The 57,451-nt window shown below is 62.5% G+C and overlaps 1 protein-coding gene across 7 annotated transcripts; it reads left to right on the top strand.

The window, feature by feature from the left end:
* Positions 1-3,903: 3,903 nt before the first annotated feature.
* Tp73 (tumor protein p73) lies at positions 3,904-56,660 on the top strand. 7 transcript variants are annotated; one of them, XM_046424745.2, is made up of 15 exons: positions 8,581-8,897; positions 10,228-10,416; positions 14,492-14,590; positions 14,852-14,972; positions 34,780-35,022; positions 47,971-48,157; positions 48,546-48,661; positions 50,659-50,822; positions 51,183-51,325; positions 51,679-51,767; positions 52,417-52,541; positions 53,026-53,174; positions 53,827-53,965; positions 54,282-54,375; positions 55,601-56,660. In XM_046424745.2, exons 2-15 carry the CDS (start codon positions 10,397-10,399, stop codon positions 55,931-55,933), a joined length of 2,022 nt encoding a protein of 673 aa, XP_046280701.1. In that variant the 5' UTR covers positions 8,581-8,897; positions 10,228-10,396; the 3' UTR covers positions 55,934-56,660. The 7 variants fall into 7 exon arrangements, with proteins under 7 accessions (XP_046280702.1, XP_046280700.1, XP_046280699.1 ...); XM_046424746.2 differs by lacking the exons at positions 8,581-8,897; positions 10,228-10,416 and adding an exon at positions 3,904-3,996; XM_046424744.2 differs by lacking the exons at positions 8,581-8,897; positions 10,228-10,416 and adding an exon at positions 7,637-7,765.
* Positions 56,661-57,451: the final 791 nt, after the last annotated feature.

Genomic DNA, 57,451 nt, shown 5'->3' with positions numbered 1-57,451 from the left:
TGTGCACTTGGAGCTGCTTGTGCCTCACCTGAGAGCCCCTGAGGGAGGGCAGTGTAGCGGACACCAGGCGCCCAGGAAAGGCTGGCCCAGCCCATTCCTCCCCCACCAGACTAGCACAGACATCTGGGCATCCGCACCCCGCCTCCTGCCAGCCAGGAGGCAGGGCCTGGGCAGGGCACCCCATACAGCCCAGAGTCACTGCATATTGGAAGGATTCAGCTCCTGCAGGGTCCCCACCCAGTGGCAGCTGGCAGATCACACCCTGTGGCTCTAAGTGCCCCTGGGAAGGGGCAGGGGCTATAATTGCTCACCTGCTGCTCTGAGGTGCCAGCCCTGGGGCTGTCTGGGGAAGCTCTGCTAATTGAGCAGGCTGCTCCTCCAGAGGGGTAGCATGCAGTTCACTGGGTCCTTCACAGTGGGCAGGGAAGCGCCCCTCTCCCCCTGCACCACTTCCTGGGACTATGGAGGTGACTTCCTGGCTGTGTTTCCTCCACTGGGTTCAGCAAGTCCTGGAGGATTGCAGCCTGCCCGCTCACCTGGGTGGTGCCCACCTGCGAGGCAGAGGCTGCTCTGCCAATGCACAGGCCTGGTGTTCCTGGTGTTCCTGGCTCAGTTAGCCTGTGAGGGTTTCTGGCCATCGTGAGAGAACAGGGAGAGCAACCTGGGTCCTGTAGTGTCCTGCCCACCTGTGACATGGTGGGGGGTGGGCTTGTAGAATCCAGAGAGGCCTCAGGCAGCAGCTAAGAGGGTCTCACAGCAAAGAGGGGTCTCACTTCTGCAGAAAACCCAGCCGCCCTTCTGGATGTGTCGGCCATGAAGAGGAGGTGCATTCCTTGTTTGGAAGAGGGCACTTCTGGCTAAACTTGACAACCCAGGCCAGCAGGATTCAATAAGCAAGCCAACCCTCCACCAGCCTCTTTGGGGTCCTGGGAATTTGTGCCCTGCACAATGCAGGTTCCAGCTCACTCCCAAATTGCAGAGGGCCCTATTGGTCATGGAAACCAGAGGAGCAAACTGCAGACAACTCAGCCTTTTGCAAGACACTCGCCTTAGACATGGGTCCTCCCTCCTGCCGACACCTCCTTTGCCTCCTGCTGTCAATGACTGTCAACAAACCCTAGTAATTAGAAGAGCCTCCTGTCATTTCTCTCTTCTGAGTAAGGCATGCTCCAGCTTGCTTCTGGGTCCTTAATTTTTGATCAGGGATGGCTCCTTGACTAATTATTTGGCAATAATGAGGGAGGAGAGATGAGGTTGTGAAAGTGTCCCTGAGCTTTCAGAAGGAAGCTGCAAATTTGAAAGGAGGCTTGGGTAAACAGGACGCTAATTGGATTAATGGGAAAATGATGAGTTCTGGTAAAAATAGCAAGACGGGCCGCTGGAAGATTGAGGTCAACGTAATTCTAGGAACACTGCCCCTCATCAGTTGGTGGGTTTTCAAAGGACTAGACCCACAGGAAGGGTCTGTGCTGGATGGTGAAATGGCAGCCACCAACCCAAACATGTATGATCCCAGGAAGACTCATGTGAGGAGACATGTGCGGATCACGGGGACGCGTGTGAATCCTGGGTATTGCCATTGTCTGACCCCTGAGTTCTTTTAAGAACCTTAACTTGCCAACTTCATCTTTCTTTGCTTGGTTGTGATGAAGACCCCTCCAGTTTCTGTTCTCCCAGTCCAACCCACTCTCGATGGCATTGGTGACAGCAGGTGACTCTGAGAAGGCGCCTGGGCCTGGCGGTGCGGTAGGAGTGAGATTACTTAGCCCGTCTGTAAGCTCTCTTTGAATTGCCGTGCCCTTGTCTGAGCCGCTCCCTGGGAGTTCACTGACAAAAATCCAGTGTCAGAAGTTGAGACAATCTGTGTGAGAGTGGCCAGCTCCCGGACCAGCAGAAGCCAGCTCAAGTGCCACCCTCCCACGTGGCCTGCCTAAGTTTTGCTTCCATGAGGTGAGGGGAGAACACCTCCCCTAAGGGGCAGCTCTGGGTAGTCTTATTGGGAAGCTAGTTGTGGGCAGGGCCCTTGGTGCCTCTCCTCACAGCTCCACAGCAAGACCCTAGGGTTCCTCTAAGGACTAATAGGGTTTTGCAAACTGGATGTGCCCTGCCCTCTATCCCTGGCCCCAGCACTACCCTATGGTTCAAATGAACTCCAGGCCCACCATCCCGAATCCCATACCCCAGGCCCCAGGCTTTGTCAGAGTTCACGACTTTTTGGCCCAGCCTGGTGGCACATACTGTGATCCCAGCAACTCAGAGCCTGAAGCAGAAGGATCTCAAGTTCAAGGTCAGCCTCAGCAACTTAGTGAAATCCTGTCTTAAAGTAAAAAATAAAAAAGGACTGGGATGTAGCTCAGTGGTTAAGCACCCCTGTGCTCCACCCCAGTACCTAAAAGAGAAAGAAAAAAGAATTCACATTAAAAAAAAATTAACTTAGGTAAGTGAGACAGTATCCTATTTATAACACAGCAAGGGGCTGGCAAACCCCCCAGTCAAGCTCATTCCTATTTCTGCAGAGCACACGAGGGTGTTCACAGCTCACAGCCCATGACACACGGGGACCCTGAGGGCTGCCAGCTCCCAAAGACAGGGCCAGAGCCAGAGTGGACCTCGGACTTTCTGAGCGTTTGAGTTCAGAGAACCAGAGCAGCTCAGGCCCAGTCCCTGCCCTTCAATGGTGTCAGCTGTGACCGCAGGGTGCACCCTCAACGGCCTGAGGAGCCAGCGGCCAGGCAGCCTTGGCTCCTGCTGTTCAGGGTCAGGTGGGGGCAGGTAGGACCCTGGGCAGGGTGGGGTGATCCGCCCTCCCTTTAGGAGCCTGTGCTTCCTTGGGTGCCACCAGGTGACCGGAAGCTTCCCCTTCTCAGGGTCCTAGCTTCATGCCATCCGCAAGGCCTCCTCAGGCAAGTCCACTCAGAACTGGAGTGAGTTTCCGGTCCTGTGGCCTGTGGTGGGGCAGGAAGCTGGGACAGTGGGCCACCACAGATTAGTTTCCCCAAGCTCGGGTGGGGACCCTGGAAGTCCTCTGTCTAGTGGTAAAAACGTGGGCTTGGACATTCGGAATTCTGTAGTGTGGCACGCGCTGTGTGTGCAGGACAGACAGTGGAGCATCAGCAACTTCATGGCTTGACCTAATTTTTAAAAAGATGGACCTCTGGCTGTTGGAAGAACGCACCGGCACATTGCAGGTGAAATGATGGGATACGGAATTTGTCTTTAAATGCTCCAGGGGCAAAAGAGAATCTGGCAGACAGGCAGGTGCTGAGGGGGAGAGGGATCCTAGCTCCTCAGTTATTCTCTGTAGTTGCATGTGCCTGAAGACGTCTGCAGGGATGGAGCTGGAGCATCACGAAATGTGAAATACACCAGATTCAGGAGGCCAAGGATCAGATGTTCTCTCTCATTTGTGGAAGCTGTAGAGGAAAAAAAAAGAATAAAAATGGAATCTCATGAAAACAGAAGGGAGACCCGTAGAGTAGAGGAGGGGGTGGGGAGGGAGGAGTGGAGGGCAAGGGGAGGTACTGGGGACTGAGACTCACCAGACCCTGTTGTGTGCGTGCACCGCGCACCGTGAATCCCACTGTTATGTACAATTATGATGCACAAGTAAACACAACTTAAAAATTTCTACAAGGAGCAGAAACTTGGGTTGAGACTATCCCCCTCCCCCTGAATGCCCCACCTCCTGAGCTGGCTTTCTGGTGCAGTGGGAGCCTGTCCCCCAGGTCCCTGGGACAAGGGCGGGGCTGGGGGGATCACAGTGTGCCTTGTGCTCTCCTGGTGGCAGGTCCCCAGCCCCAGGGCTCTGAGCCATGCTCCACCCCCTGGCCCTGGCTGAGGCTGGCCACACTGCCGCCCAGCTTCCGCGAATCCAATGTCATCACCTAGGCGACCGGACGCTGCTGCCACTGCCGGTCTGCGGAGCCAGGAGCCCAAGGCCTCCCGGCCACCTCTGCCTGGCCCCACCGACTCTCCCGGGGCCCCAGCTCAGCCAAGGTAGGCGTGGGCTCTGCTGCCTCCTCCTGCCCCAGTGAGCAGCTCCACAGGTGCCCTGGGTTGTGGAGCCCCCTCCTCACTGCCTCCCACCGGTGCCCAGAATAAGGTGTGGTGTGGGCAAGGGTGTCAGGCAGGGCTGGTGGAGACCTGCCTGTAGCTCCCCTGAGGGGACAAGCCACTGTGGCGTGGTGCTTTTGAGAGCCATCGGTCCGCAGTCGGGTGGCAGGATTTCTCATGTGACCCTGAGCTGGGCAACAGGGCCAGGAGCAGAGTAGCTCTGGTGACACTTCCCCCTGAGACCTGCTGGAAACTCCCACCCCCTGCCAAGGGGGCACTGAGCAGCTGCCCAACGTGACTACATCCGGGCGCTGACCCTCCTGGAAGCCACCACAGCTCAGCCTCGTGGCCAGCCCAGAGTCCCCCAGCTCTCCCCAGCTCCCTCCTGTCCTGTGGCACTGCCAGGCCCTGGCCTCCCAGGCGCTCACCCACTGCCTCCAGCCAGACCAGTGTGTGCGCTCGGCCAGCCTGCTCCCTCTGCCTGCGTCCACCCAGCACTGCCGTCCTGCGCAGCGATGGACGCCCCGGCCAGGGAGTCACGCAGTCCCACCTGAGACGGGGGTCCTCTGGGGTGAGGAGGGCTGTGTGCTGTGGGCCCCGTCCAAGTGCCGGTGGTGAGAGGTGGGTGGGGAAACCAGCTGCCCCTTCTGTCTTGTCCCCTCCTGGGCCTCTGCTCAGTCCTGGCCTCTGCAGGCCTGCTGGATGGACCTGGTCTAGGGCCAGGGCTGGGGCCTTTCTGACTTGCTCTGTCCCTTCAGGTGTGTTTCCCTGCGGCTCTGAGGGTCTCATCCCTAGAGCAGGTGCTAGCAGGGCCAGTGAGAGCCGCGGGAACGTTCTGGATCCTCAGCACTTTCTCCCTGAACTCTCAGCAGATGAAGCCCACGGGAGGGGAGAGGTTCCCCCACGTGGCTCTTCCCCAGGACTCATGCTGACCTTCCCTGACCTGCAGCCCCTGCCCGCTCAGACTGCCCAGTCACTCTGTCTGAGGTCTGACTGCACTAAGCACCCCTCGGACCTGGGGTGATGGCAATGAGCAACACACACTGGACTTCTAGCATTAGATCCCGAAACGCACGTTGGCGTCTCCCCCTGCAGAGGAGCTGAGGGACCCGTGGGGACCGAGGGGGCCATCCAGGGCCTAAGGAGCAAGGCCTCTGCAGCTGCCCCTCCTGGTCCTGCTGCTGGTCAGGGACTCTGCTGGACTTGGCCTGGGGGCTGGTGGGGAGTGTAGGGGCCCTTGGCCCCCTCCAGGTCCCACCAGGCAGGGTCAACTGGAATTTGCCTGGGGGGCAGGAGTGGGTGAGACCCTCAAGAAGGGTGGGGGTAGATGCAGGGAGTGCCCAGAGCAGGCCGCCCTCCAGGTGGGGCAGAATGGGGGCGAGCCATGCCGACCAGAGGCAGCTAGAGCTCAGGTGGCAGATGGTCACGGCAGTCACCTTGCACCCCTCATACCACCTCGTCCAGGAATCTGCTGGAAGCTTGGCATAGATTTGTCCTGCAAGGAGGGTGAGCGAGGCGGCCTATTTTGGGGACTGGAAAACAGGTGGTGGGGGCTGCAGGCAGCTGACTCTGCTGGGTGGAAGGATAGACTGAAAGGGCACGAAGGTCAGAGAGAGCCTGGGCCCAGGGTCGGGACACGTGCTGGTGGCTCCCCGCTTCCACCTGTGTCCCCGTCACTGTGTGTCCATGCCCTCCTGCCCTCACCCGACCCTCACCAAGGCCAGTTTCATTTCCCACCAGCCCCTGGCCCACAATGTGCCCACAGGTGACCTTCCCCAACCAACCCCACTCCCTTCCTGAGGCTGGAATCCCCTCCTTGTCCCCGAAGTGCACGGACACAGGTTCAGAACCAGCCAGGGTCCAGGGAGACCTCCACGCAGAGCCCAGGCCTGCCTCTCTGCGACCTGGAGGGCTGTCGGGTCCCCAGCCCAGCCCCCTAGCTCTCTGTCAGCTGTACGACCCTCAAAATTGCAACCCACTGTGGACGTTGGCCTGCTTTTAGGCTGAGCCAGCCTTCCTCTTCACCCTCCGTGCTAGGGGGCAAAGCTCTTTCTCCCTGTATCTCGCTAGAAGGCTCTCCCAGAGAGTGCCACTGCCTGGTGGGAGGGGTCAGGCGGACCTCACTGGAGTTAGACTCAACCCAGCCTTGGCACTTTCAAGCTGTGTGGCCCTAGGCGAGCTGCTTGCTCTCTCTGTGCCATGTAAGTACTCCTGGAAACTCACTCCTGGGTTACTGTGTGGGTTGCAGGTATTCCCAAATACAGCCTTCGCTCCGGGTGAAGGTTGGCACTGTTGAGTGTCCAGAAAGTTCTGGTGGTCCAGGGCCCAGGAGTGGGCAAGGGGAAGCAGACAGAGTTGCTGGAGGGGGGGACAGATGGTCAACACTCATGGCAACTTGGGGGCACATCCAGTGTGCGACTTGGCAGGAAGGTGGCATTCAGGGGCAGGACCAAGCCTCGGAACAGGAGCAAGGGACTGTGCGGAGGCTCCTAGAGACTGACAGGTGTCTGAGAGGGTGTAATCACTCCGACCTGGGGTGGGTGGTCGTCAGCCATGGGTGGAGCCCAGAGGCAGGGAGGAAGGGACCTGGCCAGGACTGGGGCACAGCAGAGAAGAATGTGGGGGGTGACCAGAGAGTGTGGCCAGTCGGGATGTCAGCTTGGGAGTGAGGACCAGGGGGGACTGAAGCACTGGAGAGCTTGTCTCAGGAGAGTGTTCCAAAGGACAGTGCGGGCCCCTCCGACTGGCACCGCCACACTTTCTGCCCCATAGGGAGCCCTTGGGGCAGAAAGGGGACCAGGACAGGAGGATTTGAGTAAAGAGGCCTGGGGACCTGGCAGCCTGTGGGCGTGGGGTGGCACAGGAGGGAAAGGCTGTGGGTGGGGCTGTGACCACTGGCATGAAAACCTGCCTGCCCTCACCAGTCCCCTGTCCTGCCGGGGCCCTTGTCCACTCAAATGCCCACTCTGACTGCAGGCTCCTCTTCCTCCCAGCCCTTCACCTGCCCCTCTTCTGTCCGTGGCAGTCAGCCATCCTGCAGCTCTATCTGCGCCCGCCAGGCTGGCCTGAGCTAATCGCTGCCCGCACTCCACTCCCACAGCCCCGCCCGGGGCCACTCTGACAGGTGGCTGGTGCTGCAGGGAGGCTGCGCTTGGCTGCCCACGCGGCTCGGCAGGCCACTTCTCCAAGCCACGCTTGACTTGGCCCCTTCTTGGAAGTCCACACCATGGGCCTCCTGCCTCTGACTCACCCTCTGTGCTCACCTCCCCACTTAAGACACGGGGCTGGGGACGCCCCTTCTCCCTCACACCAGCTTCAGCCTCTGCTGGGACGGATGTTGGGCCCCACTGTTAGAGGGGGCTCCTCCTCCAGAGATGACGGTGGGCTGGGCTCCGCAACAGGGTGCTCATAGCCGCTTTCTGAGAGTGGGGAGCGAGGTGCTGATGGGGGTGGCTGGGGCCGGACCCGGCTTCCTCCCTCCTCTGCGGCTCCTGATGCTGAGGAAGCCTTGGTCAGCTGCAGAGTCTGCGTGTCTGCACTTGGGCGTGCCCTCGATCCGAAGCCTGCCTGGTGCTTTTGCCTTTTCTAAGCATTGGATGCCCCAGGCGCATCCGGGACGGGCTCCACAACCACCCCACTTCACAGGAGAGGAGTAGAGGCTCAGAATGGGCCTGGCAGCTGCCCAAGGTCACACAGCTAGAGAGCAGCAGAGGTGGGCTGTGTGGACAGAGGGAAGAGGGACCTGGTTCATGGGACAGGCAGGACTGAGCTGCAGGGCACGGAAGGGTGGGGCAGGTGTCATGTGTCCCAGCATGACCCCAGCATGTGGGGGGGAGTGGGGGGGAAGAAGTCCGAGGCAGGCCAGTAGAGGGCAGGGGCGCCCCAGGATGTCTGGACGCAGGTAGGGCCTCCCGGTGCTGGTGAGAAAAGAGAAGTGGGAAGGGACTTCCCAGGCACGGTGTGCGGTGGGCTGCGCAGGTGGCTGGGCAGGTGGCTGGGCAGGTGGCTGGGCAGGTGGGGAGGGGCCCGAGGCCCAGGCCGGCCTTGTCACCACAGCTCAGTGAGGCCAGCCGGGGCAGACACCGGGGTTGAGAGCCCAGCTTCTGGACTCCACTGTGCCCCTGGACCCGCTGGGTGCCACTCTGCACCATTCACAGTTGGTAAAAGGAGACTCCAGGTCGTGGGGTCACCAGCCTTCTGGGGATCAGCGATGCTTTATGTTTATGTCACTGGGCCTCTGCCATGGTGGCTGGTCTGAGGCAGCGTCCTCCCGTGGGGCCTCAGGACTTGGTTTGGTCCGGGAAGCTTGTCAATCACGGTCTCCTTCCAGAAGTGCAGGAAGCCCTGGTGGTCAGGGCCCAGCCTCCCGCAGGTACTAAGCCAACTGTTGGGTTCAGGTGGACTGCAGGCCCGCCTCTACCAGAGGGAGGCCACGGTGAGGGCGCGGGATCCCTCCAGCCTCCACTCCCATCCCCCTTCCCATGGGCCAGGAGCAGAGAGGGAGCTTAATCGGGCGCCCCAGCTGTTTTCGGGTTTCACACACTGTGCCCTCCCCCGGGGCGGGTGGCTAAATTTGTCTTCCATCTCTGTGCTTGGCTCCCTGGACCAGGGGAGAGGGCACAGCGGCCGCCGTGGGCAACGCGAGGGGCTCACCTGCGGGGGGAGGCTGTTTGGCAGCCCTGCTGAGGGTGCCGGCCCCCTCCCACCCCACTCAGGGGACAGGGACGGAGTCTGCCACATGGCCTGGGACCATGGACAGGAGGGGCAGGCAAAGGTGGCCGCTGCCCAGGCACTGAGGAAGGCGACATCATTCCAGGAGGGGGACCCTGGCCCTGGCCCACCAGGTGAGAGCAGCCCCCACCCCACCCCGGGGGCCGGGGAGCCAGGCTTCAGCACAGGCCACCGCGAGCCCGCTCTGGCCCCCCTGCTGCAGTGTGGCTGTGTGGCCGCAGGAAGCGCCGCCATTTCCTGGGAGAGCCGGCTGCCTGGCTTCCTCCCCCCGTGATGCCGCCTGGACCCTCTGCACAGGCCGGGGCTCTTATGGGCACTGAGGCCTTTTGTACGTCCCCTTGAGAAAAGGCCTCAGAGGAATTGAAATGGCCCGGGAGGGGTGTCCCTGGGATGGCCTGAGGCCTATCTGCCATTTTAGATCTCACTTTGACTTGGTGACTGAAATAAAGGGTGGAATTCGTCGTGGGAAGGGATCTGGGAGAGTGACCACCCCTTAACTAAGAGCTGACCGTAGGCAGGGTACTTGAGGGACGGCACAGCAGGGCAGAGCCCTCCTGAGCCTCCCCTACTTTACGGGCCTGCACAGAGGAGGCCTGGCCTCCTGTCCTCACCCTGGAAAGGCTGGTACTTGGGATTCGAGGGGCAGGAGGGGTGCAGACTGGGGCTCCACCTCTCCTGTGCTCGAGTGAATGTGGGCAGCTCTGCCTCGGATCTGCTGAGGGAGGGTGGGCACCCAGAGCCCTGGGGCCAAGCCTGGCGGGCTGGAGGGGATGTCCCCATGGCTGGGCTCAGCTGGGGGTGGATGGGGTCTAGTTTATCAGAGGTGCTTTAGGAGCCTGTCTGTCCTTCGCCGGGGCAGAGAGGTGGCAGGAAGTCCCCAATTTTGTCTAACTCAGGCTTCCGTGTGGGCCACATGCAGGTAGCACCCATGTGCCAATGGATGAGGGACAGGCTGGGCACTGAGATTCAGAGTCAGCAAAGGGAGCTTCCTGCAGGGGCTGGGCCCTGACCTGGCATGGCCTGGGGGATCCAGATACAGGGAGGCCACACAGCCCGGTACCTGGAGGCAAGGGACAGGGAGGAGATGTGTGGGAACAGGTGAGGAGCCTGAGGAGGGGACGTTAGGGACAGGGAAGGAGGTCCAGGAGTGGTGACTATATGGGAGGCTCTGGAGAGGAGACCAGGTGAGATGGGCAGGGTAAGAAGGTGGAGAGCCAGGGGTCCACCAGGGCAGCCAGCTCTTCCTCCCGGGTGCAGAGAGGCCACAGTGGGGCGGGTGAGGCCCTTGGCAGACCTGGGTGCCTCTCCAGTCCTGGGTGGGGCCTCTGGTGGCTGCTTGCTCATCCCTGAACTGGGCGGCCTCTCAGGGCTGACCTGAGAGCCCCGTGAGCAGAGCACTCGCCAGCACTGTAGAAGCTGTGACCACAGCCCCTGTCTCCACAGTGGCCCTGGAAATTCTGCAACAGCGGCCACCGGGGGCCTGTAGGGTTGGGCAGCACCCCCTTCCCACCCAGAGGCTGTGAGCACGTGCCCCTACCCACCGTGACAAGGAAAACACCCCAGAGGAGGCAAGCGCCCCCAGGGGCTGATTGCTAAGCTGAGAACCACTTGGATGAGACCCCAGGGGACTCGGTGAGTCAAAACGAAAGTCGCCAGGCTTGCTCTCAGCCCACGAGCCTGGGCCAGCCCTCGGGGCCGCGGGCTCCTCTCCAGCACTGCACCGGCTCTGGTGTCCGGAGGCACTGGGGGCCCAGCTGTGGGTCCTGAGCCCCTTCTTCTTGTGACCCCCGAGTCACAAATGCTGCCAGGATCCCCTGGGTGCCGCAGGTTGGGGACCTGCAGCAGAGGGCTCCGTGGCTGAGGTCTGGGTTTGGCTCAGAGAGTCCTCAGGTTTCCTCCTGGTCCCAGTCCCACAGGAGCCACACAGGTCACCTTGCAGCCAGCAGGCGACTTCGCTGCAGCCTTGAGGGACCCTGAGGCAGGCCTGGGCAGGGTCAGAGGGCCCTGTTCCCTATGTGTGCCTACAGTGTGTGACCTGGACACTGCATGGACAGGCACACACCACATCTGCCCTTCTCTGTTCAGGTCCCTGACCTGCTGGCCAGGGAGGGCCAGGGCATCACAGGAGGGGCAGCAGGTCCTCAGTGTCCTTGGGGTCATTCGGGGCAGGTCTCTGGGCCCTCACGTGCCAGAGAAGGATCTGAGCGGGTTCCCCCAGTGGAGGCTGCTGGCCACCTGCAGGGTGGACAGAGGCAGGCCCTTTGTGGCAGGGGGTGGCTTGCTCAATGCAGGTTCGTGGGCCCTGCCATAGACCCCACAGCAGGCAGGACGTCCTAGAGTGTGCATCAGGACCTGCACCCTGACCCCTGAAGTCACACCCTCCCGAAGCCAGATGCCCCCGTCCAGTCCCCTGCCTGTGGAAAGCCCCTGTCCAGCCCCGGGTGGATCTGGCTCCTGTGGTGCCTACAGATGCTCCTGGTGGTGGCAGCAGAGGCCCATGCTGAAGGCCGGGAGGGCGGTGCTGGGATGTGGGCCTGGCAGGGAAGGGAAGGAGACCAGCCTCTTGCTGGTGGTGCTGGGGAGCATGGGGAGCCCGGTGCCCACGGGGGCAGGTGGGAAGGGGTGTGGCCTAAGTGCGGTGGGAGGAGTTAAGATGATCCATCTGAAGACGCAGACAGAGTCCCCCATCAGGGTCCCGCTCGCAGGTGGTGTCCCCTGTGCAGTGCCCGGGGCCTGGAGGAAGGGGCCACACCCCCTCTCAACCCAGGCCCTGGGCAGGTGTGAGGGGGCCAGCAGCCAGGCACGGGCTCTGTCGCAGTGTCCCTCTGGCCTCAGTGCTGGGGGAGGCAGACAAGTCAGGAAGCAGGAGGACGCTGGGCAGAGCAGGGTGAGGAAGGAAGGGGGGCAGCTGTCGGGCTGGATGCTGGGGATGGCCTCCCTGGTGGCCTCCAAGCCCAGACCTGGATGCTGACAAGGGACCTTGGAGCGCCCAGGGCCCGAGGGAGTGGCGGTGCCCAGGCCTGGGTGCTGGTGGTGGGGAGGCGCACACTCTCCAGATGGGCTGGAGGAGCCAGGGAGGCCGGCGGGGGGGGGGGGCGCAGTGGCCATGGTGAGGAGGCTGGGGTTTGATGCTAGGCATGAGAGCTGCCCAGTGGGCAAGGAGGGACGTGCTCCAGTGTCCTGATCCTGTCGGGGAGTCTTGGCTTTGGGGGTAGGTTGGGGAGAGAGCTGTGGGATCCGCGGGACAGAGTCTGCTGAGCCTCCTGGAGCACAGTGACCCCGGAGAGACCCTCCTTGGCCTCCTCCTCAGCAGGCCCCGGGGACTCCAGTGCTGCTTACTTTCTGGGTGTGGGCCCCGCTGCCCCTCCAGGTACGCGGCTCAAGGGGTGGGGTTAGGGCCCCTGATGCTTCCCCAGAGGACCAGCCCTGCAGGTCTGTCCCCGAAAGGGAGCGGCCTAAGGTCAGTGCAGGTGCCCCCATGCTCACTGGAGAAGCCGGGTTGGCGTGGCGCTCAGGAGGTGGAGGTGCAGGTCAAGCCCACAGACCCGGATCTACTCCCGGGCTCTTGCTCACCTCCCCAGGCTGCTCCCTGGGAGGTGGTGAGGGGGAAGTGGGTGCACAGCCCGGACGGGGGTCTGCCAGCCCTCGCTCCTGTCCCCGTCAGGGGTGGTAGAACTTGGACGGGGCTCTGGAGGTGGCCTCTCCTCCAACTGGCCCGGGAAGTGCATTCAGAACGGGCTTGCGATGCCGCTGCTCCCACATGCTGCCCCAGCTTCTTTAAAAAGAAAAAAATGGGATTTAGTATTGAGACAAAATTCACCTGATATTCCCGCGGACACTTCAGCGTGTTCCGCCTGCTCTCCGCGATGCACAGCCGTCTCCTCCGTGTGGTCCCAGAGCGCTGTCGTCACCGCAGAAGAAAGCCCACGCCCGTTCCTCCCTCCCTGGCACCCGGTCAGCCTCCAGGACTGGCCACATCTCCCTTTGGGACCAGCCTCTTCCTCTGAGCATCCGTTTCTCAAGGTCCGTCCCCTTGCTGGAGACCTTGGTCCATCGCTCCTCTGCGGTGGCTTTTGGGCTGTCCGTCCCATCTGACCAAGGTGGACGATGCTGCTCTGGAAGCTCGTGAGCTTTTGCCACCTGTTCACCATGTGACGTTAGCGGGGTTACCTCTGCAAGCCGGATGGTCTGTCCACGAATCTGAGGGGGCAGGACCAGGCGGCTGCTGGGGGCGAGGCCTCCTGGGCTGTCCTCTGGGGTGTGAGCAGCCCAGCCATCCTCCCCGACTCACAGCTGGGTGCAGCCTGCAGGCCACCTCCTGCCCCAAAGCTGCTTCCCTGACAGGTGCTGTTCACCCAGAAAGGATGAGCCAAAGGGACCCACTGGGTCCCTGGTCAAGACACAGGTGCTTCAGGTCTGTGGGAGGGCTGGCCGTCTTAGCGTCCTCAGGCCGTCTGTGGCCAGCTGTCCTCGGGCTGGCTGTCTTAGCGTCGCTGCTCCCTGACTAACTCAGCCCTCAGGCCTCCCTTGGCCACTGCCAAGCCAGTCCCTTGTGGTGGCCTCCTGTCCCGTGCCACTCCTCTGAGCACTGGAGGCCTGGCACGTGTCAGCCCCAGAAGCAAGCCGCAGGCCTCTGTCAGCACCCGCCTGCCTGGGGACTGACCAAAGCGACAGATTGCAGGCCCTGCCCTGCCACCCCTGCCAGCCATGGGCAGGTCTGGGCCTGTCGGTGTGGGCACTGCAGGGCGTGGCCAAGTTGATTCCCACGGATCCAGGAGGCTGGCCCAGGGGGGATGGAGCCCTGGCCTGGGTGGGGGGCAGTGGGCAGCATGGACTTGGGTCTCTCTGTCCCCTCTTTCCCACTGCAGGACAGTGTGCCTGGCTGTGCCTGGCCTGGTCACTGCCACCTCCTCCTGGGTGGCCAGGGCCACTGCAGGGGTAGGAGAGCTGGTCACAGACACTTTCTGGAGAGGCCACTGTGAGGACAAAGGCCAGAGGATCTGGGATGGTGGTCAGGGCACCCCAATTTCTGGGATTCTCCGTTGAGAGACCACCCACGCAGGTCCTGGCCTTGGTGGGCTCCCACGTGGGGTGCAGTTTTGGCCTCCAGGTCCCAGGGCAGGACACCAGCTCAGAGCTGAGTGGCCATCTGAGACCCACAGAAACCTGGGTACAGAGACGCACAGACCTGGGCTGGACTCCAGCCTCAGGGGTGTCCCCACACATTCTCTTAACCAAGAGAGGGGATGGTCTGAGCCGGCTCAAGGTCCTGGGCATCAGGGAGCCTGTGTGGCTGGACCCCCAACCCTGGCCGGTCCTGAAGCAGCATTCATAGTGCTGACCCCTGTTGCTCATGCACAGCCTGACTGTGCCCCAGGTCCTGGCAAGGGCTAGATTCATCTCCCAGAGGGTGCCCAGCAGCCCTGGGGGGCTATTGCACCCCCACCTCCTGGGTGATGGCTCTGAGGAGCTGCTGCCTGCCCAGGGCACCCCAGCCAGGTGTGGATCCAGACCTGTCCAGCCCCTGCTGCCTACCGTGGCCTCTGTTTCCCGCTCTGGGCAATGGGCTGCATGACTGAAGGGGCAGGTGGAGGCCAAGCACAGGGCAGGAGGGCACCTGGCCAGTGCGCCAGCCTGGTCCTTGTGCCATCGTTGCCAGAGGAGGGTGGCGTTTCCAGAGTGTTCACATGTCCTTTCCTCCCTGTAGAGTGAGCTGCCCTTGGAAGACAGCACAGGGGGCGATGGCCCAGTCCACCTCCACGTCCCCTGACGAGGGAGCCACCTTCGAGCACCTCTGGAGCTCTCTGTGAGTATGTCTTGGGGCCCTGTGCTGGCCTGGGGCCAGCTGCAGCCTCACTCGTCAGCTGGCTGCAAGGGGACAGGGCACTCACCACCTCGAGGGCAAGCAGGAGGGGAGGCCAGCGGGAAGGCACTGAGGACACTAGGGACTCAGGGGCCCTGGGGCAGGAGACAGTGAGCTTCTCCAGGAGGAGAGATGGGCTAGCCTTGCACCTGGGGGCCCTGCTGGGCAGGATGCTGATGGCCTGTCCCCCTCTCCCCGGCCCAGGGAGCCAGACAGCACCTACTTTGACCTTCCACAGCCGAGCCGGGGGAATAACGAGGCTGCCGTCGGTGCCGAGCCCAGCATGGACGTCTTCCAGCTGCCGGGCATGACCACCTCCGTCATGGTGAGTGGGGCCGTCCTCTGCAGAGGCCTGGATGTTGGGCAGTAAATGTGGCCTGGCCTGTTGAGGGGGTCTGGAAGAAGCAGGAAGCAGGCCCTCAGGCGACAAACCCTGTGGTCCAGACCCTTCGAATTACAAAGCAGGAAATACATTGGCTGATGTAGCTGCCAGTGCAGAGGTAGGAATGGGTTCAATGCCGGCTGGATCCAGCGGTAGGAAGGGCTTCAGGCATGGCTGGGTCCAGATGTCCCACCTCCGCCTCCCTCTGTCTTGCCCTGCTTTCTCCGGGGGACTTCATCCTTCAGGGGCCTCTCACCACAGTGGGGGTTGCCAGTCTCCTCCTGTCCCTGTGAGGAGGGAAGTCCTCTGCCCATAGGCCAGCAGGATTCCTCTTGTTTGTCTGAACATGTCATTGCCTGACTCTGAGCCATCCCTGTGCCTCTGACTGGCTTGGTCCCCTGTCCCCATCCCTGTCCTCTGGACCACATAGGACAGAGAAGGGTAAGGTGGGCTCCCTAGGGGGAGGGGCCCAGAGCAAGACCAGAGGTCATTTCCATAGAAGGGGCTGGATGGGGCTGGCAGGGCAGTGGCCCCACTTGCCATCTCAGGGGTCTCCCTGCTCATAGGGAGTGGGGGAGCAGGTGGCCCCAGGACCTTGGGACTCCGCAACAGGAGCTCTTTCGGGCAAGAGACAGGCCACGGTGGTAGCAGATTGGGTCTGTACCTCCCTGTGGGTCCAGCCCTAGCTGGGCTGCGAGGTGGATGGGAGGCCGGAGGCACAGGGCTTTCATGGCGCCTGGCCCTGGGGAGACCCTTGAAGCCTACTGTTCTCACACCTCCCCCACTGGACCCCGGGGTGCTGGGTTCCCACAAGGCCAGAGGACAGACGCGGGATGTGTCTCTGCGGGACTCGTGGTGGAACTCTGCCAAGTGAGGAGGGAAGCGGAGCCCAGCTGAGCAGGCACATGCTGGAGGCAGAGGCTGGACAGCGAGAGCCCTGGGCAGGGCCTCGCCTCCCATGTGCCCAGCACCGGAGGACCTATGTGCAGGAGGGGGCAGCTGAGGACTCTGGAGGCCAGGAGGGTGCAGGCCTGGCCCCCTTTGCCCTAAGCCCCTTCTAGAACTTGGAGCCCTCCTCAGCACAGGGCGTCCCTGCCCAGCACCCAGGGCGATGGCCCAGTCCACCTCCACCGCTCCAGGGAGCAGGGTGGGAGGCAGGGGGCAGCCCAGGGAGCAGGGAAGGCTCCCCTGAGCGGACCAGCCTGGGGCAGGCGGCAAGCCCAGCTCCATTCCTCTGAGGAGCTGTTGCCGGGCTCTGGCCTTTGCCCCTGCTCAGGAGACTGCCCCGGAGCCAGCAGCCCGCCAGCACCTGTGCCCACGCACAGGTGAGGACCCCGAGGCAGAGGCAGGGAAGGGAGCCTGGGGCTCGGCCCCGTAGCGTTGCCCCTGACCAGGGTGACAGGGAAGCTCTGACCTCTGCCTCTCCCTTGCCTGCCGGCTGCTCCTTGGAGATCAGGGTCCTAATTCCTCCCTGGCCAGTGCCCCACCTGGACCCTGGTGTCCTCTAGTCTGGAGAGTCAGGAGCTGTCCACCAGGCTCCAGAGATGTTTGTCGCAGGAGTTTCAAGCTTCCACCTCGACCTCCAGCCGCTCAGATCACCCCCAAGAGGGCAGAGGGCCTTTGAGAACCCTCAGACCTGCCCCCGGTCACTGCCACCTTCTGAGGGAGGTCAAGGGGCAGTTCCAGGCCCCCGTGGGTGGGATGTGCTACCCAGCCCTGGCCCGGATGCCTGGTGCTGAGCGTGTTGGGCTGGATGCTCACGAGCCCTCGCCTGCTGGGGCACGCTGCTCCCAGCCGTGGGGTAACGAGGGTGGGGCCCTGCACCTCCGCAAACAAGGGGCCCACTCTGTCAGGTAGCGACACGCTCTTGGTAAAAGCCATGTATGAAATTCCTGGGTGCAGCTCAGTTCCCGGAGGTGGGGATTCCCTGGAACCAAGGCTGGCCAGGCCGGGCCCCCACTGTGCAAGCCTCACCCTGAGCCCGCTGCCTATTCCCTGTCTGCTCCCCGAGAACAGCCAACACAGCCCCCCACTCCCCCGACCCTCCTGCAGCCCCAACTGCAAAAGAGGAGGCACAGACTGCGGCACAGACTACGGCTGACCCGCTGGGGCGTCTGGCTGCAGGGACCCAGAACTCAGCTGCTGGAGGGCGGCTTCCCTGCCACAGGGGGGCAGAGGCTGGGCAGTGGGCACTAAAGCTGGACGGGGAGACAGCGTGGGCAGTGGAAGTGAGGTGATCAGAGTTAAATCTCATGAAACACACAGTTAAATTTTCCCAGCCTCCCACTGCTAGAGGGGAGAAGGACACAGAGAGACCTCTCGGGTAGCAGTCGGGGACAGGCATTCTAGCAGAGTGTGCACACTCGCGGTCATCCAACACTGTGGCCATTGGGAGCAGCCTGCGCAAAGCACAGTCTAATGGAAGTCTCAAGTGCGTCTTTGTAGGAGCGCTTTCCAGCCACGCGAGGTCCCTGGATGCTGCCAGGTGGTGCTCTGGGCTGCGGCCTGGTCTGTGGGAAGCGCCAGGCAGGGTGCAGCCTGAGGGACACAGGCACCAGCTCCAGAGCCACTGCCGGTCCAGGGCGGCCCTGCGGGACTCTTGAGCTGATCTGTCCAGTAGGGCTGAAGTCCAGTGGCTGAGGCCAGTGGCTCTCTAAGGGGGCTCTGGGAAGGTGTGAAAACACCCCGAGGGGGTCACTCTCACTGCCCAGGGTAGAGGGAGCTCATGCACGGCTCCTGTGGGGATTTGATGTCACTCAAACAACCACGCAGAGCAAACTCAGGCTCCGTGGGAATCCAAGAGTCCTGCAGCTGGCTGGCCTCGAGAGTGGTGGGGCCATTTTAAAACCCCAGGACAGGGGCTCATTTTTAGAGTCCACTGGGGAGGGTGCTGGGCTGCTGAGGGCTGGGGCACATGGGCCCACTCTGCTGAGGCTGGGGAGGGGGTCTCTTGAGTGCAGTCCCCCACCCCTGGGGACTGTGCTGCCTTGGGTTTCTGATCCTAGTCCCACCTCCAGCTCCACCCAGAAGAGGCGCCATCAGGCTCAGCCTTGGGTCAATGGGCACTTCGGGCATCTGAGGGGCCCAGGGCTCTCAGCACCCCTGACTCTGTACTCAGAACGAGCCTCAGTACCCTGCCCTTGGTGCTGAGCTGTCCCCAGTTGGGGGGATCTTACAGCGAAGAGCATGTGGGACATCCACTTTCTGGGGTGTCCCCTTCCACCTTTGGGGGATCTGGAGCAGGCAGATTGGCTCCCTGATGGACGAAAATTTCCTGAATGAGATCTGCCAAACCATTGGAGCCAGGGGTGCCCTTAGCTGCTGGCAGAGAGTGGCTGAGCAGGTGGGTCCAAGTCCCCACGTGCCTCCGTGTCTTGATTGTGAGGTTGGCTGATGGGTCACAGGCCCAGAGCAGGAGGACGTGGGGATACATAAGCCTCTTACATTGGGGGAGGGCCACACCTCCGCCTCTGGTCACCTCCAGCCACGCTGGCCAGCTGAAGAAGCTGGGTTAGGCAATCAAAGGGAACAGGGTGGACAGGAGCAGCTGGGCCCCCGGTTGGCCTTGGAGGAGGCCATGGGTCTTGTGGCAGGCCAGAAGGTCTCTGTGGCCACAGGACCCAGACAGCCCAGGGTCTCGGGCTGTGGTGGCTGTGGGGGCTCTGAGGCCAGAATTCCAGGCTGGGCAGCTCTTGGGGCTTTCTAACCTTTCTGGGCCTTGGTGTCCCTGTCTGTAAACAGGGCCACTAAGGGGTTCTAAGTCCTCTGGGGCTGAGGGCAGCAGGTGGTGTGTGGCCTGTGAGGGGGATGTGACAAACACCAGGCTCACGGCAAGGGCGGGAGGAGGCCCGCGTTGCGAAGCCGAGCCCTCGGAGCCTCAGAACAGTTTTGCAGAGGAGGGCCTGGGCCCCAGAGCTTCTGACCCCCTTGTCCACCTTGGTTCCTGCTGGTGGAGCTCCTTGCCCTCAGTGGAGGCCCTCAGTCCTGGCCGTCTCTGCAGACCCAGGTGGCTCACAGGCCCTCACTAAATCAGAGCCGTGTCCTGCCAGAGAGAAGCCTCCCAGGGCTGGAGGCAGGGCCGGGAGTAGGGGCCAAGGGCTCAGGTGAGCGTGTCCAAGACTGGCTCAGCCCTGCCCCGACAGCCCCCTTGTGCCCTGCAAGAGGGAAGGCTTCCATCAGGATGAGGGTCACCCCTGGCCACACTTTCTGGGAGGACAGAGCCGCACAGTAAGCACCAGTGGGTGCCAAGCAGGCAGAGGGCTGCTGTGGGGACAGGAATCATGATTTTCTCCTGTGCTCAGCATCGCGAGCCCTGGCCTTGGAACAAATCTGTTCCCTAGCACCCCCTCGACCACATGAAGGGGGGCACTGAGAACCCGAGGCCCAGCCAGCCCCAGGGAGGATGCTGAGGGCCCCGGCGCAAAGGGAGGGGGGCAGGTGCTGGCCAGAGCCCTACAGGCCCTGAGGCTGCGCCTGCCCCACAGTGCCCCTTCCCGCCTCTCCTGGCGCCTGTCTGTGGTGACAGCTGCTGTGGGCAGGTGGGCCACCGGGGAGGAGGGGCACTGTGGGAGGAGGTGCTGCGGTAAGCGGGGGATCTGCCTGGGCCCACAGTGATGGACACCCAAGCTAGAGCCTATGGACACCCCTGGGGTCACCCAGGGTAGGACTTCCCAGCTTGGGGAGTGGGCATGTCTCCCCAGGCCCCAGAGAAGGGTGAGCAGGTTCCCCGAGTGCACAGCCCTGGGAATGGGTGGGGAAGGGTGCCCCTTTCTCCCCAGAGTGTCTACAGTCTGAGAAAGGGACAGAGCTCCACCTGGTCAGCTCTAAGCCGCACCCAGCCCACCACCGCCACCTGTGAGCCCTCCACGAGCTTTAGTGGCAAGGGACCTTAGGGAACGAACTCCAGCTAATCCCTGCCCCCAGCCCTCAGCATCACAGAGCCCCAGGCCTCTCCCCAGGGGTGGGGGTAGGGGCCCAGCCACCTGTCCAGCAGGGAGGTGTGTGAGTCCCTCCAGCAAGCCCCTCCCGTGCCTGTGGTGCTGTGGGGAATGATGGTCGGTAGAAGGGACCCCCCTGTCCAGTGGGGAGCTGTGGAGGTGGTCAGTGGGATGGAGTCTGCTGAGTCAGACAGAAAAGCAGGTGCTGCGGCCCCCTGGGAGCCCCTGGGGGCCTGGCTAGGAAGTGTCCTGTTTCCAGGGATGGGGACTCCAACCCCTGACTCCGTCCTCCCCGGCCTTGGGGAACGCCATGGGAAGCGCAGCCCGGTGGACCAGAAGGCTGTCCCCTCCTCCCGCCAGGTGCTTCCTTTGCTCTCCCCCTGGGGAGTGTGTAAGAACAGCCAGGCGGGGGGGGGGGGGGGGGGGGGGAGACCGGCCTGAGCTCAGGACTCTGAGCCTCTGCATCCCTCCACTCTCCCCTGGAGGCTGAGGACTCACCTGTGCAGAGGTTGGGGAACCTGCCCTCACCCTGCGGTGCCCCATGGGGGGTGGGATTCGAATCAGGGTCCTCCTGCCTCCCCAGAGCTGTCCACGTTTGGAAGCGGAAAGGACTCACATCCCTAGGACTGCTCTGGAGCAGGGCCAGCGGCCACCAGCAGGAACCTCACTGAAGGACAGGCCCTGCCCAGGGCAGTGTGGGGGCTCATGCCTGACCTCCACCCCACAGGAGGGGACTGCTGCTTGCACCGACTTCCCACTGGGCCCTCCTGCAGGCCCCCGCGTGGTGTCACCCAGAGATGTCCTCCCCAAACGCTTGTCCCACAAAGGAAGCTGTGCTTTCCCCGGTGATCTGGACCGGCCTGTTAGGAGCTCACAGCCGTGGCGGCTAGAGTCAAGGTCCAGGCCAGCCTGGGCTGACGGTGCAGAGCCGTGCCTTTCTCTGCCCTGCATGGAGCCTAGAGCACTGAGTGGGGTCTCAGCCCCAGCCTCCCGGTGGGGCCTGCTCCTGGGTGCCCTCCTTCTTCCTCCAGCCCAGTGGACCAGAAGGCTGGGCAAGTCCTCCAGGCCCTCGCAGGCCCAGCCTCAGGCCCAGCCCCTCTCTGCCCAAGCCCAGCTGTTGCCAGCTCTGAGGAGGCTGAAGGTGGTTTGCAAGAGAAGGGTCTCCCTACAGATGGGGAGCTCCTCTCCCACAGGCCGGAAGCTGCCGTGCTCCAGGGAAGGCTCAGTGTCACTTGAGGCTTTGTGTTGTGGACACTCTGGGGGGCAGGTCCAGACCCCTCTGTGGAGGACACTTTGCACCAGAGATGGTTAAAATAGAATGGAAATCTGGTGTTGGAGAAAGAGAGCCACACTGCTCCCGTCCCCCCACCCCCTGCCCCTGCGCTGCTGCATGTGGCTGTGCTAGGGGCCCCAGAGGACCTCTGGCTCTTCTTTGGTGGTAGTGGCCATATCTCTGCCTCCTGGGGCTGGGCAAATGACAAGATGGCATCTTCCAGGTGGGGCTCTGGGTTCTCTGACGTCACCTTTTACCATGCGAGGGTGCTGTTATGTGTCCCCTGATTCCCTAGAGGTCCAGAGACACAAATCTCCCCGTGTGCCTCTGCTCTGTACAGCCCTTAGGGTGATGCCCATGGACCCCCAGTTCCTGGGGCGGGAGGGAGGTTTGCTTGCCTGGGCCGCCACAGCTGGCGGCAGGCAACATCTCTCTCCTTGGGGTGGCCCAGCTGTGGCTACCAGGCCTCAAGGGCCAGGACTCGCCCCTGGTGCTCGGGGACAGAGACTGCTTTCCGGGTGAGGGCTGTGGCCCCCAGAGCCTTCCCTGGGCGGGGCTCAGAAGGAGCAGGGGGGGTGTACTGGTGGAGCCGGCCACTGACCTGCGTGCCTGCCCGCTCCCCCCGCGCGGCCTCCTTGGTGCGGTCCAACATCACTGGGCAAGCTGAGACCTGCCCCGGCGTTGATGCATAGTCATGAGGAATAAAGGGGTGGGCTGTGGGTCTGTTGTTGGATGCGGCCAGTTGACAGAACTAAGGGAGATGGGAAAAGCGAGAATGCCAACAAGCGGCCCACAGGTTCCGGAGCGTCCCTGGCTCCTGCCTCCCTAGCCACGGAGCCTCGCCCCTCGGGCCACCCCGCCCAGCGGCCGCTGCTCTGCCCCTTCCCTCCCCAGCCACCCAGACCCATGCCTCGTCCCGTGGCACACCGGCTCCCCGGCGTGTGCAGACCCCCGAGTGCCTACCATGCTGTACGTCGGTGACCCCATGAGGCACCTCGCCACGGTAGGTGTGACGCGCTGGCATGGGGCATCTGGGAACCGGGCTCCGTCCTTCTGGGGGTGGGTGTGTGCGGGTCTTGCCATGGTGGAGGCCCAGAGGGGTCTGTTTTTGCTTGTCTTCCTGGTCGGGTGCCTGCTGCCCTCTGGGGTGACCAGATGCAGGAAGGGGGCTGGAGGCGGGACCTAGGCTGGAGGTGGACAGATTTGGGAACCTGTCGATCCTGGGGTAGCTCCGAGAGCCAGTGGCCCCTGGCTGGGCAGAGACCAGGAGGCTGGGCCAGCCTCTTCAGCTTGGAGGCTGGTGTCTCTGCTCTCTGCTGCCCCCCTGTCAGGAGCTCAGCACACCTGGGGGTCACCTTTGCTCCCAGCCTCGCTGTGAAGCTGCCCCCCAGGGCCAAGAGCATCCTCCCCTGGGATGAGGTGTTTATTTGACAGCGGCGGGTGTTCTCCTGGGCGTGGGCTGCTCTTGAGGTGGGTGTGGGCTCAGGGGACAGGCCCTGCAGGTGTAGCCAAGGCCTCCGGCTGCCCCCTCAGGCAGGGGTGCTGGCCTAGCAGACGGAAAGAAGGGACTGCAGCCTGTGCTTGCCCCCAGGCCTGATCCCCGGGCTGCGCCCTGGGGACCTGGGCTCATTTCCAGACCTGCCAAGTCCCTGGGCTCAGGCAGGCTCCAGGCTGCTAATTGAGCAGGCAGAGGGCCCCGCGCAGCTGCTCTGTGCAGGGCCCTTCCCCTCAGGGGAGCTTAGAGAGCAGGGCTGCGGGTACAAGCTCCATGCGGGGGACAGCATCAGGCAGAGAGATGGTGGGTGGTTGGACAGACTGCGTGTGTCCCCAGGTCTGCCCTTCCAGGACAGGCCCGTGGTGCGGCCTCTCCAGGCAGTGTGGCCAGGGCTGGTGTGTGCACGAGAGAGGCGAGTCCGTGTGTGTCTGTAAGTGTGCATGCCACAGTACTCACACGCGTGAAGATGTGTGTGCATGAAAGGCGTGGCGTGGCGTGGCAGTGTGTGTGGCTGGGCGTGAGTGTGTGCACCACGTGTGGACATGGTGCATATGCAGGTGAGAACACAGGTGTGTGTGTTCCTGTGTTCTAGGTGTGTCCAGGTGTGTGTACCTGTGTGCAGGTGTGCTTGCGTGCTACGGACATGTGGGTTACACATGCGTTGTGACGGTGTGTGTACATTGTGTGTTGGGTGTTTTGTGCCTGTGGGAGTGTTCCCCCTCACAGAATGGCAGTGTGTGTGTGGCACAGTGTGGCTCAGAGAGTGAATGTCTCGGCCTGACCTGGGCACTGGCTCCATGCACTTGAGTCTAGAGGCCCCCCGGCTTCTGCACACCTGGCCCCTGCTTTGAATCTGCACCCAGTGAGGAAGGGGTGTCCCCCAGCTGTCTGCCACCTGCTCGTTCCTTGATTCATCACCACCAACACCTTGTTGCGGAAACAGCCCCTGAGAGTAGCATCACTCCGACCACAGACAGTGTGGCCTCCTGGCTGCCAGGGCATAGGCTGTCATGCCTGGTAGACCCCTGGCCAGTGTCCCTGTCTGGCCAGCTGAGAAGCCTGGGGCCACAGGGACTCTGGTGCCACCTTTTCTCTTTGATGGAGCGGGCACTGTCCTGCGGGAAGGACAGCACCAAGGCTGAGCGGCTGCTGCTTGGGTATCTGTCCTGGGAGGTGGTGGGAGGTAGAGAGCTGCTGTCCTGGGGCCACAGAGTCCCTCTGGGGGCCACTAGCATCCAACATGCTGCCGCCACCTGCCCTGGGATCCAGCAGTGGCCACTATGTACTGTGCTTCTTCTAGGCTGGGGAGAGCCCGGCTTGTCCTCCATGCGTGCGCCTTCTCTGTAGCCAGGGTCCATCACGCTGCGCACCTCTTCTGCACTGGGTCAAGTGACAAGGGCAGGGAGTGGCCAAGCCCAGAGCCCACCATGGGTCCCAACCTCCCCACCCCTGGGGGAGCGGGGCTGAGTGGGGTCATCCTAATCTGGGCAGGAGACTCAGTTTCCCTGCTTCTGTGTCAAAGAGAGTATTTATGACTTTGTTCCACTGAGAGTACCAGAGGCCAGCGCAGTTCTGCCTAAAATGTGTTAAACCCAGGTGGACCAGCAGAACTGGAGTGGGGGCTTTACCCCGCTGTTGGCTTTTGTCATCACTGTCCATGTACAATGGCCACACAGGAGCCTGCTGCCAGCTCTGCCTTGCAGGAGGCTGTTGGAGCCACAGCTGGATGGCCTGTCCAGGGCACCCCAGCATTGTCTGGGGTTCTGACTGGGAGCTCTGTCTGTGGAGCCCATTGGCTGTGTCTCTGGGGAGCAGTGCCCTTGCTGAGTGTTTCCTTTGCCATAAGTGGAACAGCACGACCCTGATGTCTGCTGTGTTGGTACTGAGCTCTGAGGTCACCGTGGTGGCCACTGGCTGTTGCCCCTGTCGGCTGCACGTGTCTGTAGGTGCAGGTACAGAAAAGCCCCGGTTCGAGAGCCTTCCTGGGGCGTCTCTGCTGCTCTTTGTTTGCTCGCCATCTTCCTGTCTGGCACGAGGACTGGAGAGTCCCTGTGGCTTTGGCCAAGTGGTACTTCATCTTGGATCTGCAGCTCCTGACTGCCGACCTCGCTCACCTGGCCCCAGGGGCATGGGGACAGGGCTGGGTCCTGCCTTGTTCCCTGGGCCCTGAGCCCCGCTCACAGTGCAGAGCAGAACTCGGGGCTGTGCTTGTGCAGACTCCATAACAGGCTCTGTCCCCAATGCCTGGGACTCCCCACTTCTTCCCAGATTTCCTGGTCCCCAGCCACCATCGCTGGCTCCACTCTGGGCTTGAGCATCCTGAGAGAGAGACGGGGCCACTCAAGGCACCAGGCTCTTCTACACCTTCTGTGTCTGCAGCAGAATAACTGCCGTGGGGCCTGGCTGTCCCCTGCCTCATCCCTCCTGCAGAGGGTGCCAAGAGTGTGAGTGTCAGGCTCCCTTGTGCGATGAGCAGATCTTGGGTCTGCAGTGTGTGCTGAGAGCAGGTGTCCCTGGGCTCCTGCAGGAAGCACAGCCTCTGGGCAGGCGGGGCCCCAGGGAGGCCCCGGTGGGGCAAGCTCAGCAGAGCACAAGAAGAGTTACCAGGCACCTGCTGTGTGCAGGGGCAGTGGGGCAGAGCAGGGACGGGCTGACCTGGGTTCCGGAAGGACAGGGTGCACTGCGAGAACAGGCCACAGGAGGGCAGGGCTGAGGCTGGGCGCCCTGGCTGGAAGTGTGCAGGGAGGGATGCGGGCACCCAGACCCGGTGTGGGACAGAGGCAGGGCTGGGCAGCATGTGCTGGCCCGCTGGAGAGTGCGTGGGTGACCCCGAGGACTTGGCCTGAGATGGTAAAGCAGGGGGCCTGGGGATCTGGGCACTGCCAGGACTGTTGCCTTGGCAACACCCCGGGGCCACCGAGGCGGACAGGCAGGAGAGGACAAGGCCAGCGGAGCTTCTGAAGCTGCCTGGGAAGTGAGCAGCAGGGGCTGAGCAGGGAGTGACCGGGACAGTTTGAAGGGACTTGCGGAGGGAGGGCAGGAGAGGACTGTGGGAGAAGGTCGAGGTTTCACCTGCCGTGGTGGCTAGAAAGGCTGCAGAGGGCACAGGGGAGGTGGGCACGGAGCCTGGCCACCCGGGCTGCCGCAGACCCTCAGAGGTGGCTTCCCGTGGGCAGGAGGATATGGAGGTGACTGCCGGGGATCCAGGGCGTGGGTGGAGGGGCTGGAGGGAGACAGGTGGGAGCAGAGCCCCGGAGGGGGCTGGGAAGGACAGTCCTGAAGCCAGGAGAGGGCGTCACGGAGATGGGACGAGGGGCTGCGAGAGGGAAGTGCTGAGAGGGGGACACAGCCCGGCCAGCCTAGGGACCAGGTGGCCACAGGGAGATGGCTGGGACCCTGCTGGGAGGCAAGGCTTGTGCTGGACAGAGCCCAGGTGGGAAGGCCGAGGGGAGAGCCGAGGGAGACACCCACTGGGGCCCACCCATCTCAGAGGGGTCGCCCCACTTGCAGGGCACACTAGTCCCTGCTGCCTGTGGCTGGGTGTGGTTGGTTCCCTCTGGATGCCCGCCCAGCAGGCCCTGCACGTACGGGACCCAAATCAAGCTGGTCTTCTGCATGGGTGGCCTGGCCATGTCTCAGCCAGCAGGACGCCTGCTCCTCCACCTATGCTCTGCTCAGCCCCAGAGCAGCCCTGACCCTGCACCCCACTTGAGCAGCCTCCAGATATTCCCAGGCCCCATGCCGCCTGCCCACTGCTCGGACATAACCAGAGCAGGGGCATTAGCCGTCGCCGTCTGTCCTCAACTCCAGAGCCGAGAGGCCCCTGAGAGCCTGGTCCACGTCCGTTCACAGAACCCAGCAGTCCAGCTGTGCTTGCCCATGGTCCTTCCCCTGGCCACAGGCCCTTGACCTGACGTTCCTGCCTGAGACCACGGGAGGTCTCCAGTTCCCGAGGCAGATTACTCCCTGCAGGCTGGGCTCTGCCACAGCCTCCGTGTCCCAGAGCCCTGCCCTGCCTGGACACGTGCTCCTGCCCTCTTGCCTGGAGGTATTTCCCCACTTTTTTACTTTTTAATGGATTGAACCCAGGGGCACTTTACTGCTGAGCGACACCCCAGCCCTTATTTTTTATTTTGAGTCAGGGGCTTGCTAAGTTGCCAAGGCTAGTCTCACTCTCATGATCCTCCTGCCCCAGGCTCCTGGGTCGCTGGGATGAGAGACACGTGCTGCCCCTCAGCGCTTGGTGCCCCTGCACCCCCCACTGGCCTCCCGGCTTGCTCCCTGCCTCCACCCAGGAGGGCAGAAGCTGCAGCTGCCACTGCTTCCTGCGTGTGGGAAGGTTCGGGGGAGGCGGGTTGGTGACAAGAAGGGCCTGGGAGGGAGGTGGCTCAGGCCCCAGTGGCGGGTAGGAGCCCCTCTACTCCAGAGCCCATTAACTGCAGGGCATGTGAGCCAAGCGGGGCTGGGAGGAGCCGTGTCTGGCTCAGGCCTGTGTCTCGGCCTCCATGGCCTGTCCCGGCTCCTGGGCTGCCTGTTCCTCCTCATCTTGGGTCTTGGCCCAGATGTCACCGACCGGCTGCCGGCCATCGCTGGTGGCACACACGTGCTGCCCACCCTTGCTGTGCCCTGCCTCACACAGGCCACCTTTCAGTGTCTCGTTTGGCTGCTCCTTCGGGGTCTCCACTGACCTGAGCTCTGGAGGCCTGGGGAGCCTGGCCGGCCGCCTGCGGTGTTCGGCTGGTGCAAGCAGGGCCTAAAGGAATGGATGGGCAGGCAGGGCAGGGGGCGAGCATGGACCCAGGGAGCAGGGGACACAGGGGAGAGGGGCCGGCAGTAGCCATGCCCCCCGCAGCCCATCTTCCTGGAAGCCCACCTTCACCCAGGCTCTCGGGGGCTAGACAGACCTGCCCTGTAGAGCCAGCAGGGGGGCAGCCTGGAGGCCCCATGGGGACTTTGTGTGGTGCTCTGGGTCCAGGCTGGCCATGTGGGTGGAGGCAGGGGCGGGTGGTGCCTTGGGCCTCGTGGTGGGTCCCACAGACAGACACCCGGTGGCCCAGCGGGACTTCTGGGGGCACGATCCGGGAGCGAGGCGTGGAAAGTTCCACATGGCCCGCGTGGTGCTGGGCACAGCCTTGCTTGGCAGGGAGGGCAGGGGAGGGGGTGCCGTGTGCATGTCTCAGGGAGCAGCCTCCCCCCAGCGCAAGTCGCGTCTTGTTGGCATTTCCATCCGTTTAATCACAGGCTCGGGAGAGACTGTGGGAAACACTGGCGGGATGGAGGTCTCTCTGAGAGGGATGGCTTGTCTCCTGCGGGGCCAGGCTGGTGTCAGTCACTAACCCCGGGTGAGGCTGGGCCCAGGTTCAGACATGCCCACGGGAGAAGAGCAGGGAGCCTGAGGAGTGTGCTACTCCTAAAAGATTCCTCTGCAGCCCGGGCCTGGTGTTCCGGAGCACAGGGCGCTGGCTCCCTGTCCCTCCCGTGCTGGGGTCAGAGCGGAGCCAGCTGGACATCCGGCCTGGGGTGAGGAGGCCCAGGGAGGGCAGGCTCCAGGCAGACCCCTGAGGCCGAGCCCTGTCAAGCTACTGCCTCTGCCAGCACTCGGGGCCCCCCTGCCCCATGCCGTGGCCCACAGTGGTGGATGAGCTCCCGTACTCCGCGGCCCTGCTGGGCTGCTGTCCCAGGTGTGGGGCAGAATCGGCCGGCAGGGAACTGCCGGCTAAATGCTAGTGGGGACTGGACAGAGCCAGGGCTGGGGGCTTGTGTGAGGACATGGCGTTGGAGCCCATGCTGGTCCCTGAAGGACCAGCAGAGTGTCCAGGTCTACTGCAGGCCCCTCCTCACTCCAACTCAGGTCCTAACTGCTCCTTGAGGAAACCCCAGTGGACCCCGGTCACCCTGTTTTCCACACAGAAGGGGACACACATGCAGGCTGTGGTAAAACTGGACCTCAGACCCAAGTCTCCTGATGTCCACCCTGGGGCGCTGCCCAGGAGAGGGAAGGTGCCTGCTGGAGATGACGGAAGGGCAGACCCGGGCACCTCTTCCTCTGGTGCCAGCTCCCAGCCACCTGCCAGGAGGCAGAGCACGGGGAGGGCAGAGGGAGCTGGGGAGCCTGGGGTTGGCGGGGAGCCAGGCTGGGACCCTGCATAAGGGACCTCTCAGGAGGGAGGGAAGGGCGGCCTGGGGACAGCTCACGGCCTTCCTGTGGAGGTCACAGGTGGACTCGGTGGAGGGGCCTTTGGGACTCTCTGTTGTCCTTGCAAAGGGCTTTGGAAATGTTCTGTCTCTGCTCTCGCGGGAGCCCGGGGGACAGGAGGAAAACTGAGGGCAATGTCGTCGCACAGGCCTACCTTCTAGGGGCCTGTGTTCCCTGGTGTGGTCCCCGTGGGTTTGGCAGAGTTTGCGATGGAGAAGGGCTGGCGGGGACCAGGTGGGCTGTCTGGGAGCATCCATCGGCTCGAGGTGTGGCTGGGAGTGCAGCCTGCATCGTGGGAGAGGACCCAAGTCAAGGGTGTGAGCTACGGGCTGCACCAGCCAAGCTGTCCAGGGCCCTCTGCTGGAGGTTTGGAATCCAGGAGTGAACTCGAATTTTGGTTCCTTCCGTCTGCAGAGACCTTAATGCCTCTGCAGGGAGAACCCCTCCCAGAATTGCACCTGCTCTGCCCAGGGCCTCTGCCTCCTGGGATGGGCAGGGAGGGCAGAGGAGGCCTGCCGTGTGCCATGCAGTGGACCCAGGTCCCTGCACTTGCTAGGCAAGCACTGTGCCACTGAGCCACGCCCATAGCCCTTTTTATTTTATTTGGAGACAGGGTCTTGCTAAGTTGCTGAGGCTGGCCTGGAACTCAGGATCCTTCTGCCTCCGCCTCCTAGTAGCTGGGATTACAGGTGTGCGCCACTGCACCTGGCTGCTCTCAGATCTTTACCTATATTGATTTATGCCACCGCCTCAGGAGCCCTAGATGATGAGATTTGCCCCATCTTAGCTGGAGGCAACCAAGGCAGAGAGGTCAAGTGAAGACCCAGGGTCAGGTGACCCTGCTTGGGTGTGTGTTACCCAGAGAAGCAGGACAGGAAGCCCAGGAGCCCTGGGAAGACCGCAGAACACTGGAACCTTGGGACTGTGGGTCAGGCTTGGTCCACAGCAGAGACTGGTCCAAATGGGTACATCTGGGGGAGGCCAAAGGGAATTGGGGGGGATGCCCCTGCCCTGGCTTGCAGTGTTCTGCAGAAGGCCCTGGCCATGGGCACCATCTAAGCTTGGGGCTATGGCCACAGGGACAACTTCAGCACCCACTGTGGCCACTTCCACCAAAGGCTCCTGAAGGCCAGGCAGCTGGCACTACTGTGTGAGTCTCCAGGTCTGTGTGGGAGCCTCAGGGTCTGTTTAATTCCATAAGTGTTGTGAGCACCTAGCTTCTTGCCAGGGGCCAGCAGTGCCAGGGTGCATTGGGGAATGGAGACCCCCCACCCTGCCTGAGAAGTACCACCCAGGGTCGGTTCTCGAGGTGGCCCGCACGGCTCCTGTCCCCAGTGAGGAGGCCTCCCAGGCCTGCCCCTCTGCAGAGCTGCCCAGTTTAACTGACAAAGGGAGAAGGATCTGTGTCCAGCCAGTGGGACAGCACAGAGTTGCAGTCTCCCCAGAGCTCCCCTCTGCTCCCAGGCAGGCCAGGCCAGGGTGCAGGGGGACCCTTGGCTGCTCTCCTAAAGGTGCCCTGGGAGCTGGCAGACAGTTCCCCAGTCCTGTGTGTCCTCTGCTTCCCAGCTGTCCTCTGCAGGGGGACCTCAGAGGCATGGGGGTTCCAAGGAGATGAGGTCTGGGAACCGAGTTGAGACCCGAGATTGGCCAAGGGAAGACAACTTCACCCATTTTTGACAGCTGCCTCCATCCCAGTGCAGGGGGAGACCCCCAGGCTGGGGTTGATGGATTTGCTGGAGAAAGTCTGGCCTGCTTGACAGAAGGCCGGGCTCCCAGGGCTACCCTACCCTGCCTGTGTCCTGAGGGGGCCCACCCTGCCTCCTCCTCCAGGAAGGCAGAGAGCTCAGACTGCCTGTTGGTGGAGCACACAGATGAGGAGCGTTGAGGAGCTCTATGGGGTGCTGCTGGTCCCACAGAGGCCAAAGAGGCCCTGCATGGCCCCTCTTCTCTATATGGGGTGTGGGGGTCAGGTAAAAGACAGGGGGATCTGGGAAGGGCCCTGCTCTCCCTAAGCCCTCACAGAGTTCTGTCCCCTACCTCAGGCACTGGGGTCCCCAGCCAGGCCTTGCCCCTGGTGGCCTGCACGCTGGAGGGAAGGCCACCCGCTGCTCCCTGCTCCTGCTGGCTCCTCGCGGCCTGCCTGGGTCACACCCAGGAGCCCGGTGAGCACATGTAGGCACATGTGGGCTGCCGCGGGCCGGGCATGTCCTAATTAGCCCACTATCTTGGGAGTCCTTATTGAAAGCAAAACAAACCAAAAAAGTCCTGGTTTTGCCCAGGTTTCTCCCCACTGCCAAGAGTGTCTCACCTGGGTTTCCGGGGCCTTTGGTTCTGGGGGACCTTGGGCTTCTGTGTGGGCCTCGCTGGGTCTCCCTGGCGAGACTTCCCTGTTTCCAAGTTTGCCTGGAGTCAGGAGGGGTCCCAGGCAGAGCCCCGAGTAAGCAGGACCTGCAGGCGGGACGCCAAGAGTCTCTGGGGACACCTGGGGCAGAGAAGGAAGGGCCAGGAGGAGGCCCCTGCAGAAAGCCACCTGCATTTCCTAATTAGTGGGCTCTCTGCTTCCCACTGGGACACAGTAGGCACGGTGGCCAGGCAGGATGAGTGTGCCAGGGTGTCCCTTGGGCCTTGAGAACTGGAGGCATGCTGGAGACTGGATCCACTCGACGTAAGGACAGGCCAGCCCAGTGCTCCTGGGAGTGACCTCTGACCATGAAATGTCATGGAGCCTATGGGCCAGGTCAAAGGAGGCCGGAGTGACGAGTGAGACAGCCTCTGATTCCTCTGCTGAGGCTGTCTGGACTGCAGTGGGCGGCGACGCTGATGGTCCGGGCTTGCTCAGGGCCAGAGGACATTTCCTCACATCTCGAAGCCGAAGCGCTCCCGCGCTGGCGGGCCTCCCGCTGGAAGGGCTCTGGTGCCTCCTGCAAACTGCTCAGGCGGAGATCCTATCAGTCCTCTCCTCTTGGTTCAGTGACTAATTCCCTGGCGCTGTCCTCAGATCATGAAAGAATGTGGGCAAGTTAAAATACGAACCTCGTTGTCATGGGTCTGCACGGGCTCCTGGCCCCGCTGGCCTGGGGTGTCCTGCCATCAGGGATGGAGCAGGGACAGGGCACGGGAGCCCACCCACACCCGCATCTAGACCCGCGGGGAGGCTGGGCTGGGTGCCCCTTGCTCAAGGAGCTCCCACATGCAGGAGGGAGGAAGCCCTCCCTGTAGCTCTCACCTGGCCCAGCACCCTGCCAACAGGGAAGACCCTTCCCAGAACGCCACGCTGGGGTGGAAGAGGCCAGCTCCTGCCTGCACCAGGGTGAGCTGACCTTCGCCCACCAGGTGGAGGTGTGCAGCCATCACCAGCTTGGCTCACCTCCACACCTCCACTCACTCACTCATTCTTCACTCCACCAGCAAACCTGAGAGTGCAGACAGAGGGTGCAATCCTCCAGCACCATCCGGTAGAGACAGCGGCTCTGTACTGGGCGCACACACACTTTCCCCGTCTCTGATCCCTGAAGAGTGCAGCGTAATATCTATTTGCACAGCAATTACGTTGTTAGCATTACTCGTCTAGAGATGGTGGAAAGCGTATAGGGCGGGCACAGGTTCTGAGCAATACTGGCCGCTTGGGTAAGGGGCTTGAGCATGCACAGGTGGCATTTGGTGTCCATGGAGTCCTGGGCCCAGTCCCCACATGGGAAGGATGACCACTAAACATGAGCCATGGGTGCAACTCTGCAGTTACTAGTAGCCACACTCAAAAGGTGGATGCGATTTAATAATTTATTTACCCAAATTAGGATGGTTCAGGGTGTGAATGTGGAAGGGCAGACGAGGCCGCTGCTTTCTGTGGCCCAGGCCTGGGCATCAGGGCGGGCTTGCACCTGCAGCTCAGCACGACTCATCCTGCCATTCCTCAGGCTGTGTCAGAAGGACCTTCTGGACAGCGTGGGTCCTCTTGGCTCCCAGTTCAGTAGGGGACGCTCAAGCAACGCCTTCCAGAGAAGCAGAGTGAGATGGGAGAGGACCCCAGTGGGGGTCTTTCCAGCTGGTGTCGCCTCTGAGCTGAGGAGTGGGGTCAGTCAGCCTCAGTGGTGCTGGCGAGGTGGGCAGGGTCTGTCCCGCAGGGGACGCTGTCTTATCAATAGAGGGTCCCCAAGTCCATGGCCCAAGGCCCACAGGCTGTTTCCATATGGTGGCAGGTTTGGCCAGACCCTGTACCACGACTTTCCCAGGAGAGCCCTGTGTGGCCGCCCCGGTGGACAGGGTGTGGATTTGACCCAATGGTTGGATGGCAGCTGGCCATCCTGGAGCTAGCGTACCCAAGGAAAGCCTCTACCTTGCTCTTGGTGTTGCTGAGAGCCATGACCTGCCCCTGCCCTCCCAGCCCCTCTCTCGTCCTCCTGGACAATCTTCCACTGAGCCCTCAGCTGCCCAGCCTGCCCCTGTGTTCAGGACTCTGGACAAAACCCAGGAGTGGCAGGGCCCTGGGGGCCAAGGGCTCTTGTCACGGACTCACAGGACTTGTGGCCTCTGCGCAGGCTGTGCTGGAGGGACTTTGGCTCATTAAGCCCAGCCCCCCTTGGAAGAAGGTGGGCTGAGGTGCAGGAAGAGCTGAGCAGGCCCCCACCCTCCCCAGCCCTGTTGGGGGACTCACAGGGGGGCACAGGACAGGCCCGCACCCACCCCAGTGTCCAGGAACCTGTTTGTTTTCCAGTTTGGAGGAGGCAGGGTGGTGGGAGGGAGGACTTTGGTGGGTTCCAAGGGCTCTAGGAGGGAGTGTGGAGTAAGAGGTCGCCTGCTGGGTCCCCCTTCACTGTCCCCTGTCCCGTGTTCTCAGGCTCCCTGCCTGGGCCGCTGGATCCCCGGTCACTTCTGCTCTCCAGGCCTCGGGCTCCTGCTCTGTGCCCACAGGGTCTGTGGAGAGGACAGTACTGACGACCCTGGGCCGGGGAAAGAGCCCCGCAGCCACTCCTGCAAGGACCCAGTCTGGCCAGGGGAGCCCTTCAGTGTCACTCTCCCCAACCTGCCTCCTGCGGGAAGCCTCAGGATTTGGAAAGGGCCTCCCTGGGCCGGGCCTCCAGGCGAGGCTCGCTCTGGACCCAGACACTGGGGACTCTGAAGCTGCTGGGGAGGCTGACCCACCCGGGGGTCCCAGGGCCCCACCAGGGTTGCTCAACAGGCGCAGTCCCTGTTCCTGGGAGAGTGGACCTGGGAGGAGCTGGGCTGCCAGGAGGCCCTGGGGGGCTGTCCACCCTGCCTGGAGGCTTCTTGGCCATTCTGATGGAGATGAGGCCACCTACCTGAGGACACCAGTGAAAGTGGTTGTTGGGGACTCTGGGGACACAAGGGAATATTGGGCTCAGCCACTGACATGCAGCCCCCTCCTGGGTGGCTGGATTCAGGGGCCACATCTGGTCCCCCAGAGCCTCGTGGCACCCCTTGCTCCAGAGGGTGCTCCAGTCCTGCCTGCCATGGCCTGGATCACAGGGCTGCCCCTGGGGAGAACAGTGGAGCATCAGGAGTGGGGAGCCCCGCACCCCATCAGCTCCGCTCCAGGCTGCAAAGCCCCGATTCCTCCCGGGCGGCTGGGTGGATCCCCAGAAACCCTGGCACTCGGGGAGGCGATGGAGAGGGGCGGGCAAGGTGAATATGTCAGTTTATCCCAACACAAGTAGTGGCCTGTTGGGGTGGGGTGGGGGCCTGAGGAAATATTTGGGATGACTGGAGCCGGCTGGCCCTTTAAGGCTCCTGTAACAAGACACCTCCCTGATGGGACCGGGGAGGGCTGGGGCTTCCACCCGCAGCCCAGCCGACAGAGTTTCTCCCTCCCTCCTCCCCCTTCCCGCCAGGCCCAGTTCAATTTGCTCAGCAGCACCATGGACCAGATGAGCAGCCGCCCAGCCCCAGCCAGCCCCTACACCCCGGAGCACGCGGCCAGCGTGCCCACCCACTCGCCCTACGCGCAGCCCAGCTCCACCTTTGACACCATGTCCCCGGCGCCCGTCATCCCCTCCAACACCGACTACCCTGGCCCCCACCACTTCGAGGTCACCTTCCAGCAGTCAAGTACAGCCAAGTCAGCCACCTGGACGGTGAGTGGCCCCTGCTCCCAGCAGCCTGGGGATGGGGAGGCCCTCGGGGCACCTCAGGAGGGCTGAGCAGCCGCTGTCCACACGGGGTTCCCACCTGGCCCAAGCCGGGAGGAGCATCGGGCAGGAGGCGGGTCTCTGGGCTGGGCAGTCCATGTGTGCCCACCCCTAGGACGCTGGCCAGAGCCAGCCAGCTTCCCCCAGGGCCCCAGAGGGGTAGGATGTGACCCGTCCAGGAGAGCCAGGGGCAGGGGCAGACTGTTCTCACCAAGGCCAACTGGCCAGCTTGCCTGTGCTCAGGTGGGGACCCTGCTGCGAGGGTCATCCGAGTCCACTGAGGCCACCTCCTCTGGGCATCATGGCCCTCTGCTGGTTGTGGCTGAGGGCTCTGCCCTGTCTTCTCTGGAATGTCATCTCCGAGCACTGGCACGGGACGGGGAGGTTGGGGCAGGAACACGGTGCTGAGGGCTGGGGCCGTGGCCGTGCCCCTGGGGAGAATCTGGCTTGTGCCGACCCCGGGAGCCTCCTCCATTCACCGTGCTGCTAGCTGGCCTGCGCCAAGTGCTCTGAGCTCAGTGACCACAGGATGGAATCCATTCTCATCCCATTTTACAGCCAAGGGAGCCAAGGCACGCGGAGCTGTTCAGATAGCGAGCGAGGCCCTGGGCGAGAGGCCAGTGACACCCGTGCCAGTGTTTCCAGCCACTGGAGCTGGAGGGCAGGGCAGAGCCCAGGTGGCCCCGTCAGGCTCTGCAGGCGGCTGGAGACACTGGTCTGGGGACTGGGCTCCAGCCAGGACCTCCCACCGTTGCTTCTGGTTGTTGCTGGCCATTGGCTCCCCAGCTGCTGGCCCATCACTGAGTGGAGGTTCCACCCCAATCCTGGGGCTCTGACGGGCCGGGCAATTGTGACTCCTGTCCAGGGCCCCCCAGCCCCGTCCAGGCGGTTACTGCAGAGCCCAGCCTCATGCCTGTTTCCCCATCTGTAAGTTATTTCTCCAACCTGACCGTGAGCTCTGATGAGGTGGAATGGACCGAGAGCCGAGCAGGTTCCACCGCTGGTCTCCGTCACCGAGCCACCCCTGTGGTGACAGAGTCCCTCCTGCCTGGGGCCCCTGGATGAGGCTGTGCCTGCCCAAGGTCTCTCTGTTCTCTACTGCCCTAGTGGGAGGGAGGCCAAAAAGGCCCCTTCACCGGGGCTTGGCAGTCCAGCCAGGTGACCTGAAGCCAGGTGAGGACACCCAAGACACCCCACCCGAACACCTCTAGCCCAGGAATCCCACTACCACCTGCTTCTGTGTCCAGCCTCCTTGCCCAGGTCATTCTCTCCCTTCTGGGGGTGGGGGTGCCCATTCTCCTAAGTGACACTGTCATCAGAGTCTGAGTTTCTGGAGAAGGATCCCCTTGAGTCCTGGCTGGGTAGAGGCTCTGTCCCCTTCCTTCCCTTTGTTTGAGGATGCAGTGCCCTGGGGCTCGGAGCATCTCACATGGTCTGAGCTGGTCCTCAGGGAGGAAGAGGAGCTGCCCGCCTGCTGGCTGTCTCCCCCTACATGAGGCTCTGCCACCCCTGCCAGGGCTCAAGGGACATATGGTTTGGTCCTACTGTCCTGCCCTAAGTATCCCCATGGGGTGGTCTGCTGGCCACTGAGGCGGCCCTGGTTGACCAGCCACATGGGTTGGGCAAGGTGCAGCCTCCAAACTGGCCCCCACTTGGTGCCCAGCATCAGAGCCGCGCAGCGCCAGGGTGCTGTGCCTGCGCAGGCCCCTCCTCCTCCCCGGGCAGCTGGTGGAGGTGGGACCAACATTGATAATGAGATTTTTGGCACCTTGGCTCTCTGGGAGCAGACCCCTGAGAGCTTTTTCCCTTGCCCAGGGAGGGGCAGGCAGCCACTGCTGTCAGTTCTTGGAGGTCCAGCTGTGTGGGCGCTGCCCAGACTTGCTGCCCTGGACTCAGCACCACGCGGTGCTCGGCCCCTGCCACGCTGCTGGCTGGTAACTGATAGATAATTCATATTTTTCTCAAGTACAATTCCGCGTTGACTGCTGCCCTCGTTCTTCTCCCAGATCAGCAAAAACACCCTCGCTAGCCCCCAGGTGACCACAGCTGTTAATGTCGTCCTTGGCCTCTATTGTGCTGGAGCTGCCGTGGGCGTCCCCAGCGCTGGGGTCCACTGCTCCATCGGCTTCCCTCAGACCTCGGCTCTGCTACCGCACCCAGGGGTCTGGAGCCCTCAGCTCACGGGCTTGCACGTCTGTGCCCATGTGCATGCATGTGCACACACAGACGCGGGCACCCCCACATGCTGGCCACACTGAGGCACACGGGTACTCGGGAGCACACACGTGTGCATACATCCATGGCACGCACAGGCAGGCCTCAGGTTGCCGTCCAGGGTCCGACGACCCCTTGCCCCACACCAGCAGGCAGGTCGAGCCGCTGGAGAAGGCTTAATGTTTGGCTACAAGGCTGTGGCCAGTGACAGGGACCAGTGACAGGCGAGGACAGCTTGGCTGGCAATCTCTGTAAGTGGGATAGGTAGACCTGGGACCCCTGCTGGTGTGCAGGTCCCCTCCCAGGTCTGCTGGTAACCTACTGCTGTGTCACCTCCCTGTCCCCCGTCCTCTGGCACAGGAAGAACAGATCGGCTGGCTCTCGGGGCTTCTCAGAACAGGGCCTGGCGTCAGGGAGCACCCTGCAAGGTCTGCTGTTCTAGCCGCCCTGGCCTGTTCCATCTCAGGACCCTCTGGGATCTGGGGAGAGAGACACTGGGAAAGGCCACAGTTGTGAGCCAGTGGGCACTGATGCTCAGTGGACAGTTGTACTGGGGGCTGGGCCAATGATGAGGGTAGCAGTCGCTCTTGCCCATTTTGTGACCTTCCTGGGACATGGGCAGTGTTTGGCCCTGTGGACACTCCTGTTCTAGGAACTACCCCTATTAGCTGGCAGTGTTGTGGACAGCTGGCCCCAGGGGTCTCCTGGCAGAGGAGGAGCAGGTGTGATCTCCTCTACCCACTAGAGAAGCCCGACACAAGGGTCCCTGAATGCCACCCAGCTCAGCCCCTTCCTTTATGCCAGGGGACGCAGACAAGCTTGGTATTTGGGAGGGTTAGAGATGGGCTCTGTGGTCAGTCAAGAAGGCCCATGTGGGTGGAAGCCCTGGTCCCACAAGGCATCTGTGGGCACCGGGAGGCCAGGCTTCATGGAATAGCTGACTGAGTGCTCAGAGGCAGCTGTGGGAGGCTGGTGGTGAGGGCATGCACAGGAAGGAGGCCACAGGTGGGAGCCCTCGGAGGGACATGGCCTGGACATGGCCCTGTGTAACCCCAGCTGCCCTCAGATTCAGTGCGTGTGTGCGTGTGTGTGTGTGTGTGTGTGTGTGTGTGTGTGGTCGGGGGGGGGGGCAGTGGATCCATGTGGCGTGAGGGCCCCCGACCTGGGGGAGCTGTGGAGGGCGGGCGGGAAGCGCAGAGCCCTAGGAGGGATTTCTGGGGAGGACAAGGCTGAGTCAACACTAATGGATTTGGAGAAAACTTTCCAGCCCCTCGGAGGTTTGCAAGCCAGAGAAGAATAGCAGAGGTGTCCCAACACGATTGTGGTATCAATTGCGTTATCCTAAAAGTTTATGGAATGCATAAGTGGAATTAATACTTTTACTGGCACCAGGAGCAATTATGTGTATTTAAAGCCAAGGGAAGAGTTCTAAGAGTGTTTATTGTGGAGATGAAATGTGGATTATTAGGGGAAACGAGAACACTTAGGAGAGATCGCAGTGATTGCTCCTATTGTACAGCAGGGCTCTGCCCAGGGAGCACCCAGCAGTCGGCTCTGGCCAGGGTCAGTGCCCGGTCTCCTGGCTAGAGGTGGCTCATCTATTCTCTCTCTGTCCTCTTGACAGCCAGAGGAGCCCTGGCCCTGGTCACAGAACTTGGTCTGAAGGCCATGAGAGAGGCTGGAAAAGTCAGGCTCGGAGGCCCTGGACTGGCTGCAGCCCAGACACCAGCAGGCTGGTCCTGGGAGCTGAGAGCAATCCCCAGCCAGAGGGGCCCCACCTCGCACCATTGGGCTCTTGTAGGGCCCCTGGGAAGACAGGCTCCTGCCCCATGGGCTCAGGATGTGGAGAAACAGGACCAATTATTTGTTAGGAGTAATGGTCCATTTTCAAAGACTTGTTTCCAAAGCGGTGGTCGCTGCATGGACCCGAGTCCTGACTCATGGTGCTGACCACACCACTGCAGGGCCCCTGTGTACTGGTCCCACAGCTGCAGGAGGTAGGCGCTTCTCTCTCACTTCACAAAGGAAGAACTCGGCCTCCCAGAGGTCAGGTCAGGGCAGGTCACCTTGACCCCAGCAGCCCAACCCTGAGAGCCTGTTCATGGGCTTCATGGACTGCCCACCTCACTGGGCACACCCCAACCAGGGTCCTGTCCCGCAGTCTCACCATGGCTCCAACTCCATGGGGGTGAGTCTGGGATGTGTCAGACCTCTGTGACCAAGGGTACAGAGGTGCTGACCCTCAGAGGTCTGCCTGCTTGGCCCTGGGGGAGCACAGACCTTGCCCCATGAGCTCCTGTTACTGTGGACGTAGAGCCTACCCGAAGCCCAAGGAACCAAGTTTTAAATCAGCAAATGGAAGGTCCTCTAGAATCTTTATCACTGGGATGCTCTGGGGCTGACCAGACTCCAAGGTGAGGAGTCAGGCCAGCCGGGCCTGCGGACAGTCCCTCCTTACCACTCCTGGTGCTGTCCTGTGGGCCTGGCCCCGCCCACCTCACCCCAATTCCACCAGCCTGTTTTACAGGTGGGGAGGGCCCACCACAGGGTTCTCCTGGACCTGGTGCTAAAGCTGGATGGGGCCTGGCTGGCCCGGGCCTGGACGTGGAGGCCGTGCTGAGCAGGAGCTGGCGTCTCTCTCCCAGTCTGCTGCATTCCTGCCCCTTCTGGGCCAGGGAGGGCTTTGGGATTTCCTCAGGTCCCACTGGTGGCTAAGTTCAAGTGTGTGGATGGGCAACACAAGAGTCCACTGGCCCTGGTCCTGCAGGCCCAGCCCCTGCCCTGGTAGAGGGCATTCTGGCCCTTTCCCAAGGAGTCAGTGGCAGGGGACCTGTAGCCAGTCCGCATGGGGGAACCGCCTCCACTGCAGATGGTGTGGCAGGCCGAGGCTGGTGGTCAGGGTTTTGATGGACCACGGAAGCCGAGAGCAGGATGGTGTGTTTGAGGGCAGAGAAGTCCCCTGGGAAAAGTTGCCAGAGCTGGGGGTAAAGCATGAGTTCAGAGGCCCCTGGGGAGCCCCCTCAGGCCTACAGCCCAGAGTCATGCCTGGTCACCTGCCCAGCTGTGCTGCCCATGGCCTGGGCCATACCTGCATCCCAGTCCTGTGCAGGGTGGGTCCAGCTGGAGACTCTTGAGGGGGATGAAGGAGGCCACCTCCACTGCTGGGACCTGGCTTTGGCATTAGAGTTAGATGCCAGAACTCTGTCCCCAAGGGCTACACTCCATATGTATGAGGTTCAATGAAAACTTAGATTTCAACCAACTACAGTGTTAAAAACAGAAACACAGGCACTCCCATGTGCCCAGCTCGCCTCCTGCCCTCCCTGGTCTCTGCTGCCTCCAGCTAGTGTCCCAGGAAGCTGCAGGGCCCTAAGGGAAGGAGCTGTCCACCCATGACCCCTATACCAGACCAAGCCACTGCCCAGAAAGGTGGCGGCTGGAGGCTCTTGGATTTCCTGTAAGAAACTGGAAGTAGAAGGGAGCCAGCTGACCCCAGGGCTCCCTTCTACTTCCAGTGGGCAGGGCCAGGCCAGCTCAGAAGACTGGGACAGCTCCTGCCTCCCAGGACAGGGTGGGGGCTAAGTAGTGTGGTCTTCCCTGTGGTGAGCAGGACAGACTGCTGGCCACCTCCCGGCTGAGCCTCTGCTGGGTAGTGCTGTGGCCTGGACCATAGCCCTGCTCGCTGGACTCTCGCCATATGTTTTCTCCATAAAGCCGGGGGCCACAGGTCAGCCGGCCAGGGGCTGCTCACTCCAGGGCACCCAGGGCAGGTGGGTATGGGCTCTCTGCTGGCCAAGTCAGAAGCCAAGTGGGTGGGCAGGGGCACCCGAGTTTGGACCCAGCTGGGAGACAGAGGTGGGTGTGGCATTTTGGACACAGCCCCTGTTTATGTCCTCAGAACACTGCCCTGCTACCCCTCCACCCAAGGTCTCCAGATGGGACTCTGGGTCACAGCGTAGGACCAGTTGGAGTCCCCACAGCCAGGTGAAGGCAGAGCTAGGGTGTTAGTACTCAGCCTGTGGGATGGTCTCAGCAAATCCACCGACACCCTCCACAGCAAGGACTCTAGCAAAGTAGAGGCCAGCTGTCCCTGCCAATCAGCTGCAGGGACCCCCCACCCCACAGATGTTAAGAGAGACGCCCTCTGTAGCAGGACCAGGGCAGGCCAGGCCCCCACTCCTCAGGGATGTAAGGCAGTCCAGAACGTGTATCACACCTGGAGCCACATCCTGCTTTGTCCCTTCTATGAGACACAGAACCCCACCCCTGTCGAGGGCAGCATAGCTGTTCAGTGTTCTGGGGGACACAGTCCCACAGGCTCTGTGCAGGCCCTCCGTGAGCACTGGGGCTCCCCCCAGACCACAGACTGCTTGAGGCCAATCTTGTGATATCCGGATATCAGTTCCCAGGACCCGTCAAGCCTGGCAGTGATCAGGGGCCAGGGGCTGGAGCCTGGAGATCTTAAAATGGAGAAAAGAACCAAACTCAGCTTCTAGGACTCCTAGGACCCCAAAAGGTGTGTGATTTCCCCTCCCCCACCTGCCAGGAAGCCATCAGGGCTGTGGCAGCAGACACCAGCAGGGCAGCCTCCACTCACAGTCAGTTCTGCACCTGGAGGTCACATCAGGGGCCACAGGGCAAGGGCTCAGTCCCCAGGGATGCCACCCCTTCAGCTGCCAGCCATAAGCTCGACTGTCACCCCCAGGCCTCAGGGTCCAGTGTTTGCTCAAGGCTGACAGGACTCAGGAAGCATGGTAGCCCATCCTGGTGTGCTGCAAAGGATGCAGGTGAAGAGATGCCCAGGCCAGGTGTGGGGAAGGGATACGGAGCTTCCCTGTCCTGCCTGGGCACTGCCCTCCTGGACCTCCATGTGCTATATAGAAGTGGTCTAAACCCTGCCCTTTGGGGTCTTATGAAGTTCCATTACGTAGGCATGATTGGCTGACCCTCCTTCACCCTCTTCCTTCCTGGGAGGTGGCTGGAGCTTCAAGTTCCAATGCAGGATCCTTCCTTGGTCTTCCTTTGACCAGCCCTCATGCAGCTACGTGGTGGCCACCAGCTATCAGTCAATTCACCATCATATGAAAAGACCCCGTCCCTTCAGAGCCGATGGAGACCAGATAAGCATCTCACAGTATTGTGAGCCACACAGCCCTGGCCTGGGTGCTGACCACCCGGTCTGAGCTGGCGGCTTTTAGAGGCAAAACTGGTTGCTAAAACCATCTAGAGGCCGTGAGGGGTACAGTGGACCCAGGAGCCCTGTTAAGGGGCAGCAGAGCTGTTTGGTGCCCCCCCCCCAAGGCTCTGTGCAGGCCCTCTGTGAGCACTGCCCCTGGCTCTCCCAACCACAAACCCTCTGCTCTCCTCTGGGCTGCTCCTGGGCTGCCTGTGGCCAGGCTTCTGGTATCGGCCTCAAGTCCTGGCCAGGTGCCATCAGGCCTTTACTCTGACGGGGGACCGAGCACACGCCTGCTTCCCTCCCTGCTGGTGCTAACTCAGGACAGAAGCCACGTCTTCTGTCTCTGCAGCCGTGCCTGACATGGGGGCTGGGCAGGCCCGAGCCCAGTTATAGCACCCAAGGCTCCGCAGCCTCCCGGTCACTCTCTGTGGGACGCAGACGTGCCATGACAGGTGTATCCACCGCAGGAGGCACCCTCAAGGTCTCCCAGGCAGCGGAAGTCCTCCATGTGGCTCCTGCTTGCTCTTTGGGACCTGCCACCAGGTCATGGTGAGGCAGGTCGCCCAGATCCTAAGGGGTATCCAGCTCACCACAGGCCTGCCCCTCCCCAGGGGACAGTTTCTTGCGCCAGCCTCAGGGACTCGACTGGACAGTGATCAGGGCTGCATGTGCCTGCTTCCCGGTGTCCTTCCCACCCTCCCCAGCCAACAGCTCGGCAGCCTCTTCCATTGTGCACTTTGCCCAGTGGGGTGTGGCCTGCACCCTCCCTGGAGCCCCACTGTGAGTGCCTTCACTGCGTCCCACCTGGGGGCGACAGCCTGACCCCAGGTGTTCTGAAACAAGAAGTGGGGATCATGTACCCGCCAGGCTGGTCGCTCCCAGGACAGGGCTAGCTCTCCTGTTCTGCCGGGGCTCCCTGACCCGTGTTGGCGCCCCCTGCCATGCTCCCCGTCGGGTCACTCTCTGTGGGACGCAGACGTGCCATGACAGGTGTATCCAGAGGAGTCCAAGAGGCACCCACGGGGCTGCGATCACCCAGGAGAAAGGGTTCTCTAGGTCCAGGGGATGGGCCTGAGCCCACCAGACTTCAAGTGATGCTCTGTGGGTCAGCCCCCAGAGCTGTTCCAGGGAGAGAGCGAGGGCCAGTGGCCTTGGTAGGGTGATCTTTGAAGGGGTCCAAGAGAGGAGAAAGATGTGCCTGTAAACACACTCACATACGCATAAGGAAAGTAGATAAAAGTGGGCTGTAAAAAAAAATCATTTAAAAAAATAAAAGCCCCCACTGTAGGCCCCGTCTTCCAGAATCTGTTGTAACAGATTCACCCAAGCTGGTTAACGGTATTTGCGGTTTGCAAGATGGTACATGTCCTGGGAAAATGACAGACAAGTTATTATCACCTCTCCACTGTCCTCTTGCCTAAACCTGCCCATGCCAGGCACCCAGCTGCCGGGAGCGGGTGCGAGGAAATTAACAGCCCCGCGCCCGCCCACCCCCCACCTGCCCTCTCACCCGCCACCCCCACACCAGCCCTGCCAGGCCCAGGGCTCCCAGCCAGGCCGGGCCCACCTTGGACTGGGGTGGGGGAGGAGAGGAGAGGAGGGAGGGGTGCTGGGAGGGACAGGCCGCATGGGTGTTTGGGCAAACCATTTCCTGCAAGCCAGACAGAATACACGCATCCGAGCAGGCAAGTCTAGGCGGCTCCGTGTCAACAGTCGAAGATAAATAAGATTTTATCAGCTCAGAATCTGTTGAAACACATCCATCTAGCGGTTCTAGGGAAGGAGAAGGCAGCAGGGACAGGGGAGGCAGAGAGGAAGCATCTCCTCGACCTCCCAGAGCAGGGCCACCACCAACGGCCTCTCCTGCCCACTTTCCTCAGACTTCCACCCTGAGCGCTGACCCCTCCAGTTCTGTCTGGGGACCTGCGGGAGTGCTCAGGCCTCTCCAGGCTCAAGACGTGGGTATTCCAGGGGTCCTTCCTTCCCGTGGCCACCTGTCCCCACCTGATGCTCCCAGGTGTGGGGAGGCCACAGGCATCCCTCCCTGAGGCTGCCGGGGAGGGCCAGGATGGGCACCTCTGCGTCCAGCCAGTCATGCGCAGTGGCAGGTGTGTGCGTGCCAAAGTGCACATGAGCGCTGTGTTGGGGCGCCTCTGTGGGGGGCCAGGCCGACCAGGGGCCCTTAGAAGAGGAAGGGAGGGCCTTGACTGAGGGAAGCGGCCCCCTCACTCTCTGCCCTCCACAGCTGGATTGGGTCAGGAACTGCCCACCGGAGGCCACTGGGCACTCCAGCTGGAGCCCCGCTCCCGCCGCCGCCCGAGTACCAGGGACAGCTCCCGGCGCCCGAGCTCCTCCCCGGGGCGGGGCGTTCACCGCGCGCTCCTCTCCGGCTCCCGCTGGCCGCGCCCGAGGTGCGCATCTGGGGCTGCGGTCCTGGCAAGTGCGCGCCCGGGCTCCGGAGGAACCGGCGGGTGGGGCTGGGGCAGGACCCTGGGGAAGGACAGGGGCTTTGAAGCCGCGCGCGCTGTTCAGACTCCACGGCTGTCGGAGCCGCGGGGCCGCGCGAGCCCGCTCGTCCCTGTCGGAACACGGCGGGAGCCGGGCGCGCCCCCACGGCCGGGCGTGTCGGGGCTGCCCAGGAATGCGGCGGCAGGGCCCTGTCACACCTCGCCCGGCCTCGCTCCAGCCTACCTTGGCCCAGGGCCTTGGTGGGCCTAATGCTCCATCTCAGGTCAAGGTTGGGAGCAGGGCGACTCTGGACGGTCAGCCCTGGAGAGGTAATGGCGGGAGCCAGGCCTAGAGCCCCTGGGCGGGTCCATGTGGTCCCAGCCCCTCCCACACCACCTCCATCTCTGGACGGCTGGGCCTGCTTACAAGGAGTGGGACCCGCGCAGGTCCAGCCTGGTACTGTGAACGACCCGGCAGTGTTAGGCCCGCGGACCTGCTGCGCTCGGCCACCCAGAGCAGGCATTGTGTAGTAGAGGGCGGAGAAGTCTGTCCAGGGTTCAAGGCAGCCCAGGCTGCAAACGGCAGCGCTAGACGGGGCTTCGGTGGCCAGACTTTGGGCTGTTCTCCTTTTGCTGTGGCTGGTGACTTTGACCTGAGCCCTGCCCCCAGGCCAGGCCTGTCTCACAGGGTGTCTGCCACCTGGACCCCACAGCCCATTTTCCTAAGGGGAGCCTGGAATGGATGCTTGCTGAAGGGGAGGCTCTCCAGCCCCAGGCTGGGCCCGATGTCCCTAGCTATGCTCAGATCCTTGTGCCTTTCTCTGGGGGCCTCCTCCACCAGGAAGCCCCCTTGGTTGGCCTCTCAGAGCCTCTCTGGGTTTTCACGGGGGGTCCCCTGCATGAGGCCAACTGTGCAGTTGTCTCAATCGAGGGCTTGTTCTGAAGCCTCACTTGTGAGTAGCTGGAGGATGGGGAGGGTCCATGCTGGGTTGGGGGATCCTGTGTGCTCTGTGGTCATTGCTCGACGTCTCACATGCCTCTCCAGGGAGGGACCACAGGAAGAAAGAAGCCATTTATTGAGTACAGGTTGCTCATCTCCTTCTATTCCAGGTTACTGGTGCAGGCCAGCCCCCTCAACCTTCTTCCAGTGCCTGCATTCTGGGGACATGCACTGTGCATACAGCAGGCACTCTCTAAGTGCTCAGCAGTGAGCAGCTCACCCCACAGGCTGCTTTGGGCTTCAGAGAAGTTTGGTAGCCTCTCCTCCACCTGTCAGCACTGTGTCACCACTCTTACCTGCCCAGGGCACTGGCACTGTGAGGGGTCTCCAGTCAGCACAGATGGACATTGTGCTACCGTGTGCCAGCTTGAGGCCGGCGTGACCTTTGTCCAAGAAACCAGAGCTCTGGCACAGTCTCCCAGAGCTTGGATGAGCCCTGTCTGAATCACCCTGGGTCCAAGTCTCAGAGGACCAAGCTGTGGACAGTTCCCACATGTCGTGGGGCAGGGCAACCAGTTTCCCTCCAAAGGGATGCTTTGGGAGTGGAGGGGCGGCATTTGTAGCGATGGGGACTCATGTCAGTGACCCCTCCTGGGAAGCCTTCCCCAGGGAAACAAGGAGGCTGCGCTCCCCAGCGTGACCAGAGCTGGCCCCTCTGAGTGCCAGCTGGTGCCCAAGCGGAGCTGAAATCCACTTGCCCTGCTGGGGATTTTCTGACCTGGCCTTGCCCCACCTGCAGGGTGTGGGCAGCAAGCTGGTCCTGCACCTAAGGCAGGACTGGGGGTGCGGCCTCTGCCTGCGGTGCCTTGCCGAGATGGGGGTCACCAGCAACCTCAGTCACACCCTCCTTTCCCTCCCCACTCTCCCCCGGCTTGGCTTGCCTAGCTAAGGGTACATGCGGGTCCAGCCAGTCCACTGTCAGGGGACCTCAAGTCTGAAGGAGCCTGAGGTCCCCCCTTGCTCGGCAGAGGAGAGGCCCTGGGTGTGTGGGCTCTGCCTGCTTCTCCAGCAAACACCTGTCTCGGCTCAGTTTCTCCATCTGTGCCACGTGGAGTGAGATGGGGTGCTGGGGGACACTTGTGGATGGTGTAACTCAAGATTCCAAGTCATTTGGGAGTCATGCAGAGGGTATGGGATGGGGAAGAAATGGCCTCTGAGCCTGGCGCCATTCCTGCTGACCCTGGGGTAGGAGGGTGCGTGGAGTCTTGAGTAGTGCCAGGATCCAGAAGTGTGTGTGTGTGGGGGGGGTCGGTCAGCCTGGAAACCAGTGGACACCCTTGGGTGGCCTCAGCAGGGCTGGCCGGTCAGGTGGGCAGATTGGGCCCCAGGGCAACGATCCTGGAGGCCTCCTCAAGCGGCTGGATCAGGAAGGGTAGAGGGCATCGTCCCTGGGGCAGCATCCAGGTCGGCCCTGGATGGACATCTGGCCTCCTCAGGTTCTAGGCTGGGGAAACTGGTGCTTTGTGGTTCGAGGAGCCCCATGGTGGCAGAGACCAAGCTCAGCTCAGAAGCGATGACTCCAGCCAGAGAGGGTGCCAGGGTCACTGGGCGGCGAGACCTCCACCGATCCAGGGAGTTCTCTATCCAAGCTCCAGAGCATCAGGGGCGTATGGCCATCTGCCAACACCATGAGCACTGCCTTCTGGGTTCTGAACGGAGGACTCAATACCACAAACCCACCTCCTCAGGCTCTGCAGTCAGGCCCTAAGGTTCATGCTGGGAAAAGCCAGGCGCTGGGTGAGGCTCGGAGGACGCAGCTCCCAGCCCCTCCCTGCCCCGCCCCCGCTGCTCCCCGCTCTGGTCTCCACCATCCACCTTCACCTAATGAGTGGAAGGGTGCCTGCCTCTCCAACCAGTGAGACCCAGGTGCAGATTGCCCCGTGGTTGCTGGCTCACACATGCCCCTCTCCACACTTTGAAGGAAAGACGGGTGGTCTGCACCAGAGTGCAGGAGGACGGGGCTCCGGGGAGGATGGCACTCCAGGTAGGGGACCCAGCCAGAGCCAGGCCTGGAGCCGGGCTGCCGACCTCCACCCGTTGCCCTCCCCCTCCAGTACTCCCCACTGTTGAAGAAGCTCTACTGCCAAATCGCCAAGACGTGCCCCATCCAGATCAAGGTGTCCACGCCACCGCCCCCGGGCACGGCCGTGAGGGCCATGCCGGTTTACAAGAAGGCAGAGCACGTGACCGACATCGTGAAGCGCTGCCCCAACCATGAGCTTGGGAGGGATTTCAACGAAGGTGAGTCCCCGCCAGCTCCCAGACCACTGCAGCACCATGGCCAGCGGCCGGATGACCAGCCGAGAGATGCAGGGTCCAGGGAGTGGGGGCTGACCGTGTGGATGCAGCCATTCCTCCCGGGGCCCCGTTTCTCCCAGCTCTGACTGGGGCTCCAGAGCGGGAGCAGGTGGTCTGGGGTGGGTCTGCAGATCCAGTGGCCAGGTGGAGTCCACATGGGGTGCCCTCCAGTGTGCTGGCCAGGCCTTGGGGCCACCTGGGGCTCAGCAGGATTGCTGAGGACAGAGCTTCTGGGCCAGGCACAGGGCTGGCAGCAGGCCTGAGTCCTGCCTGGGATGCCCAGGGGTCCAGGCACCGGGCCCCTCTCTGAAGTGGTGTGCCCTCCCGGCAGGACAGTCTGCCCCGGCCAGCCACCTCATCCGCGTGGAGGGCAACAGCCTCTCACAGTATGTGGACGACCCTGTCACCGGCAGGCAGAGTGTCGTGGTGCCCTACGAGCCCCCGCAGGTAGGCCAGGGGCCAGATGGGGTCCCCCAGGTGGAGATTCTGGCTGGCCTCAGGGCTCAGGGGCCCCCACTGAGTGCAGTTGTGTCACGAGGCCCTTGTCTGCCTGGCACCCAGCACTGGTTCTGACCGCCTGCTGTGCACACCGGCTCCAGGCCAGGTCTGACGGGCCTCTGTCATGGGTGGGCAGGTGGTCTCTGAGCCTCAGCCTGCCCTCCTGGAGTCTCCTCTTCCTGCCTGTTGGTCCCAACATTGGTCTGGGCCTGGGCTGGACACCAGAGGAGCACAGTGGACGTTCCCAGGCACCTCAGACTCCGGATTGGCCGAGAGAACCAAACCAGCAAGCACTGGTGGGGTGCGGGCATCCAGGCTGGGGCTGGACGTGGCCCTCAGGCCAGACAGGGGCATCAGGGGCAGGCGGCCGGAGGAGGAGAGGCTGAGGTAGGGCCTGACCTTTAATCTGAAAGTAGCAGAAGGTCCTGGGGATGGGGACACCATTCTGGGTCTGATGTGGGGCTCAGTTGGTGGGAAAGGGTGGGGGTGGAGGGAGGCAGAGGGTTGAGGGGACCCATAGAGGTGGTGGTGGGATGGGTGTCCCCGGGGAGGGCAGGTGACTGCCAGGCCCCATCCCTGTACCTGGTTCTGAGACCAGCCCTCCAGGGCCCCACCCCGTGGTCCTCTGAGGGCAGCCCTTTCTGTGAGTGGGACAGACCCCAGGGGTGTGACCCAGCTGCAGCACTCCCTCCTCCCTCTCCCCCCTCCACCTGCCCATGCCTGTCACCTGCCCAGGAAGTGGGCTCTCTCGCCCCCTCGTGGCTAGCATGTGTCAGCAGCTCTGTGAAAGCCTGAGTTTTCCCAAACCCATGACGGTTTTGTGTCCCTGACCCAAGGCGTTCATGAAAACTGCCCATTTTGTGGTCCCAGGATGCTCACACGTCAAATCCTGGGTTTGTGTCTTGGGCCTTCCCCAAACTCCTCAAGAAATAGAGGTGCTCGGGGATGTCTACCCAGGATGACTGTGGTCCCCTCATCCTTAACAGTGCCTCACATCCTGCCCCAGTGAGTCCACCGCATGCAACACACACACCCAGTCTCACGCAGCCTCAGGGCTTGACCTCAGCCTGTGCCACTGATGGCCCAGGCAAAGGGACCACAGACCCTTGCTTCCTGAGAACAGAGACCAGAGACCAGGCCTGAGCCCTCTCAGAACACAGAACCAGCACAGCACTCAGTGCTCAATACACTGGATGGTTGGATAGATGCAGGGATGGGTAATGGGTGGGTGGGTAGATGCATGAGAAGGTGGGTAGATGGGTGGGTGGATGGTGGATGGATGGATGGGTGGGTAGGTGGATGCTGGATGGATGGTGGGTGGATAGGTGGATGAATGGATGGATGGTGGATGGATGGGTGGGTAGGTGGATAAGGAGATAGATGAATAGATGATGGGTAAATAGGTGGATGGATGGATGGTGGATGGATAGATGGATGGATGGATGGGTGGATAGGTGGATGGTGGATGGATAGTGGGTAGATAAGTGGATGAATGGATGGATGGTGGATGGATGGGTGGGTAGGTGGATGCTGGATGGATGGTGGGTGGATAGGTGGATGAATGGATGGATGGTGGATGGATGGGTGGGTAGGTGGATAAGTAGATAGATGAATAGATGATGGGTAAATAGGTGGATGGATGGATGGTGGATGGATAGATGGATGGATGGATGGGTGGATAGGTGGATGGTGGATGGATAGTGGGTAGATAAGTGGATGAATGGATGGATGGTGGATGGGTGGGTGGGTGGGTAGGTGGATAAGTGGATAGATGAATAGATGATGGGTAAATAGGTGGGTGGATGGATGGTGGGTGGATGGGTGGGTGGGTGGGTGGAAGGGGGTGAGTAAGTGGATGGATAGATTGACAGATGGATGGTGGATGATTGGATGGATGATGATGACATGAGAACAACAGAGAAGCCCCCCACCCTGTGCCTATCCAGAGCCAGGGCCAGATGTGGTTGATGCCTGCCCTCCTCCTGCCTCCCCGCGTACAGGTGGGGACAGAGTTCACCACCATCCTGTACAACTTCATGTGCAACAGCAGCTGCGTGGGGGGCATGAATCGCCGGCCCATCCTCATCATCATCACCCTGGAGACCCGGGAGTGAGTCTGCCATGATGTGGTGGTGGAGGTGGAGCAGGGCTCAGGCCAGCACCGTGGGGCTTGGCACAGAGCCGGGACGGCAAGGCCAGCTGGGAGAAGGGTCCGCAGGACAGGCTGCTGGGAGGGAGGGACCTCCCCTGCCTCCGGGGCAGGAGCTGGGCCTTGGGAGGGAGACGGGGCAGGCTGACCTCAGAGCAGCCCGCTGCTCGGGGCTGTGGTTCTTCCTGTGGGAGCACTCTGGCCACCCTGCCTCGGTGCTCGGCCCAGGAGGCCAGTCCTGCGGGGCCCACAATGGGCGGGGAGAGGCAGGGCTGGGCTGGGTTGCTACAGCTCATGGCTCTGGCTGTGCCCTCCTGACAGTGGACAGGTGCTGGGCCGCCGGTCCTTTGAGGGACGCATCTGTGCCTGTCCTGGCCGTGACCGCAAAGCCGATGAGGACCACTACCGTGAGCAGCAAGCCCTGAACGAGAGCGCCACCAAGAGCGTGGCCGCTGGCAAGCGGGGTGAGTGGGCCTGGCGGTGGTGGGCGGCCGCGCTAAAGGATGGAGCTGGACATGCGGGGAACTTGGGGGGACACACTAGCATCTCTTAGGCAGATCCAGGCCCTGAATGGTCCCGGGGCCCGGAGGCCTCCCTGGTCCCTGAGCCCCTGGCCAGGGCACCTCATAGGTCCCGGCCCACGTGGCACCCTGGGCTCAGCTCGTCTGGCCTGGCATCTGTCCAGGTTTGCTCCGATCACGTGCTGCGTCCATGGGAGGGCCAGCTTGCATGGGAGTGGGGTGTCTCGAAACCCGGGCCTCCGCCCTGTGCCCTCCACCTGTGGCCTGGCTCACCTGCCCTGCCTGCCTCCCTCTAGCGTTCAAGCAGAGTCCCCCTGCCATCCCCACCCTGGGCAGCAGCGTGAAGAAGAGGCGGCACGGGGACGAGGACGTATACTACATGCACGTGAGTGAGCACCCCAGGGCCGCAGGGGGACCTGCCTAGCTCTGTCACTTGGGCAGCCCAGGCCGGCGCATCCCAGAGGCCACCAGGGGTGGCCCCCACACCTTCGATGAATCTCCATAGAAGGCAGGGCCTCAAAAGAGAGGAGGCTCCCAGGGAGCCGACCCGACAGGCCACCGCGAGTGAGGCGGGTCCGCCAGGTCAGTGGCTCTGAGCCAGGCCGATCCGACGGCGGAAATTCAGCAGGCATCCCATAATCCTCAGTTCTGGCAGGTGGTGTGTGGCTTGTGTGTCTAGGACAGTTGGCGTGAGGCCACTTGGCTGATGAATCGAGGCACCTCATGCCTCGATGGTCTCCCTCTTCCACAATGGAGCTGAGGGGTTTTAATTCTTCACAGGGAGCCTTTGTTGAAATCCCCCGTCCCCTGAGCAGGAAGGAGTGGCCATGGTTCCCCTGGACAGGAGGCCTGGCCTGCCACTCAGGTCATGGTCACTGGTCAGATCTGCTGCAGGGGAAGGGGAAAGGCCAGGGAACCCCGAGGAAGAAGACGCTGCTGCCAGCCGGTGTCCTCCTACGGCAGCGCTGCCCCCTAGGGCCCTGGGCCGGTGGGGTCCTGCGTGCCCCTGGCAGAGCGTCTGCCTCTGTGCTCAGGTGCGCGGCCGGGAGAACTTCGAGATCCTGATGAAGGTGAAGGAGAGCCTGGAGCTGATGGAGCTGGTGCCGCAGCCGCTCGTGGACTCCTACCGGCAGCAGCAGCAGCAGCTCCTGCAGAGGCCGTGAGTGAGCTGGCCGCCCCTGGCTGGCCCTGCTCGGTGCCGGCCACCTGGCTGGGAAGGGGATGGCTCTGCCCAGCAGGGGAAAGGCAGGAGCACTGAGGTTTTCCTGGCCACTGGGGACCAGCAGTGGGGCCTGGCGGCTCAGGGCTCAGCTCAGGGTGGTCCTGTGGCCACCCTGGGACCCTGCGTCATGGCCTTCACTATGTTCTCCCTCCAAGGGGCCTTGTGAAGTTTGCTGAGTGGAAAGGTAGGGAGGGGGCAGTTGGGGTGACGTCAGTGGCATGAGTCAGCTCCACCCACGACAGAGGTCCTGCTGGACAGCAGGGGAGGAGGCTGGGGGCTGGGCCTGGCTGCAGTGGGCAGGAGGCCAGTGAGGAGGCAGCCGCTCTTGAGGCTCAGTGGGTCAGGTCCCCTCTGCCTGCGTGCAGTGGCACTCATGGACATGCCTGGCCTCCTTAAACGTGGTTCATTGCTTTCCAAGCAGGAGCCCCCTACAGCCTCCATCCTATGGGCCTGTCCTCTCCCCCATGAGCAAGGTGCACGCCGGAGTCAGTAAGCTGCCCTCGGTCAACCAGCTGGTGGGTCAGCCTCCCCCACACAGCTCAGCGGCTGGGCCCAACCTGGGGCCCATGGGTGAGTCCCTCGTGCACTGGAGGCCCCAAGTGGGTTGGGGAGACCCAATACTGGGTCTGGCTAGAGTCACTGTGGCCAAGCTGGTGGGAGGGCACGGGCCGCTCCTCCCCCAGTGGCTCTGGTGGGCAGCAGGGTCCACTGGCAATCCCAGGAGGGCAGAGACGGCATGGTTAGGAGCAGGCGGCTCACAGCCCTGCACCGCCTCTCAGCAGCTGAAGGGGCTGTTGGCCTCACAGAGCCTCAGTTTCCCCACGAGGGAAATGGCATTAGAAGTGCCAGCCTCACTTGTTTTGAGGGTTAAATGATGAAAGGGGGCCCCAGCACTTGCAGGAGGCTCAGCCAGCCATGTGTCTGAAGCTGGGGTGCCCGCAAGGGGTGTCCTGAGACATCCAGACCCCAGCATTAGAGACCCTGAGACCTGTGGTGCTCTGGTGCCCGCTGCTGTCCCTCTGCCCTCTCATGGACTGAGCAGCTTGTACATAGGTCCATACCTCCTAAGGACAGGAGCCAGGGCCCAGGGCTCAGTCCTTGCTTAAGCCTCGGGTGGCCGTGGTCACTGAGCGTCACACTGCCAGCCTTGATGCTGCCTCGGGAGCCTCCTATGGGGCCTGCCTGCTCGGGGACACTGAGGCCCACCTGCCCTCCTGCCCAGGCCCTGGGGTGCTCAACAGCCACAGCCACACGGTGCCGGCCAACGGGGAGATGAACGGCAGCCACAGTTCCCAGTCCATGGTCTCGGGACCCCACTGCTCCCCACCACCACCCTACCACGCCGACCCCAGCCTTGTCAGGTATGGAGTGTCTGCCTGACAGGGCTCCTACTGTCACCCTGTCAGCAGGGGGTGGTCTCTGCACGCTGGCCGCTGCCCGCCCCCTCCTGTTAATCCACAGCGTAACTGCAAACGGTCCTTAGAAGGGAGAGCACCAGGAACAGGGCTTCTGGCTGATGCCCCCAGGGTTGTCCATGGGTGTCCCGAGGGAGCCACAGCTTTGTCTGAGGCCCTGGCCACTGGGCTGAGCCTCCCTGTGAGAGGCTGTTCCCACCCGCCAGGCCTCACCACGAGGTGCCCTGAGGCTCATGCTGCCGTTGTCCCCCGGCCCCCGCAGCTTTCTAACAGGATTGGGGTGCCCAAACTGCATCGAGTACTTCACCTCCCAAGGGCTGCAGAACATGTATCACCTACAGAACCTGACCATCGAGGTGAGGCTCAGAGGGGGCAGGGGCTGTCCCGGAGGGAACTGCCCTCCAGGGCAGGGGAGCGGGCAGCCTTTCCCTGGGTGGGCAGAGCCTGGCCACAGCACTCACTTCCCCCTGGAGGCAGCTCTCGAAGCTGCAGGCGAGGTCCACCGGGTGGGGAGGAGGCTGGTGGACTTGCAGCGGGGCCTCTGGGAGCTGGGCTTCAGGTTGTCTCTGGTCAGAGTCTTCTGGTGCCCTGAGTCAGGCTGCCTTTGATTTTAGGGGCTGGGCTGTTTCCAAGGCCTAAAGTGTCAATGCAGGAGTCAGAAGGGGTGGGTTTAGTTCAGAACCATGTACACTAAGCCTCAGAGAAGGCAAGCAGCTGGCCCAAAGCCACGCAGCTCATCCTGCATATGGCAACCACACATTCTGGGTCCAGAGTTCGGGGCTGGAAGGACCCCAGGCAGCTGTTTTGAGCAAGCAGCCATGCTGTCTCTGGTTTCAGTACGAACACTGGCAGGCTGGAGCCGGACTGGTCTGCAGTGGCTTAGGGTTGCCCTGACAGCTGGACAGGTCCATCGGACACAGCAGTCAGCCCTCGGGGCTGCAGCTCTGTGCCTCGGGCCCTCTGCTGTCCCTGCTTCTCGGCCAGCTGGCTCACCCAGCTCAGAGGCCAGCTTTGAACCTGGCCCAGGGCCCCAGGCCAAAGGTGCAGATTTGTCTGACGGAGCTGGGGCGAGAGCCTGGCCACTCGCTGAGGGTGGTCATGGCCGTGTCCGCCCTCCACCCTCCCCAGGCTATCCCCATGGCCCTCCTGGCCAGCTCAGAGGGCCCAGGTCAACTGAGCCTCACCAGCGCTGTTCATGAGCCTGGTGTGGGGAGCAGGGGTGGCGGGTGGTGGAAGCTCAGGGCTGATCCGGGATTACTGCCAGCTAATAGCCCCGAGGGGTGCCCCAAGGCTGGGAGGCAGGTCATCCACCCGGCCCCATCTCTACCCTGACTGTGGCCAGGGCCCTGCTGGACACGGCCCCAGGAGGACTTCCACGCACTTCTCAGCAACCCTGCCAAGATGTGGTGTGGCCCAACACCAAACACGGGGTCCTGTGCTGCCCTCTTCTGGGCCCCTCCAGATGACAGTGCCCCTGGGCAGGGGCTTCCTTGCGGGTGGGGCGTCTCTAGGAGAAGGCCACCAGCTGGTCATGTGATCCTGCAGCTCTTCTCCTGCCCCCGGGGGGCGCCACTCTTGCAGGACCTCGGGGCCCTGAAGATCCCTGACCAGTACCGCATGACCATCTGGAGGGGGCTGCAGGACTTGAAGCAGGGCCATGACTGTGGCCAGCAGCTGCTGCGCTCCAGCGGCAACACGGCCACCATCTCCATTGGCGGCTCGGGGGAGCTGCAGCGGCAGCGGGTCATGGAGGCCGTGCATTTCCGCGTGCGCCACACCATCACCATCCCCAACCGCAGCGGCCCCGGAGTAGCCGGCCCCGACGAGTGGGCGGACTTCGGCTTCGACCTGCCTGACTGCAGGTCCCGCAAGCAGCCCATCAAGGAGGAGTTCACAGAGAGTGAGAGCCACTGAGGGCCCGGCCTCCCCGGCGCCTGCCACGGTCGCGCTTGGCCTCAGTGGCAAGACCTTTGGGCTGTGCCCGGAGAAAAGGCAGGGTCCTCCCAGTGTGCACCGCTTCCAAGGGGACATCACTGGCCTTCTGCAGCCACCGGAGATGCCCATTGCGCCTGAATCCCTGTGGGAAACTCTGGAGCTGCCTACCCGCAGGCTGGCCAGGTTGGGCGTGGGCTGGTGCTGGGGCAGGCTGTCCCTGGCAGGAGGAGCCACACCAGCATCTGTTCTTTGGGGACTCTGCCCTCTCCCAACCAAGCAAGGACTCCTCTGCTGATGTTCTGCCAAAAAGTATTTCTGGTGTCTTTTTGTTCTGGGTAGCGGTGAGCAGCGGGTGACTGCCCTGAAACACGGTCACCGGCAGGTTGAGTCCAAACTGTGGTGCCCAAGGTGGGGCTGGGGACTCCTCTGCGGGACCTGAGGATGGCTCTGTCCCCTGCGCACCCACTCGCAGTGACCGTGTCTTTCCTGCTCAAATCAGAGCTGGCTGGAACTGGAGAGGACGGTGGACGAGGGCATGGCCCCTCCTTGGAGGCCAGGAAGCTTCTGGCACCTGCCTCCAGCAGGCACCCCCACGAGCACCTGGCCGCCGTCACCGAGAGAGGTGACGGAGAGGAGGGGGATAGCACGTCGCGGGGACTACTGGAAATCGTCAACATTTGATAAAATGTGCTCTTTTGTACGTGGAGGGTCACTGTGGTGTAGTTTTGTCCTTGAGTTCCACTCTGAGCCGTCCCGGGTTCTACCTGGCACATCTTTTTTGCTTCCCACGTGTTGCCAACAAGCCCGGCTCAGAAGGGGACGAGCCGGGGGGACTGTCACGTGTCCCCAGGATGGACAGCGGTGGAGGAGGGAAACCGAGCAGCACTCAGGAGCGTCCTTCCCTGTCCTCTGTGGGGGTGTCACAGGTCCACCTCAGGCCCGAGGCCGGTGCTGTGCTGGTGGCAGTTTCCTGTTCTCAGGGGATGGCACTGAGGCAGGGACGGGGGCCCGGCCTTGATGGAGCCTAAGGACAGGACTCCACAGGTGAGGGGAGACGTTGGCAGGGGCCACCTGTGGGCCCGTCCGTCTGCGAGGACCCTCCTGAGCCTCCGTAGCCAGAGCACCTGCAGTCAGGGGAGGGCAGGAGGCCTCAGTGGAGGAGGTCATCCTTGATAGTCCTCCTTGGCCTCCAGTGTGTGATGAGACCAGCCCCTCTGCTCCACTTGCAGGACGATGTGGCCCTGGGGCCAGCCGTTGGCCCTCTGCCAGGGTACACTCAGAGTTGGTTCCTTCAGGCCTGGCTCTCCTCTAATGTCATTTAGCAGGGACACTGAAGCCCCCAGGCCAGAGGGTGGTGCAGACCAGCTCCAGACCAGGACTTGGTCCCGGGAGGCTGCCATCGTCCACCACTCCAAAGCAGGAGTGTGTGCTGACACAGGCACAGCCACCACACGCCACCACACCCTTCTCAGGACCTTGAAGGACACAGATGCCTGG

This window comes from Marmota monax, unplaced genomic scaffold (assembly GCF_021218885.2).
Source record: "Marmota monax isolate L192 unplaced genomic scaffold, Marmota_monax_Labrador192_F-V1.1 WCK01_AAM20220418_F8-fsc00080, whole genome shotgun sequence".
Classification (NCBI taxonomy): domain Eukaryota; kingdom Metazoa; phylum Chordata; class Mammalia; order Rodentia; family Sciuridae; genus Marmota; species Marmota monax.
Note: the sequence above shows the minus strand (reverse complement) of the source record. Positions and strands in the feature narration are given on the sequence as shown.

What these genes read in the sequence shown, in the direction of transcription:
- Tp73 (XM_046424743.2), top strand. Translation starts at nt 8,271, where the DNA reads ATGTTTATGTCACTGGGCCTCTGCCATGGTGGCTGGTCTGAGGCAGCG. An exon ending in TGCCCTACGAGCCCCCGCAG is followed by an intron (nt 48,662 to 50,658) that starts GTAGGCCAGGGG and finishes GTGCCTATCCAG; the next exon opens with AGCCAGGGCCAGATGTGGTT. An exon ending in GCCGACCCCAGCCTTGTCAG is followed by an intron (nt 53,966 to 54,281) that starts GTATGGAGTGTC and finishes CGGCCCCCGCAG; the next exon opens with CTTTCTAACAGGATTGGGGT.